Below are 72,089 nucleotides of genomic sequence, written 5' to 3' on the forward strand. Positions count from 1 at the left end.
TTGTGGTTATTAGAATTGTGTGTTCATGTACTTTCTCTTCTCTTGAGTATACAGGACTGAAAGAACTGTGTCCCATGGTAGGTTTATGTTGAACTTTTAAAGAAGATGTCAGATGAATTCTAAAATAGTTGTAGCATTTTAAATTCCCCCTGTGAGAGTTCCAGGCAATACAGATACTCTACGACACTCAATCTTCAAATTTTAGTTATTCTAATGGATGTGGAGTGGTATCTTAATATCATCTTAATTTGTATTTCTTGAATGACTAATGAGGTCCAACATCTTTTCAGGCCCTCCAGATATCTTCCTTGGTGATGTAAATATTTGAATCTTTTGTGAATTTTTTAATTCAGTCTCTTGTCTTCTTACTTTTTGAATTGTAACAATTCTTTATATATTCTGAATGCAAGTCCTGTCTTGGATATATGTTCTGCAAATGTTTTCCAATCTGGTTCTTTCTCCTCCTTCCTCTCCTCTTCCTGTTTTCCCTCCTCCTCCTGCTGTTCCTGCTCTTCCTTCCTTCCCGTTTTTCTTCCTCTGTGTAATGGTGTTTTTTTGAAGAGCAGATGTTTTTATGCTTTGTGTTGCATTTAAGAAATCTTTTCAAACCCAAGGTCACTTGTTGGTTTTGAAGGTATAGGAACGGGGCTATGATACAAAGACTCAAAACTCCCTAGAAGCTGGAAAAGACAGGAAAATAAATGGACTCACCCCCTAGTACCTCCAGGAAGGAAAACAATCCTACCAACAACTCGATTTTATCTCAGTGTGCCCCATGTTAACTTCCTAGCCTACAGAAATTTAAGACAATAATTTTTTTGTTGACATTAGCCACAAAGTTGTGGTAATTTATCACTACAGAAATAGAAAATAATATAGTTCTAGTTTTAGTTCCTTGTTTTCTTTACTGGTCTACAGAAAAAAAAAATAGATTTTTGTATCTTGACCTTATATCCTTTAACCATGCTAAATATGTTAGTTCTAGTATCTTATTTCTAGATTCCTTTCCCATCTGGATGCCCTATATTTCTTTTTCATGCCTTATTGTGCTGTCAATCACCTCCAGTGCAGTGTTAACTAAGAGCAATAAGAGTGAACATCCTTATGTTCCTTCTGATCTTTAGGAGTAAATATTCAATCACCCACCATTAAATATGATGTTAGCTGTAAGGCATGGATGACTTTTATCAATTTGAGAAATTCTCTTTTATTTTTACCTTTCTGAGATGTTATATGTCAGATTTTGTTTTGCATATAACGGGATCACCATATGGGTTTTTTTTTTTTTAGTTTGTTAATACAGTGAATTATATTAATTGATCCTGAATGGTGAATCAACCTTATATTTCTAGAATAAATCCACACTACTTGGCCATGCTATTATCTGTTTATATTGGATTTAACTTGCTAAAATTTTATGAGTATTTATTGTGTCTATGTTAATGAAAGATATTGGTCTATCATGTCATTTTCAGGTTTCAATAGTAGGGCAATACTGGTTTTACACAATAAGTTGAAAATTATTACCTCCACTTTAATTTTTTGAGTTTGTGTAGAATTGATATTACTTCCTATTAAAATGATCAGTAGAATTTGCTGGTGTAGTCTTTTATGCCTACAGTTTTCTTTGTTAGGTCTTAAACTGTACATTCAGTTTCTTTAATAGAATAAGACTACTCAGGCTGTTGCTTTTTTTTTTTTTTTTTCTTTTATGGCACCAGGGATTGAACCCACGGGCATTCAACAACTGAACCACATCCCCAGCACTATTGTATTTTATTTAGAGACAGGGTCTCACTGAGTTGCTTAGTGCCTTGCTTCTGCTGAGGCTGGCTTTGAACTGGAGATCCTCCTGCCTCAGCCTCCTGAGCTGCTGGGATTACAGGCGTGTGCCACTGTGCCCAGCTGTTGTTGCTTCTTGAGTGAGCTTTTTTACACTTGATGTTTTCCAAGGGATTTACTCATTTAATCTAAGTGACTGAATTTATTGACATATTGTAGCCTTCCCTTTCTATTTTTTATTATCTAGATTGTCTGCAGTTATGTCATATTTCACATTCTTATTATTGGTAATTTGTGTGTTCTTTTAGGTTCTGATCAGTCTGACTAGAATATTAACAATTTCTTTGATATTTTAAAAATAACCATCTTTTTGGTTCATTGATTTTTTTAACCCATATTTTTTAATGTTTTTAATTAATTTGCTTTTGTTATTTTCTTTATTATGCCACTTCCTCTGGCTGCTTTGGATTTGTTAAAAGTATTATTATTTTAATTGTACAAATTTATGGGGTACAGTGAATTATTGTGATAATTCAATACATGTATACATTGTGTATTGATTAAGTCAGGGTAACTAACGTTTCCATTTCCTTAAATATTTGCCAACTTTAGGTTTAATTTGCTCTTCTTTTGCTTGTTTGATGACAGACTCAGCTAAGTTGCTGAGGCTGACTTTGAACTTGTGATCCTTCTGCCTCAGTCTCTGGAGTTGCTGGGATTACAGGTATGTGCCACTGCCACCAACCTCAGCAACATTTAGAATTTTATGTCTTCTTAGTGTATAAACTCCTTTATATTAATGTGGTGAGTTCAAATCTCTCTTGATTAGTATTAGTATGATATATAGTTTTATTTTCAATCTATTTGTGTGTTTTTGTTTAAAGTGAGTTTACAGCAGATAGCACATAGTGGGATTTTTCTTTTTCATCTGATTTGATGGATAAAAACAGGAATTATTCTTAGTTCTGTGTGAGTTTTTGGACTTATTCCTTCAAATCATCTTGATTGATTTTTTTTTTCCTGGCTCCAAGTTTCCTCACAAGCATGAATTTTTCTGTACTTAGTTAAGGATTCGTTGGGGACCCTCTGAAGATCTGTCTGTGCAGCTTTCTCCTTTCTTGTTCTCTGTAAGCTCTAGCCACCTTGGTTTTCCAAACTGTCAGCTTCATTTCCTCTATCTCTTCATTTCAGGAAGATTGACAGATAACACTTGGAGTCTCCCTGCATTGTGACCTGGAGTCTTTCTCTAGAAAATAAGCTGGGACCATGGTTGGGCTCCCTTTCCTCTTTTCTGCTCTACCTGACTCTAATGTCTAAAAACTATTGCTTTACATATATTCTGGTGGTTTTTTTTCCCTTTTTTTCAGGCAGAGGCTAAATATGGTACCTGTTGTTCCACCTTTGTTAGAAATGGAAGTTTTAAGTGCCATGATTTTAATTTTAATTTTCCTTATTTCTAGTGATGTCAAGCATTTTTTAAGATGGATCATTCATTATATTCTCAATGTAAATTATCTTTTAATATTTGACATTTTTTATTTATTTTATGTCAATTCATAGGAGCTCAAAATAAGATATTCTGGATATAAAATCTTAATCTGTTTTATTTTATGACAATTTTTTTTCTGTCCATTATTGGTTTATGGTGATGTAGATGCATATGTACTCTGTGTTCTGATATGAAAAGAACTCCAAAATTATTTTCAAATAAGAAAGAAAAGGTAAGATATTTCATGTAGTATATTCCTATTTTGGTAGAAATCAATTTATGCATGATTTGGAGGTAAAGTATGTAAGTTAAGGATATAAGTATACTGTAGTATATAAGTAGATAGTACAGAATATAAACTTCTTGAGGTCAGAGACATTCTTGTTTATTGTTGTATCTCAGTTCCTATAATAGTACATAGCAGATAGTAGGGGGTCAATATAGCTTGTTGAATAAATAAATAAATTAATAATCTATGATATTATTGCCTTCCTATAAATAAATATAGATACAAATTATGTGGAGGAGGTTGAAGGTATAATTATATGTATTTATTAACAAATTTAAATGCTTAAAGCAATGTTAGATAGAAAACATTAAATTATCCATGTTTACTTCTGAGGAAAGAACAGGAGTGAATGAAGGGGAAGTGAAAATTGACATTCACTATTCTCTATATTTCTGAAATTGCATTTGTATAACTTTATACATTTATAAATACAAGTACTATCAGTGAAGAAAATAACTATTCTTTCAGCTCTGATCAAAGATCTTTATATTTGATTTGAATATTCCATGCTTTATATCACTAAGCACCATGTTTGCTCAGATTTTAAGGTGTGATAATCAATATTTGAATAGCTAAAACTGAAGGCCAGGCAATTCTTACCAAGAGGTGCAAAGCAGACTTGAAATATGGAATAGATAAAATATGGGGGCATGGTGAATTAGGAACTAAGTATTATTTCCAGCATTAAACTGTGGGCATGATCCAGGAGGTAGTATCAGAGTGGGGTCATAATAAATATCATGCGAGGAGACACTAGAAGCTATTTCATAAGGAAACCAATAATCAGATATCCAGGGATGAAAATAAGTCAAAAACTGGAGAAGAGAAAGACGCAAACTTATGGAAGCACAGAGTTAAGAGTCATGAGGCAGCTAAGGTGATTTTTGCTTGCTGGATTTTATGGCCCAGTAGTATGTATGATAGTTCTCATGTTTGAGATCATCGTAAGATTCCAGGTGACTTTACTTATACAAAACCATTCCTTATTTTTAGGCGGATGGGTATAGGAGATTGAACTCAAGGGCACTTAACCACTGAGCCACATCCCCAGCCCTATTTTATATTTTATTTAGAGACAGAGTCTCACTGGGTTGCTTAACCTTTGAACTCAAGATTCTCCTGCCTCAGCCTCCAGAGCTGCTGGGATTTCAGGTGTGTGCCACTGTGCCCAGCTAACACCATTTCTTTTCATCAATTTCATAAATGATATTGATTATCAAGGATGAAAATATTATGTGGGAGTCCAGATTTTATTCAGTGAGAGTTTATGGAAGGCTCAGGCACACCAGGATCTAGAGATCTTTTAGGGATATAGAGACAAATCAGGCATGGGCCTTCTCTAGCAAGAGCAAGGAGGTCATGGATCAGATGTAGCAACTCTAAGGCAACTGCCGAGAATGTGTTGGCTTTCCTGAACATCCCAGGTGACTCTCTAGAGGCAAAGGCTGCAGCAGGTCTGGTCTGCTAAAGATTTCCTGAACTGCAGAGAATTATTACAGTTAGTTATTGAAGAGTGTCTGCAGTGAGGGAACTTGAGCCTGACCTGGGCAGTACCACTGACTTTTACTTGTCCATGTCACCCAGCATCCTCCATGGTCCTACTGGGAAAGAATTCTTAGATATCTCTACATTCCTAGTGTCTTATACAGCACCTGGGGAATAGTACACACTCATTTGTTTCTAGGATTTATGTAAAAGCAGCAATTGGTCATTAGGAACATTAGCTAGAATGCACACAGTCAGTTAAAAAAAGTCTAACTTTGGTGTGTGTGTGTGTGTGTGTGTGTGTGTGTGTGTGTGTGTGTGTGGTATTGGAGATTGTACTCTACCACTGAGCTACATTCCCTTTTTATTTTTATTTTGAGACTGGGTCTTGCTAAGTTGCCCAGGATGTCCTTGACCTTGTGATTCCCTTGTCTCAGCTTCTGAAGTTGCTAGAATTTCAGGCATACACCTTTTCAGACATCCAATCTTTTTGACTTGTCAAATGGGACTTATTCCCTGACTACACGCTATTCCTTTTATAGATGGCAGATACAGGAATTCAATCACAATGCTAGAGTCCTGTAGATCCATCATGTCTGTTGTTTTGGTAAGCAGACTACTCTTTGACCCCAGTAAAAGAAATCTTTCAATGTCAGAACGTATGCTAATTTGGGCAGACTATAATTATGATAAGGAACCTCCCCGCAAGGAACTTAAAGACCAATGAGACTTTCAGTGATTTGCACTAGATGGATGCAGAAAGAAAATACAGCTCAAAAAGGAATATACTACTAGTATACTCGATTGTATTCTTCAGAATGGGTTAGGTTATGCAGTGTCAATAAATAAGCCCACCTCTCACTGGTTGCCAAGGATCGTTTGTTGCTCATGCTAGGTATCTATTGTGGCTTGGCTGCAGCTCTGCTCCATGTCCTCTTCACTCAGGAACCCAGGCTAAATGGATTATTATTGCTCCCTAGAACACTTCCGGCCATTGTGACTTGCACTATCTCTTAACTTCTGCCCCAAAGTGACACAGGTAACTTCACACATTTCATTAGTTAAGCAGGTCAGATGGCATGGCTGAATTCAGCAGGCCAAGTGAGTCTAATCAGCCCACAGAGAGGGAAAGCGAATGCTCATGATCAAGCGTACAGTCTACGACATCGGTCCTGTGCAGTCTGTTTTCTTCATGTTAAGATTCTGTATCTTAGAGAATCTTGGACTTGAAGATGTTTCTAGAGAACAAGGACTAGGGTATAGAAATAAAGAGGACATGGTAAGAGAAGCTTAGACTGTGGAGCATAATTCAAATAAAGAAAGTTTTAAGAGAAATGTAAGAAACTCTAGCCTGGACCCCGTTTATAAGAAGACTTTTAACTAAGCCATATACTCCATAGAGTAGGTGGTAGGAATAGTTGTGAAATCACTGAATTTTATTTTGCTAAGCAGATGATATTATCAAATGCTTGTCACGACTAGGCGATTACTGTGAATTTTTTAAAAGAAGAAAAATGAAAAGATTCTGATCTAATGTCATCTTTATTTCAGAAAAAAAGATAAGAACGCTAATTGTTAAGACTGACAAAGAATTAATTTCTAGTTGCACTGAGAGGAAAAAAATTAACAGACTAACAAAATTATAACCTTAACATGATTGAACTCATTACTCTTGAAATGTAGTGCAGATACTTTGTGTTGGTTTTTTAGTTTGTTTATAGAACTGGAAATGACTTTAGCATGTTAATATTTTATCAAATTAAAATTAATATTATTATGTTTTGAGAGTCAAAATGTAAATGTAATGTAAATGCCATCATGTATGTTAGAGTACACCTTTTAAGTAAAAATTACCCATACTTATCAAAAGTTCAAGCAATATGAAAAGTACAAAGAAAGAAAAAATAACCTAGTTTCTAAAGAAATTGGTGAATATTTCTTCAATCAACCCTGCATGGATACAGAGATTGACAGACGAATTGATAAGCAGAACCATAAATAAAAAATGTATATATATAAATAATTATATAAGAAGGGATCATACTCTAACAGCTACTAAAAATGCAATTAATTTTATTGTAGTTCACTAGAATTTGAAGTGTAGGATGTATTTTATTTTTGTGGGAATCAAATCCTGGGCCTCTCATGTACTAGGTGAGTGATCCACCACTGGTCCATATCCCCAACTCTGCAACACTACTTTTTAAAATAGAAATGTTTTTATTTTTAATAGCATTGACTGGTTTCTGCTCTGAAAGATAAAGCCTTCAGTATTCTTATCCTTCCTTCTACTTCTCTATGCTTCACCTTTATTTTTTATTCTGACTTTATTTAATATTAATGTAATTTCACTTATTCAAATAAGAATAATGAAAGGCATTCCTGTATACTGTTTCCCCAAATTTAGCCATTTAAAATATTTTGCCCCATTTTTGTTATTCTCCCTTTATATGTTTTACATAATATATACCACTTTTTCTGAATTATGCTGAACACATAGTATGTATTTCCAAAGAACAATGGTCTTATATAATTGCAGTGCAATTTTCAAAAGCAGGAAATTTAACCTTGATACAATACCTTTATGTGGTCTGCTGTTCATATTCAAATTTTTTCGGTTGTCCTTTGAATGCTCTTTATTTTGATCTTTTTCCTAGTGTAAGCTCCAATACAGGATCAAGTAGTGCATAATTACTTTGTCTCTTTAGTCTCCTATGTCCAAAACAATTCTTTGGCCTTTCATTTTCCCTGATCTTGATCTTTTTGAGGAATATAAATCAGTTATTTTTTAGAATGCATTTCTGTTTTGCTTTGTCCAGTGAGTTCTCATGATTATATTTGGGTTATACATTATTGGCAAGGATACCATGAGCCATTGTCTTGCTCAGTATAGGTATAAGATAGTGATTCTAGCTTTAGTCAGATAATTAAAGTAGTGTCCACTGGGTTTCTCTTCTGCTAAAGTAACAATTTCCCCTTTCTAATTAATAGGCATATTAAGCTGAGATATTCTGTGACTAGTTAATATTCTGTGAATCATCAAAATTCTGACCACCAGTTTTAGGAAACTTTGATGGTTTTCTATTTCCTTCACTTCTTCTGTATTTATTAGTTGGCTTTCTTCTACAGAGACATTACTTTATCCACCATTTCCTTTTTTGTTGTTGTTGTTGCTATTTTTTTAACCGTAATTCACATCTATAGGTTAAATACTGTCTTCCAGTCCTCACCCTGACAAAAAGATATGTTTAAATTCTAACCCCCTAGTACCTCAGAATGTGAACTTATTTGGGAAAAGGGACTTGGCAGATTTAACCAAGTTAAAATGAGTTTATTAGGTTGGGTCATTAACTCTTATAAAAAGGGAAACTTTGGGCACAGACACACATGGAGGAAAGATGACCAAAAGATCCATGTGGAGAATGCAAGGTGAAAACGTAGGATCAAAGTGATGTGTGTACAAGCCAAGACATGCCAAATATTGCTGGCAAACTACCTACAAAGGTGCTAGAAAGAGGCAAGAAAAGATTCCCCCATAGATTTCAGAGGAATCATCCCTGGTCAGTGCTTGATTTTGGACATCCAGTTTTCAGAAATACGAGGTGATCAATTTCTGTTGTTTTAGTCATTCCATTTGTGAGACTTTGTTACAGTAGCGCTAGGAAACTAATACAACATTTGTGGATTTTTAATGTCATTTGAATACTTTTAATAAGTTACCATCATTGTTTATTTTGATGTGCAAACTGTCTCAGATTTTTCTAGAGGGAGCCCCTGCAAGCTGGCTCATGTGTCCTCATGGTATGACCCCATTGTTTCTTGACCACTTTATTAATTTCCAGCATAAGAAGATGCTCTTGCTAATCTTGTAACCACCCCTCCAACCCGCCCTAGTCCCCAGCTCTGCAGCTACAAGATAACTCTCTTTCCTATTTTCCCCTTTCTGTTTCACTCCCTGGCTCTGTGTTGCTGTTTCTCTGTGTGTTTGATCAATTGCTTGATTAATCAATCTAAGCTCTATGAGGTCAGACTGATAAGCTCAGTTTCAACTCATCAATTTATTTGCTGTTTTTCATATGTAGTTAACTCCCTTTAACTATATGGAGAAATCTGGCCCTCCTTATGATTGATATATTTACTCGTTTGCTTAAACTCACAGAAATTAATTTTAGAATTGCTAATCCATACCACTGAGAAAAGCACATCTACCAATCAGAGTTACATATTTGTTTACAGTTCTTTTTTCAAGATTTAAATGCAGTGAAACACAAATCTGAAGTATACAATTTAATGACTATTAATAAATGTATACACTTATGTAGTCCACATCTCTGTCATTATATAAAACCTTCCATCATCCCAGAAAGTTTCCTCATGTCTACTGCCACTTAATTCCTTTTCTCATGACAATATAGTTTCCATTTTTCTCTGCTGTGTAGTCCTGCCTGTTCTAGAATCTTATATAAATAAGGTCATACATTATATAGATTTTTGTGCCTAGCTTCTTTCACCTAGTATGAATAATATCTGAGATGCATATTGTGACATATGTAAGACCTAATGAAAGTCACTTTAAAAATTTCAGTAGTTGTTTGTAGATTCTTTAGATTTTTCTACATACAAATTTCTGTCACCTGTGAACATGGTTTATTTTTCATTTTCAAGCATATACCTCACTTTTTTTAATTTCATTGCACTATCTGAAAATTCCAATGCAATTGTTGATAAAATGTATTTCATAAAACTCTTACCTCATTCCCCACCATAGGGGAAAAGCATTCAATATTTCACCAAATATGATGTTAGCAGTAAGTTTTTTCCCAGTTTACTGAGTACTTTTATTATGAATGAGTGTTGAATTTTACCATGTCTTCTGTATCCACTGAGATTATTATGTGGAATTCAATCCTTTCTTTTGTGATTATGGTCTATTTTCAAATGTTGAATCAACTTTTAATTCCCAGGATAAATTTCACTGGGTCATACTATACTATCATTTAAAAAATGTTGTTGGATTTTTCCATCATTTCACATGTATATCCATTTGATTGCATTTTTTATAATTTAAATATTTTGTAATATTTTTGTCAGATTTTGGTATCATGGTTATAGTGGTCTAATAATGGGAATTCTCCCTCAATATTTTTAAAAGAATTTGAAGATTCTTGACATTTCTTCCTTAAATATTTTATACAATTCATTGGACTAATAGTTTAGGCTTGGAGTTTCTTTGTAGGAAGTTTTTTTTTTTTTTAATTAATAAATTCAATTTTGATAAAAAAAGATTTTTCAGATTTTCAATATCATCTTATTTGTTGTGTATTTTGTAATAAATTTATTCATTTCATTTGTGTTATAAGTTTAATTGGCACAAATTTATTATTTTAATATATATTATTTGAACTTGTAATTTCTTTTAATATTTATATCAATACTTTTTAATTTTTTTTTTTATATCTAGAGTCTTATCAATATGGTTGATTTTTTTCAAAGACCCACATTTTGCCTTTGTTAAATCCCTCAAGGTAATACGTCACATCAACAGAGTCAAGGACAAAAACTGCTCCCCAGATAGGGCATTAATATCCAGAATATATAAAGAATAAAAACACTTGACACCAAAATAACCAAATAACCCAAACAATAAATGGGTGAAATAACTAAACAGATACTTCTCAAAAGAAAAGATACAATTGTCCAACAAATATATGAAAAAATGTTCCACATTTCTAGTGATCAGGGAAATGCAAATCAAAACTACATTGAGATTTCATCTCAATCCAGTTAGAATGATAATTATCAAGAGTCCAAATAATAAGTGTTGGTGAGGATGTAGGATTGGGGGGAAAAGTACATTACATTATTGGTGGTACTGCAAATTAGTGCAACTACTCTAGAAAGTAGTATGGAGATTTCTCAAGAAAAAAATAGGAATGGAATCACCATGTGATCCACTGATCCTACTCCTTGGAATATATCCACAGGAACTAAATTTAGCATACTGTAGGAACTCAGCCACATCAATGTTTATAGCAGTTCAATTCACGATACTTAAGCTGTGGAACCAACCAAGTGCCCTTCACAGATGAATGGATAAAGAAAATGTGGTATATATACACAATGGAACATTACTCAGCCAAAAAGAAGGATGAAATTATGGTATTTTGCTGGTAAATGGATGGAATAGGAGAATATCATGCTAAGTGAAATAAGCCAGACTTGGAAAACCAAAGGCCAAATATTTTCTTTGATTTGCAGAAGCTAGTCCAAAATAAGGGGGAAATAAAGAGATAAAAAGAGAAAGAGAGAAAGGAAAGAGGGGAGATTACATCAAAATAGAAGAAAGATAGGTGGATTAGATGAAGGGAACTGAGGTGAGGGAGAAGGAACAGGTTAAGGGAAGAACAGTAGAATGCATCTGCCAACTTTCCTATGTATGCATATGACTATGCTACAGTGAATCTCACCATAAGTATATTCACAAGACACTAACTATAAACAACAACAACAACAACTAAAAGTAAATAGCAGAAAGATCAGTACAGTAGAGGGAAGGGGGGAAGGGAACAGGAGGAGTGAGGGGGGAAGGGAACAGGAGGAGTGAGGAGGGAAGGGAAAGGGGAAGTACTGGGGACTGAATTAGAGCAAATGACTTTCCATGCTTTTAAAATTATGTCAAAATGAATCCTGAAGTTATGTATAACTAAAAAGAACCAATAAAAAATAAAAATCCCATGAAATAATGACAATATATGCAAAGAAAAAGCATTTGATAAAATCCAACATTCCTTCATGATAAAAACTCTTGACAAATTAGCTAACATTATACTGAATTGGGAAAGTAGGGAAGGGCCGAAAGCTTTCCTTTAGATTGGGAATCAGATGAGGATGCCCACTTTCACTATTTTTATTTAGCATAGTACTAAAATCTTAGCCAGAGGAATTGGGTAACAGAAAGAAATAAGAGGCATTCAAATTAGGAAAGAGAAGTCAAATTATCACTGTTCACAGATGACATGATTTTATATATAGAAAATCCTAAAGACTCTAGCAAAAAAGAATTAATAAACAAATTTCTTAAAATTGCAGGACATGAAATTGACATACAAAAATCAGTAGCATTTCTACCTAACGGTAAAGAGCTACCTGAAGAAGAAATTAAGAAAGCAATCCCATTTACAATAGCTAACAAAAATTACTTAGGAATGAATTTAACCAAAGAAGTGAAAGATCTCTATAATGAAAACTATAAAATATTGATGAAAGAAATTTGGGACATAAAAAAAATGGAAAGACACCCTGTATTCATGGTTTGGAAGAATCAGTATACTTAAAATGTTCAAACTACCCAAAATGATCTACAGATTCAAGGCAATCACTGGCAAAATACCATGTCATACTTCACCAGAATAGAAAAAAATATAATCTCAAGATTTGTGTGGAGAAGACCTTACTTGAATAGCTGAAGCAAAGGGAACAAAGCCAGAGGCATTATACTAACTAATTTCAAAATGTGTTACAAAGCTTGGTAACAAACCAGCATGGTGCTGGCATTAAAATAGATAATGGAATACAATAGAGAACCCAGAAACAAACCCATGTACATCCTGCCAAATGAATTCTGACAAAGGTATCAAGAACACACATAGCAAAAGACACTTTCTTCAATAAATGATGCCAGGAAAATTGGATGTCCACACCCAGAAAAATGAAACTATATCCCTAACTGTTACCATATAAAAAATCAACTCAAAAAATCACCTTAAATGTAAGACCTGAAATTGCAAAACTACTAGAAGAAAACAGGGGAAATGCTCTATGATATTGGTGAGAACAAAGACTTTTGTTGTTGTTGTTGTTTTACATAAGAATTACAAGCCCAGGCAACAAAAGTAGAAAAATGAGATTGTATTTAGCTAAAAAGCTTCTGCACAGCAAAAGAAATAATCAACAGAGTGAAAATACAACCTATGAAATGGGAGAAAATAACATGTAAAATAATCAGATCCAAAAATGGACAAATGATCTGAAAAGACATTTCTCAAAAGAAGATATAAAAATAGCCAAGAAGTATATGAAAAAATGTTCACCATCACTAACGACCAAAGAAATATAAATGAAAGTCACAATGAGATATCATGCGACCCCAGTGAGATGGGTTACAACCACAAAGACAAAAAATGACAAGTGTGAGGATTCTTGTGGGGAAAGGGGAGCGCTTATAGAATGTTGGTAGGAATATAAATTAGCACAGCTATTATGGAAAACAGCAAAGAGATTCCTCAAAAATTTAAAAGCAAGGGCCAAGGATGTAGCTTAATGGCAGAGCACTTCCAACCCCAGGACTTGGGTGGAGAGAGATAAATATAAATCCTTGTAAAACTTTCTCATCTTTAAGTTTCGAAATTATAAATTTCCATCTAGACACTGCTTTAGCTTCATCCCATAAAATTTGTATGTGGGTTATTTCATTTCCATTCTGTTAACAATATTTTGTTATTTCCGTGTCTTCTTTACCCATGGATTATTTAAAAGTGTATTGTTTAATTTCCAAATACTTATGAATTTTCTTTATATCTTATTAGCATTGATTTATAATTGATTTTCTTTATTGTTGGAAAATATGCCTCTAATATTCTAAACTTTTGAAATTTATTGAGAGATTTTATGCCTCAACATACAGAATCTTCAGTATCTTTTTTTTTTTTTTTTTTTTTTGGGCAGTACTGAGGATTGAACCCAGGACTTCTCTACCATTGGACTACATTCCCAGTCCTTTTTATTTATTTCAAGACAGGATCTTGCTATGTTGGCCAAGCTGATCTCATACTTGTGATCCTTCTGCCTTAGCTGGAATTACAGGCATGTGCCACCATACCTGGCCATGTATACAATCTATTAGATTCCATGTGCACGCAAAAAGAATGTATAGTGTGAAAATTTAAAATGTTCTAGAAATGTCATTTAGGTCAAAGTGGCTGATATTGTTATTTAGATCTTTTCTATTACTGATTTTCTCAGCAGTTTCTCTGTTAATAATTAAGAGATGGATGTTAAAATATCCAGCTAGTCAGTTTTTGCTTCATGCATTTTTCATGTTTGTTAATTAGGTGCATATGCATATATGATTGCTATATTTTCTTGATGAAATGACCCTTTTAGCATTATGAAATATATCTTTATCTTTGGTAATAATCCTTTAAGTTTTTAAAATAATTTTTCTCTCATACTAATTTTGTTGCTTATGGTTTGAAATATTTATGTACATAGTAATGTGTATAATATATATAAATAATATATAATACACATGATTAATATATGTTCAATAATATATATATTTATTATTTGTTTGATACTGGGGAGAGTCTTTTACAACTGAGCTACATCCTAGTCCTTTTTATTTTACTTATTTTTTAAAATTTTGACACAGGGTCTTGCTTAGTTGCTGAGGGTCTTGCTAAATTGCTGAGGTTGGTCTCAAACTTGTGAACCTCCTGCCTTAGCTTCCATAGTTGCTGGGGTTACAAGTATGTGCCACTGTGCCCAGCTTCATCCTTTTACATTTAGCCTACCTACGTCTTTATCTTTTTAAAATTGGTATATATTAATTATATTGTGGGGTATCCCTAGATTCATACAATGAAATTTGTATGAATACAATTTCACTATCCAATATCTCCCCTTACCTTCCCAACTCCCTCTGGCTATCTTCCTCTTCTACTTAAAGGTCTTCTTACTACTTTATTATGTCCATATTCCTTCCTTTTTTCCCTCTAGCTTCACATATGAGAGAAACTATGATACTTGTCTTTCCAAGTCAGGTTTATTTTGTTTAACATGATGCTTGCTAGTTCCCTGCAAATGATGTAATTTTGTTCTCCTTTAATACTGAGTGAAATTCCATTGTGTTCTACTACATTTTCGTTATCCATTCATCTATTGATGGATACCTAGGTTGATTCCATAGCTTCTCCATTGTGAACTGTGCTGCTATAAACACGGAGGCATATGTATCTCTAAATATGCTAACTTTAAATCTTTCAGATAAATTCCAAGGAGTAGTATAGCTGGATCAAATGGTAATTCCGTTTTTAGTTTTCTGAGGAATCTTCATCCTGATTTCCGAAGTGACAGTACCACTTTACATCTCCACCAACAGTGCATAATTATTCTTTTTTTTCACACATCATCACCAGCATTTATTGTTATTTGTATTCTCGATGACTGCCATTCTGACTAGGATGAGATGGAATCTCCTTGTAGTTTTGATTTGAATTTCCCTGATAGATAAAGAAGCTGAACATTTTTAAAAAATAACTGTTGGCCATTAATATTTCCTTTGAGAATTGTCTCTTCAGTTCACCTGCCTATATATTGAATGGGTATTTGTTTCTTTTGATTCCGAGTTTTTGAGTTCTGTGAATATTCCGGATATTAATCCTCCCTCAGGAGAATAGCTGGCAAAGATTTTCTCCCGCTCTGTAGGCTATCTCTTCATGCTGTTGTAGTTTCCTTTGTTGTGTGGAAGCTTTTTAATTTGATGCCATCCCATTTACTGATTCTTGCTATTACTTCCTGCGTTATAGACCTCCTATTTGGGAAGTCACTGCCTGTGTCTACTTGTTGCAGTGTTTTCCCTGTTTTCTTCAAGTAGTTGCTAAGTTTCTGGTCTCATCTCTAGGTCATTGACAACATTTTTAGTTGTCTTTTGCCAACAGGGTGAGAGAGCGGGATTCAGTTTCATTCTTCTACTCGTGGATATCCAGTTTTCTCAGCACCATTTGTTAAAGAGACTGTCTTTTCTCCAGTGTTTGTTTTTGACACCTTTCTCAAGAATCCAGCGGATTGTAGCCCTATGGATTTGTTTCTGTCTTCTATTCCATTGGCCTATGTGCCTGTTTTTATGCCAGTATCCTGATGATTTTCTTACTATGGCTCTGTAGTATAATTTGAAGTTGGGTATTGTGATGCCTCTGGTATTGCTTATTTTGCTCAGGATTGCTTTGGCTATTCTGGGTCTTTTGTTCTTCCATATAATGTTAGGATTGGTTTTCCTAGTTTTGTACAGAATGTCACTGGTATCTTGATGGGGATTGCATAGAATCTGTAGATTGTTTTTGTTAATATGGCTGTTTTAACAATCCTAATTCTGCCTATTTATAAACATGAGATAGCTATCCATCTTCTAGTATATTCATCTATTTTCTTTTTTCATCTGTAATTTTCTTTTGTCTCCTTAGTTAGGTTTATTCCTAGGAAAAGTTTTTTGAAGGTATTGTGAATGGAATTATTTTCCTAATTGTCTTTCTGAGAAGATTCATTATTGTTGTATAGAGACTCTATTGATTTTTGTATGTTGATTTTGAATTCTGCTAATTTGCTGAATTTTTGAAAAAAATCAGCTCTTGAGCCAGGCATGGTAGTGCATGCTTGTAATCCCAGCAGCTTGGGAGGCTAGGGCAGGAGGATGACAAGTTCAAAGCCAGCCTTAGCAATAGTGAGGCCCTAAGCAACTCAGTGAGACCCTATCTCTAAATAAAGTACAAAATAGGGCTGGGGATGTGGCTCAGTGGTTTAGTGCCCCTGTGTTCAACCTCCCGTACCCTGACCCAATGCCACACAAAAAAAATCAGCTCTGGAAGTTTTAAGGTGCAGATGTTAGGATATTCTAAGCATAGGGAATTATTTGACTTCCTCATTTCTTATTTGTCTTGTCTTTATTTCTTTATCTTGCATAAATGTTAAAATTTTAAGTGCCAAATTATTCTCTTGATTTTGATTTTAGAGGAAATCCGTTTAGCCTTTCCACATTCAGTATGATGTGGCCTTGTATTTGTCATACATAGGCTTTATTATATTGATGTAAGTTCCTTCTATTACCAATTTATTTATATATTTTTTTCCTTTAGTGGGTGTTGAATTTTGTCAAAGACTTTTTCTAAATCTATTGAGGTGATTGTACAATTTTTGTCCTTATGATTTTTATGTGGTGTATTATATTTATTGATTTGTCTGTGTTAAACCATCCTTGCATCCTTGAAAATAAACCAATCTGAATATGGTGGATAATCTTTTTAATATACTGTTGAATTCAGTTTGTATTTTATTATTATTCTGGCGTATATGATCATTCAGGATATTGGTTTGTTATTGTTTTTCTTGATGTGTTCTTATCCAGTTTTGGAATCAAGGTGGTAATGGATTTATAGAATGAATTTGGAAATATTTCTTCCTTTTGTGTGTCATAGAACAATTTGATGAGCATTGGTGTCAGTTATTCTTTAAAACTCTTGTAAAATTCAGCTGTGAATTATCTGGTCCTGGGTTTTTCTTCGTTGGGAGGCTTTTTATTACTACTTCAATCTCATTGATCTCATTGCTTGTTATTGGTCTGTTTAGGTTTTTTACATTCTCTTGGTTCAATTTTGGTAGGTTATATGTGTCTAAAAACTTATCTTTTTCTTCTAGATTTTCCAATTTATTGGAATATATGTTTTCCAAGTAGTCTTTAATGGTCCTTTGGATTTGGGTGGTGTCTGTTTTAATACTCCCCTTTTAATTTTATTAATTTAGATTGTCTCTCTCTTGATTAGTTTGGTTAAGTGTTTTTCAACTTTGTTAATTTTTTCAAAGAATCGACTTTATTTTTAAATCAATCCTTTGTATTGTTCTTTATTCTCTATTTTATTTATTTTATCTCTGATATTTATTATGTATTTCCTTCTATTGGTTTTGGGATTAATTTGTTCCTATTTTCCTAAGACCTTGAGATGTATCTTTAGGTGAGTTATTTGAGAACTTTGTGATTTTTTAAAATGTAGGCACTCACACCTATAAACTTCCCTCTTAGAACTGCTTTCACTAAATCCCAAAGATTCTGGTATGACATATTTCTATTTTATTTTTGATTCTAAGAATTTAAAAACATTTCCCCTTATTTCTTCAATGATCTACTCATCATTCAAAAGTGTATCGTTCAATCTCCATGATTTCTGTAGTTTTTCTTGCTATTGACTTCTGATTTCATCCCTTTGTGATTTGATACCATGCAAGGAATTATTTTAATGTTTTGTATTTGCTAAGGTTTACTTTGTGGCCTAATATATGATCAACTTTGGAGAAAGTTTAATGAGCAGCTTAAAAGAAAGTATATTCAGCTGTTGGATGAACTATTCTGTAAATATCTGTTAAGTTCATTTGAACCAAAGTATAATTTAATTCTTTAGTATCTTTATTGATCTTTTTCTCAGTTGACCTATGCCTATGTATCAGTGAGAGTAGTGTACTAAAACCAAGCACTTTATTATTATATTGGGACCTATCTGTTCCTTCATGTTGAATAGTGTTTGTTTAATGCAATTTGGTACATCAATGTTTAGGGCATAAATATTTGCTTACGATTGTTTTATCTTTGGATTGTTCCCTTTTCCAATATGTAGTGAGCTTCTTTGTATCTTCTGACTAATTTTAGCTTGAAGTCTACTTTGTTAGATAGGAAAATAGTTACTCCTTGTTTTCATATTCCATTTACATGAAATATCATTTTTTCATCCTTTTGCTTTCAGTCTGTGAATGTCTTTACTTGTGAAGTATGTTTCTTGCAGAACGCATAGTTTGGTTTTGTTTTGAAATCTAATCTGCTGGTCAATGTCTTTTAATTGGAGAATTAATACCATTTACATTTGGTGTTATTATGGAGACTTATGTATTACTTCTTGTCATTTGTTTTATTTCTAATGTTTGATTTATTCCTAATTTTCATTTGCTTATCTACTTGTTTAATGGTATTTATTCTTCTCCATGCTCTCTTTGTTGCTTTTATCTTCTATGTGCAGGATTCCTTTAAGTATCTTCTGTAGTGCTCCTTAGTCATCATGAATTCTTTTAATTTTTGTTTATTTTACAATTTTAAGATTTTTATTTCTTATTGGTTCTGAAGGATAACTGTGCTAGATATAGTAATCTAAATTGGTATTCATTTCACTCAGTGCTTGAAATATATCATTTCATGTCCTCTTGGCCTTTAGAGTTTCTACTTTGAAACCTGCTGTTATTCTGATGGGTTTACCTTTATAAGTGACTTGGACCTTCTCTTAAGCAACTCTAAAAATATATATTTTTTTTTTTCTGAATTTTGGGGATTTTAACTACAATATGTTGTGAAGAAGTTTTTTTTTTTTTTTCTGGCCATGCCTATTTGGAGTTCTAAATGCCTCCAGTACATGCATATCCATCTCATTTCCTAGATTAAGAAAATTTTCTGCTATTATTTCACTAAATAAGTTTTCTATGCCATTAGCCTATATATTCATTCCTTCCTTAAAAACTGTGTGTCTTAAATTTGGCCTTTGAATGTTGTCCCAGAGATCTTATACATCCTGTTCAAAGTTTCTTGATTTTTACTTTGTTACTGATAATTTGTTACTTTTTTTTTTTGTTACTTTCGAGTTTTAGTTCATATACCTTGAGTCCTGATATTCTCTCTTCTATTTGATCTAATCTATTGGTGAGACACTCCATTGAATTTAAAAATTTTAAAATTTGGCTTATTGAGTTTTTTTCTCCCCAAATTTCCATTTAATTCTTTTTCAGAGTCTATGTTTATTGAAATGTTGTTTTATACTCTGTATTTGTTCACTTCTTAGTTTTTTTTTTAAATTAATTGATCATCTAAACAATTAACCTTTTGAATTCTTTATATAGCTTTTCCTCCACTTTGATATTTATGGATTCAGTTGTTGGAGAAGGGTGTCTTTTAATATCTTGTTTTCAAAGTGGATGAACACAACCTTGATATGCAAGGTGTTTGTTCCCGTTGGTGCAAGCAAGCAAAATTTCACTTTAACCATAATTATAACTGTAAGAAAAGTCTTATATAAACAGCTCTTTCTTCTACACCATAGCAATCTCAAAAGATCTTAAAGGACAATGTACCACCAGATAGATACTTCTTGATCACATTTAATTAGATTTAATTAATCATATTATTTTTTCTTACAAATTAAATGTCACTGAAAACAGGTATTTTAACAAGTTTTCTTTTTAAAATTCAATACTTAATTGACAAATAAGATTGCTATGTGTTTGAATATGTCCCTCGAATTTCTTGTGTCAGAAACCAAATCCCCAAATTCAAAAGTTAGTGGTATTTGAAGGTATAATCTTTGGGAGGTGATTAGATCTTTAGGGATATTCTCTCATGAATAGATTTAATGTAACCACATATTAATGGACTGATGTATTAATAGGTTATCATGGGAGTGACTTTGTTATAAAATCTCTCCCTCTAGCACCTTGCTCTGTCTGTCCTTGTGATGCCATTTATCGTGTTATAATATATTAAGAAGGGCCTCACCAGATGCTGAACATATGCCAGTACTTATTCTTAGACTTCCCAGCTAGACTTCATGAGCCAAATCAACTCTAATTTTTAGACTTCATGAGCCAAATCAATCTATATTTTTATTTTTTATTTTTTTTTATTGTAAACAAATGGGGTACAACTCGTTTCTCTGTATATGAAGTAGAGGCGTACCATTTGTGTGATCATACTTTTACATAGGGTAATGGTGTTTGATTCATTCTGTTATTTTTCCCTTCACCCCCTCCCCTCCCACCCCTCTTTTCCCTCTATACAGTCCCTCCTTCCTCCATTCTTGCCTCCCTCCCACCCCAATCTCTATTTTTAATAAATTTCTCATTTGGGGGTATTTCATTACAGCAGTAGGAAATGAACTTCCCAAATGTAGTTATGAGTTGTTTTGATATATGTGTGCACTATAGAATGATTACACTAAGTTAATTAACATATCTATCACCTCACATATTTATTTTTTGTGATGTAAACATTAAAATCTATTATCTAAGCCATTTTGAATATGCAGTATATCATTATTAGCTATGGTGACCAAGTTGTGCTATGGATATACAAAACTTATTCCTTCTGTCTAACTGAAGCTTTGTATCTTTGATCAACATCAGTCCATTCCCCTTATCCCATCCACAGCCACTGTTCTACTTTTGACTTGTATAAATCTGACTTTTTTAGATTCTATATGTAGGCAAGATCATGCACTAATTGTATTTCTTTGGCTTATTATACTTGACATGTCTTGCAGGTGCATTCATGTTATTGCAAATGACAGGATTTTCTTCCTTTTTCAAAGGCTGAACAATACACTATCGTGCATATGTATCACATTTTCTTTATCCATTCATCTGTGCGTAGACACTTAGGTTAATTCCATATCTTGGCTGTTGCGAGTATTGCAATGAACATTGAAATATAAATATCTCTTTGACATTCTGACTTCATTTCCTTTGGGTACATGCCAGTGGAAGGATTTCTGGATCACATGGTAGTTCTACTTTCATTTTGTTTAAGGAACCACATAATTTACATAATGACTATACTAATTTACATTACACTGTAAACCAACAGTTTATAAGGAATCCTTTTATCTACCTCCTCACCAACACTTGCTTTCTTTTGTTTTTGTTTTTGTTTTATATAATCATTCTACCAAGGGTAAGGTGATATCTCCTTGTGGTTTAAATTTGCATTTCCCTGATAATTAGTGCTGTTAAGCATTTTACATGTGCCTGTTGGTCATTTATACATTTTATGCTGAGAAATGTTTATTCAGGTACTTTGCCCATTTTAAAATTGGGTCATTGGTTTATTTGTTATTGAACTGAGTTTCTTAGATATTTGGGATAATAATCCCTTAACAGATGTACGGTTTGCAAATATTTTCTCCCAATCTGTGTTTTCTCTTCATTGTTGTTTATATTATGCAGAAGCCTTTTAGTTTATGTAATCCCATTTGTCTGTTTTGTTTTTGTTTTCTATGGGGTCATATCCAAAAAATCATTCCTCTCTTTCTTTCTTTTTTCTTTTGGGATAGTATCCAAATAATCATTGCTGAGGCCAATGTCATGAAGCTTTTACCATTTTCTTCCAAGGGTTTTATGGTTTCAGGTTTTATATTTCAGTCTCTAGTCAATTTTGAGTTCATTTTTTTGTATAGGGGGAAACATAGAAGTCTAGTTTTATTCTTCTGCATGTGGATATTTGATTTTCCTGGCACCACTTGTAGAAAAGACTGTTTTTTCCCCAATGCACATTCTTAGTACTTTTGCCAAAGGTCAATTGGCTGTAGATGCATGAGTTTACTTCTAAGACCCATGGGTTTATTCTAGGCTGTTGATTCTGTTCCATTGGTCTAGTGTCTTAATAGATTTTCTTGGTGGTGGTTTAGATAAATGAAGCTTCTGGTGGGCAGAGACTATATTGTTTTCTTTAAGAGTGCTAGTGTGATGTGGTGGGAAGTTCCCTGGTTTTGGAGTAAAATTAACCAAAGTGCAAATCAGTGATTAGTCACAGAAATGCCATTCGAGGTTGTGTTATGTTTGGAGGTGAACCTGGCTGCTCAGATTGGTGCAGGTTGTATTTATCTTACCTAGAGATACAGGTTCTGCACAGTTACATAGCTGCCATAGTTTAATGGTAGGAATGTTTTCTGTTAACTGGCTCTGAGTTGCTCTGTAGAGGTGCAATGAATTTTTTAGTCTATTTTTGATCAAAGTCAAAATCAATTAATAAGAATAAAAAGGCTACCATATGGTGATGGAAAACATTTTTTATCCTTCACTTCATTTAATTAATTTTCAAAGTGCTGAAGAATTTGCATTCTCTGGTGCTGAGCCCCAAGGCTAAATGGACACACATTTAAAAAGCCACATAAATAAATCAAATATAGCCAGTGGTAGCCCACTAACCTCCAACAGTTACTATAATTTAGAAAATCCTGAAATAAAATTTACTTTTGTATTCTACATAAAGGATTCACCAAGTAAATGATGATGAGTTGTTTAAAGCAATCAAGGAAAGAAACTCCTTTAAGATAATTTAGAAGCATTTAGTTAGTATGAACAATAAAGATATTAATGAAATCTACTCATCATTTTAGATTAATTAACTAATGGATTAATTTGTTCTTCATGTGAAGATGAATAAACTGCAGACTACTTGAGGCTCCTTCAGTTTGGAAAGAACATCAGACAGACTAAGCTCCCAAATGAAGTGTGGATAATATGTCAGGAGAATTCAGAGGAGAGCAATCTTAGTTTGTTTGAAGACTGATCTTAATAACAAAAACTAACATTTATAGAATTCCTACTAAGTGACCAACTTCGGAAAGCCTGACTCCAGAAGGATTACCCCCAAAATTGATGGGACTTTGCCCTACCTTCTAGAAAGGGCTTGTTCAACTCTGTGGTCTGGAATAAGCACTAGTTCTAAGTTAATGGAACAAGGAATTCTTCTAAGTATTTATCCAGGAAGAAGGTCTCTGCCTTCCTATTTTTGAAATGCAACAGAAAGACAAAAGAAAAGCTTAGACTATGTGAACTCTACTTCTTTGATACATATTCACAAAGTGCCAATGCAGAAACATACTTTTCTTGGAAATGGATAGGAATAAACTTCCAAGTGCAGGAATTATATTGGTAAAAGATTCTTAAAACTTGAGGTGTGTGAAGAGTTTGTAAGTAGCCATCTTAGTTGCAACTAGTGAGTACTGGCTTCCTGTTTTGAGTTACCTAAACCAGGGCACTAAGAAAAACTGACAATAAACTTAGTTTTTAGGGAACACTAGAGAATGGAAGAAGCCCTAGAAGAGGGGCTGGTAAACTGATATTCTGGGTTATCAGTCCTCGATGAATAGATGATTTATGAAAATATAGGAAAGAAAGTACTGGGTTCACTAAATCATGCCAACTACATTATGCTTTCTTTTCCTCCCTCCCTCCCTCTCCCTCTCTTTCTTTCTTTTCTTTGTTCCTTTCTTTCTTTTCTCTCTCTCTCTCTCTCTCTCTCTCTCTCTCTCTCTCTCTTTCTTTCTTTCATGACAGGGATACTTGGTTACTGAAGAGACCATACTAAGCATAGTACATCCATCCTTCAAACTGCATTTGGATGTCTTTTTTGAACTTTTTTTTTTAATTGAAAAAGGAAAATAAGATGTCAGAACCAGGAGATGTATTCACAACTAGTTAAGGAACCAACTGATCTGCGAAGAAGCCTGATTAGTGAGTAGTTGACAATGTTGATGTATAGTTTGAGTCCTACCAAATAGATTGTGCCCTGTCCTGGTCAAAACCAATGTGAGTTCATCTAGTGTTTTTTCTGGGTCAGATACTGTGCTGAGTGTTAGAATAACACTGGCTTATAGGTGCTAAGCACCATATTAAACACTTTCTAATCTTATCTAATCGTTGCAATAGATTACGTTGGTATCTTATAAGATTAGAATTAGCATCTCTATTTTATATAGAGGAAAAGGAAACCAGAGAACTGAATTAGCTTGACTAAAGTTGATCACACGGCTAGTAAGTGGCAGTGCCCAGATACAAATCTTGCTTTTTTGACTCTTCTTCACTGCCTATTTTTTCATTAATGATTAAAACAAGAAAATGAGTCAATAAGCACATAAAATGAATGCGGAAGAGCTATTGACATGGAAACGTACTTAATGACAGAATTAGTATCCAAAATAATTTTAATAGCCTGGAGCAAATTTAATCAGAGAACATTTAACAGGGATGCATGTGAAATTCTGAGCTTGGTTCCAAATGCCCAGCTGCACAGGGCAATGTGGCTTAGCAGCTGCATAAGCTCAATGTGATTCAATAGTGTGACATCGCTGCCCTCAAAGTGAATGAAAATGGATGCCACGGTTGTACAAATCTAATGTCCCAAACAAGGGGATAAATTATTCTGGCCAGGCCACAGTTGGAATCTGTGAGGGGTTCTGTGCAGCACACCTTTGGAGGGGCATATATAGGCTTAACTAGTTGAGTGAAAAGACCCACTACCCTTGCAACAAGTATATTTTGAGAGCCTATTATGTGCAGGCATTGTGTTAGGCACTGGGGAAATGTTTGTTTACAAAAAAGACCCTTTGTAGCCTGCATTCTAACTACACAGACACAACATAAGTATGTGAACACATAAGTTATATATTATGTCTAATAGTGATAACTGCTTAAAGAAATCAAGCTTTGTAAGGGACAATTCAGATAAGTTGGTTGGGAAAGACATCTCTGAAGAGTTGTCATTTGACAAGAAACCTGAAATAACCAAGGAACTGCACTGGAAATGAAAGAAGAAAATTATATGCAGGTGGAAAATAAAGTACAAAACCCTGCAGTGGGAGTTGGCTTCATAAGAAGGAAGGAGGAAGGAAGAAGTAGCTGAGGAAGTTACTGTGATATTAGCAGACAAAGATACAAGAGGAAAAGCAAGACTGTGTTGTTCAAGAGGTCAAGTGAGTCAGGGTTTTCATTAAGGGCAGATGGACCAGTAAGAGGAGAACAGAAAACTGACCATTGGATATGACAATGTGGAACTCACTGATCTTGTCATTCTTCATGAGAATCACTGAAAAAGCCTGAGGATATCAGGCCTCGGGAGGAGAGTCTTAGAGAAGTTTTACTCAAAGGATCATTGTGGACTACTTAAAGCCCTCCTAAAATCAAATCTCCAGTGACATGGGGCCCTGGAATCTGTATTCTTGGCTATAGGAGTTTCTTATTCACCCTAAGGTTTGAAATCCACTGCTTCAGGGGTTGCTAACTGCCAAGAAATGTTTACAGGACTGTTCTGCATCTCTGCTGAGGAACCGATGAGCAAAGGTTAAAAGTAGACAGATTTCTAATATGTGCATGATTGAGCAGTTAAAAATACTGAAGTAGAGAAAGAGAGCTATTTCTAAATGAAATGAATTCTCTTCCATTGAAGCAGAGACTGGATAACTACTCTTTTTGAAAATTATTTGGAGGGAATTTAAACATGTGACATGGGAAAAGCATTGTACCTATTTCTTTTTTTCCTTTTTTTTTACAGTGCTGGCATTGAACCCAGGGGTGCTTTACTACTGAGCTGTACCCCCCAGCACTTTTTAGTTTGAGACAGGATCTCAAAATAAGTTGCTGAATTGCTGAGGCTAGTTTTGAACTTGTGACCCTTCTGTCTCCAACTCCCGGGTTGCTGGGTTGCTGGGATTACAGGTATGTGGCACTGCACCTGGCCCAAATAATCTATTCACCTCCTTGTTGCATCACTGTGAAGAGAAAATAGCAAAACTTTTTTTTTTTTTTTTTTAGTAGACAGAGGAACACTAGCTCAAGTAAGACTTTGCTGTGTTTGATTTGACTATGAAAATGGAGGAAAAAGTTACTTCTATTTTGCTGAGCTCCAGAGTTGGTTAGCATTGTCAAGTGACTATGAAACATCATCTCTTAAGAAAAGATAAGGTAAAATTAAAATTTCCCTGAATACTGGAAAAAGAAAAGAAATCTTTAATAATGGAGAGAAAGTGTTATATCAATGTTAAAATGCTTCTACTACAACATATCAGGAATACCCTGGAAGTCAATTTCCTTGCTGTTATTAGATAATATTATTATTATTAAATTAGGGCACCAGCACAAAGCCAGAGCAGATATCTTGGATATGTTGGCAAATGAGATGTTCCAAATTGTGTGTCACACAATTAGCCTGGTGGGTTTTTAAGTTGGCCCATAACATTTCCTGCATGCAACAGAGGCTGGGCTGTGGACCTCCTCATTTGTTGAAACATATGCATTATTGTTGAGCTCACCACACAGCTGTGGGGGGAAAGCGTTGCTCACCCTAGGGTTATAACCCCCTTCTCTAAATTACTGTTTACTGATGTGGGAGAAAAGGACTCCTGGCATAGCCCAATAATTACTCTTGGCACAGCTCAATAATTAATGAAGTGTTAAAAAGACTCTGTTGAAGTTTGTGCATCTGCTATGGAGGGTGCGAAAGTACAAGAAACTCGCCTGTGTCGCCAAGTCAAAAACACACATGGCCTTCCCTGTCCTCCCAGGAGAGGACCCAGTGGGGGGTGAGGAAGAGTGAGTGAGTCAGTGAAGGAGAGAAAGGGGACTCATACTACCAAGCTGTTTCCAAGTTTCTGAGAATAGAGAAACCCAAGGTGGTAGAGTTGTAATTTTCCAGTTTTTTCCCCTCCCCTGTGATTTATAGGTAGGCCTTTGAATTTGTGAAAAGAAATTTGTATGCAGAAACAACTGCTCTTCTCTCTCTATTGGTTGTAATACAGTACTTGTTAAATCAGCAGTTTAAAATAATTTGATGATGATAATGCAAGGACAAATAATTACTGCCACTAGTGTGGTATTTATCTCCTGAAGTTTTATGAGGTTGCAGGCTGGCATCTCGCCTAGTGAATAAGATATCAAGAGTGCTTTTTTAGTTGCAAAATTAACAAAGGAAGGAATAAATATTATTTTTCCCCCTCAAAGGACCCGGTTTGGAAGAAGCCCAAGGATTAACTCTTTGTGCCTCAGCCTGATTTCACAGTGTGTCACCTCTGGCACTTGTCCTCATCAATCATTGACATAGGACCAGGCCTCAGACAGGCCTCGGGGCTTTCCCAGGAATCCCTGCTGCTTGGCTGGAAAGTCGGGTCCAGGCCACGGGGTTCTGAAGCACAGCTCAGGTACAAGCTGACTCTAGCTCTAGGCCAATTTCTTAAGCAAAGTGTTTTTGCTTAACATGTAGAATGGAAAAGAATATTGGGAGAAAGGGTTCATGTTGCCTCAGTCCCACCCTTTCTATGCTCTCCCCTCCTCCACCCCATTCTTTAAGTTCTAGTTCAAAGTAAAAGGAAAACATGTGATAAGTTCTGTTGTTTTGAACTCTACTTTGGTTTGCTTGGCCATAACTTGAACACTATGTCCCATCTTCTCCCCAGAGTTACATTTCTTAATCGTCACAGTTTCTGTGTGTGGCAGCTAAGCGGGAAGGGGTATAGGGCAAGGAGTAAACCTTGAGGAATTAAGGTGCAGCCTGCCCTATTTTTTCCCTCCTCTTTAATATGAAAGTGGTTACAGGCACACATTTTTTTTTTCAAACCTCTCAGCAGGAATTACAAAGTTTCCCCAGTCGTCACCTAGCAACAGAACCCAGCGAAACATTCGCAAAGCAGTTTTTGCAATGCAGCCATCACTGACTGGCAGAACTGACTCTTGGACGGCTGAATTTGCTATGGAGGGGAATTGAATGCTTTCTTCTGTGTTTAAGAAGAATGCTGAGATGTGCAGTCTGGACCTTGCTTGAACCAAATTAATGTACATTAAAGAACAAACCATAATGTCCATTGTGAATCGGAGGTCAGAGGGATTCAACAGAATTTGATGATGGGCTCATTCTCATTGAAAGTATTTAAATTGAACTTTTAAAGTAGTTGTTTTAAATAAAGCAATCTGAGATTGATATAACTATCCCTTTATCTTTCCACATTAGATTAAATATTCTGGACCTTTGGATTGTATAAGAAACCTTAAGTCTATTGGGTAATAAGTTCAGAATTCAACAGAAGATTACTTCCCTGAAAATAATATTGATAAAAATCCCCCTTTGGAAGGAGAGGAAATCTGCTTTGTCTGGCTCTGACTCTCAGTTAGCAGTCACGAAGAATATGGTACTTTGAAAGTTGGTTGTAATATCCATCTACAGGCTCGGCTATGGGTCTTTTTCCTTAGAAGTCTGAATCTTTTGCTTTGTTATGTACTTGAGAACAAAAGGATCATATTCAAACACATCTTCTTTCAAATTTGGAAATAGCCAGGTATGGAGATCAGTACATCAAGGCAAGGGACCCAGCCCCTGGGAGATTGATTTGTAATCCTCCTAAGTTCAGACTTTTCCATTAATAACAGAGGGGTTTCTTTAGCTCAGTGCTTCATGAAGACAGCAGCAGAATTTGTTGCGTGTAATGACACTGCAGTCATTGACAAGAATTCTATGAAGTCTGCTCCACATGCATACAATGTGTGCACAAAGGACAGAGTGCGTTCTCATGTCATGCTTCAACTTTTGTTTACTGAGGAACTGGGGAAGACTCAGGCACTCGCGGTGAGAAACACCATGATTCAGTTTAGATTCTCTTCCGTGGGTCCCATGTGCTTGCTGTTGCCTAGGAGGCTGACTTTTGGACTCACATCCCATGTTGCTAATGAAGGAATGGCTCTGAACATTTTCCCATGTCTTTGCTCAAAAGGTGACTTTGAAGACTGAGTCTGTGCCCTGTGAAATGTTAGTGGCTGACTTTATTTGTTAATGAGAGTGACACTCCTTTTCTGCCATCTTGCATCTCCCTTTAGTCTGAACTCTCTGAAAATCTTTTTCTACCATGATCGTATCTTTTGCAGCTGTGGGAACAATGTTCTAAATCTTTGCTACTCAAAGCGTGGGCTGTAGACCAGCAGCATCAGCATTATCTGGGAGCTCTCAGGCTCCATCCAAGGCCACCTGAATTAGAAGCATGGATCGTCCAACTGACATTTCCTCTGCAACATTATTAGCCACTCCTCACTCTCAACAGGACTGAGGTGAATTTGGAGACTGAGTCATGAGCAACAAACAGACGTGAACAAAGAGCTAACTGGTTTCACAGGACAACTTTGTGGCTCCACATGATACAGTACACTATCACATTCTCTATGCTGTAAATCTTGCTACCCATCTAAGGGAAAATTTCACACTTTGTCTTATATTGTAATTATTTTTGTGTATGACAACTCTTCTGTTAGATGACAAACTTCTAGAGGCAGGCAAAGTGCATTTATATTGACCCTTCCACATCCCCAGCCCTGGGCTTTTATCATAATAGGAACTCAATGAATGATGCTTGGATTGAATTGGTAACATTTACCAAGAAATGTAGTATGCTTACAAGGGTTGCAGCATTGGTCTTCCTGGGGGAAGCGAGGAGCTTGATAATGATATAACATGAAGCATTGAAGGAAAGTGTCTTGGTGACTTTAGGTATTTGGTTACATTGTGAAAAGTATAGCCTGGTTGAAATGCATCCTTCGATGGAGTCATCAAACCAACTAAGCTTTCATAATTTGGGGGATTCTTTTGACTTTATGTTTCCAAGCATTAGATATACACAAATGATCCTACAGAAGGAAGCACAAGTCCCTGGGTTCAATCACCAGCACCGCACACACACACACACACACACACACACACACACAAATTCAATTCAGATTTTGTAGTTTCCAGTTAACCCAATAGCCAATTCAGATTTTGTAATTTCTTGTTGACCCAATAGATTATATAGATGAAATATGGACATTTTTGGGCATGAAGTAGACTATGTATATTTACACAAAGTTCCACAAAGTTTGTGGAGGAACATGAGTCACACCACCCTCACATTCACATATATGTAATAAGATGGCAATTTGAATTAGTGGAGGAAAAAAGGAAATAAAAATTCTTCCTCAGGCAACTTAGAAACCCATGTCAGGGAAAGGAAACTAAGCATCAATAAGCAACTTGGTTCTACTTCACTGTGAAAATCAAAAGGTAAGATGACATTTAAAGGTTCATAAAATGCTGTAGACATCATTCTAAAAATGACAGATGGTGAGATGGGGATTTTTAGGGGAAAAAGTATAGGTAATAAAGAGTGAGAGTTGCACTAATTCCAGAAGCATGACTTTCATTCATAGCTAAAGGCAAATTTGTCACTTAATTAGTAATTCTGACACAGGTAAGGGAAAGACAGCTGCTTTTTTATGCATTTCATGCTTCACTGGTCCCCGGTAACCAGATGGCTTTGTCGTTGCTGATGGATGAACCAGGAAGTGGGAGAATCTCCAGTCCCTCCCAAGGCCTTGAAACTACAAACCAGGATCAGGAATCTTCTGAGGAGTGAGCTACCTCCTGTGTCACCAGCCCAGTCAGGTGGGGAGCAGGACTGGAACTAAATAGGTAATGTTGCTTCCTCCTCTCGTCATGAACTTGTCTGAGAAGACACAGGATGGTCAGGAAATGAGCAGCTGCACACAGCAGCCATCTTTGTTTAGGAAAGTTCTCAATTATAGATTTGTGCAAAGATATTGTATGATCTTAAAAATTGAAAGAAATCCTATTTGTTTGTTTGCCTAGAGTTTTAGAGTTTTACATTTGTTTTTACCCCCTTTTTTTTTCTCCCTGAACACTCAGAATAACTCTGTGAAGTACTGCAGAATTGGGATGGTATTTCCATGCCTGAGATGGGGAAATTGAGGTCTAGGAAATTGAACTTAGTAGGACAAAGTCTGCAGAGTTAGTTAAACACTGTCACCAAAACCTAGTCTCCAGATTCCCATAGACAGTGCTTTGTCTATCTAATGTAGACATAAAAGACCAACAAATGATGATCAATTTCACTAGTGATTAGAGATGCAAATTAAAATGTGAAGATTTTCATTATCAACTTCATCAACATTGAAAAAAATTAATAATGATCATCACTGGCAAATATGTAGAGAAATACATTGTTGTTCATATTAATGGATTCGGTTACATTTTTTTCACACGCTTAAACAAAGCAATTCCATATCTAATAATCTATCCTACAGAAAAACCTTTGTACAATGATGTTCATTGTTTAAAGTAGTACAAAGTTGGAAACAACTTTAAAGCATGTATATAATGAAATATGAGATTCTTTGAGAAAAAAAAGACAGATGCACGTGTACTGATACAGAAATTTTCTCAGACATAATTATAAGTAAATAGAGCAAATTGCACAGCTATGCTTACGATTTCATTTACACATTTCAAAAATTATATATATATCCACATGTGTAAAATGTATATGTTTCGAAAAGATGGTCTATAAGAGCAGAAATCAAACTGGAAACGATGGTTACCTATGGTGAAAAGAGTGGTATTGTGGCGTGGGTAGATAAGCAGGAAAATTGATACTTTATATATTTCTGTGTCATTTGAATCTTTTTAAAGAAATTATGCATTATTATAAAATTAAAAATGTTTAAAAAGAAAAATTAGATTTACTAGATTTCTTGCCTCCTAGCTTTTACCAGCCCCCTGTATCTGAGCTGGAGTTCAGCAAGACAATTCTATTTCTGCATCTGCAGTATCTTTATGTAAGAGAAGGTCCTGATACATCTCAGGATCATGTGGAATTTCTATCATTGCACTGTCAGATCTTCCTCAATCCAAATATATAATGCCAGGCTGACTTTTTTTTTTTAACATTTGTTAATTCAGTGCTTTGAAAATATTTTTGGCAATGAAAATTATAGTTGGAAGTTCAATGCATGAGAAAACGGAAGTGAAGCTCCTTCAGGTGAAGCTGAGGGTGGAAACTCATCGTCTTTCCCTGCTGAACTCCAAAATTCTATGACCAAAAATCTCCTAGGCCACCATGGAGAAGTTTGAAAACACAGATGTCATATCATTGTATAAAGAAAAAAAGGGTTCAGTGAAGTGAAGTGATTCAACCAAGAGGTTAACCTTTGAATCCAGACATTCCAAGCTCAGCTCTATGGGCCTTCCCAAAATGGTGATTCATCTTGTGGGTGACTCTTAATAAGCTTGGCTGTCCTGACCTTTAAAAAGAGCAAATAGCATCTCCTTTTTTTTGCTTCTCAATATCATATGCCATCTTTGATTTTTCCCTGATCATTTTTTTATTGTGATATTATATAGGCAATGCAGGTGATGAGACATGAATATTTTAGAAGTCTCTCATAGTGTTGAAGAGGTAAGGGTTGTGAGTTCTTAAGGAATTCCTGTTAGTTATGTGCTAGTGAATCATGTCAACCACAGTTGAGACACTGCTTAGGATCTGTTCATTAACAGCAGACACACACAGGCACACGCGCACACGCGCACACACACACACACACCCACACACACGCTGCCAGTATTAGTGACTCTGTTTCCATCGGGATTTAATTCTTCAGGCTAAAAAAATCATAAACTTATGTTCTAGTTTTCACAATCTTTTCTTTTATAAATGTTAGAATAGGAATTTTTTTCTGCACACTTGTCAGACACCTATGATTAACTTCTTAATTACTTTATCTCAAAGATCACTGAGTAAAAACTGTAAAGCAAAGTTTAGTTTCCTTTGGAAGATGAGACAGGAAAACCTAAAATCATTGTAACTTGTGCCATTTTGTAATATCTGGATGGTACTCCAGTGTTTAACATTCAGAACTGGTGTATGAGGTATGAATGACACCTGTCAGTTAGTATTCCTCCTGCTGTCTTAGTCTTGGTGAGTGGGACCAGCAAACCTTTAACTTTTCTCAGACCATTCTCATCTGTGGTTACCAATTTTCACCAACATTAGAGCAGTGAATGATTCACAGGTTTACAGCATTGCCATCAACTCATATCATAGTTTGTAAGGAAATTACTTAGCAAAGAAAATCACCCTTAAACCATAAAAGTCAATTTGTTGCCAATTAGAATATTGAAATTTGATCTGTTGGAATAAAGTGCTCCATTAATTGTGGCTGCTGTGACTAAAACAAGTTAATCCCTTTAAAACAAGAATACTTCAAAACATCAGCCTTCTTACATAAATTTTAATCATCATTATGGTTTACTGGTGCCCTTTTCTCTCAATTCAAGAAGATAAAAATGGAAAGAAGGAAGGAAGGAAGAAAAGAAGGAAGGAAGAAAGGAAAAATTATGGAGAAATGATTAAAAACTTTAACATATGTACTATAGGAGTCCCAGAAGAAGAGAATGGTAGGAGACAGAAGAGCAATATTTGAAAAGTAACATGAGATTTTCTACAAATTGAATACAGTTTTTAGGTTAAAATTTCCCTCAGAGTATTAAGAAATATAAATACACATCCGATCAAATCATAATGAAACTTCAATCTACAAAAGATTAAAGAGAAATAAAAGCATCACAAAGAAAGTTATCTACAAGCATCATGAAGAAAGGTTATCTATGGACCAACAGTACTTATGAGAAACATTTTATGATAAAAACAATGAAGTAATATCTTCAAAGTGGCAATAGAAAATAGTCATCCAATTATAATATTATTCTTGATTAAAATGCAGGAGTGAGAGCAAAATTAAAACATTTTCATACCCAGAAAGTTCAAAAGAATTTACCAACCCCAAAGCCTTCTAAAAAAATCTGGTTGAACATGTACCATAAAAAGCAAAGGGAATTCAGAAAGAAGACTTGGGATAAAAGAGAGTGTAGACATCCACATTCGTTAAAATATGATTGTGAATTTAATAGCTATAACAAGTGAAAACAGTACAAAACAAATAAAAACAACCAAAATGTATATGACTGAACAACTAGAGAATATGAGGTTAAGAGAATTGCTGTTCTATAATCAAGGCACTGAGGAACAGTGGCTGGAAAAAGTGAAAACATGTTGGATATATTTAGCAATTGTTAGAAAACTTTATGGGCAAGTTGAAAAAGCATTAAATTAATAGAAACACCATGTCTAACTTTTAAATTAGCAGAAGGATCAAAAAGAAATATCAATTTAAAAGAAAGTAGGGAAAGCATAAAAAAGTAGGACCCAAAGAAAAGAATAGAAAACATAAAACAAAATGGTGGAAATAAAGCCAATTATATAATCATAGTTGATACAGTAAAAGTACATTACAATCACATATTAGAAGATAGGGATTATTAGAGGACATGAAAAATTCAGCTACATACTTTTTAAAAGATATAATTGAAACAAAGTTTCAGAAACTTGTTGAAAGTCAAACAATACCATAAAAACCCAACCAAAAGAAAGCTAGTGTAGCAATATGAACAGTAGTCCCCTGAGACTGGGGAGAGGAGAGGAAGAGATGAAGAGTTTGGTTGGTGACTACAAAGTTAACAAAGTTAACAAATGGATGGGAAGAATAAGTTCTGATGTTTTTCTACCCCATATGATGACTATGGCTCACAATAATGTATTATGTATTTCAAAATAGCTAGAGGAAAGGAGTTTGTTCTCACCACAAAGAAATGATAAATGTCTGAGAGACTAAGAATATGCTGATTACCCTGATTTGATTATTACAAAAAGTACCTATTTATCAAAATATTACATTGTATGCCATAAATATGTACAACTATATGCATTTTTTAATTAAAAATCATAAGTTCACATAGAGCAATGTTGCTTGATTCATTGTTATTTTTTCCCTTCCCCCCACCCCTTCCACCCCTCTTTTCTCTCTATACAGTCCTTCCTTCTTCCATTCTTACCACCCTCTTTATCCCTAACCCTAAACCTAACCCTAACCCTAACACTAACCCCTCCTACCCCCCATTATACATCCTCATCCGCTTATCAGCGAGATCATTCGTCCTTTAGTTTTTTGAGATTGGCTTATCTCACTTAGCATGATATTCTCCAATTTCATCCATTTGCCTGCAAATGCCATAATTTTATCATTCTTCATGGCAGAGTAATATTCCATTTATATATATGCCACAGTTTCTTTATCCATTCATCAACTGAAGGGCATCTAGGTTGGTTCCACAATCTGGTTATGGTGAATTGAGCAGCTATGAACATTGATGTGGCTATATCTCTGTAGTATGCTGATTTTAAGTCCTTTGGGTATAGGCCAAGGAGTGGGATAGCTGGGTCAAATGGTGGTTCCATTCCAAGGTTTCTGAGGAATCTCCATACTACTTTCCAGAGTGGCTGCACTAATTTGCAGCCCCACCAGCAATATATGAGTGTACCTTTTTCTCCACATCCTCGCCAACACTTTTTGTTGCTTGTATTCTTGATAATCGCCATTCTAATTGGGGTGAGATGAAATCTTAGGGTAGTTTTGATTTGCATTTCTCTTATTACTAGAGATGTTGAACATTTTTTCATATAGCTGTTGATTGCTTGTATATCTTCTGTGAAGTGTCTGTTCATTTCCTTAGCTCATTTGTTGATTGGATTATTTGTATTCTTGGTGTAGAGTTTTTTGAGTTCTTTATAGATTCTGGAAATTAGCGCTCTATCTGAAGTATGATTGGCAAAGATATTCTCCCACTGTGTAGGCTCTCTCTTCACATTACTGATAGTTTCCTTTGCTGAGAGAAAGCTTTTTAGTTTGAATCTATCCAGTTGTGGATTCTTGGTTTTATTTCTTGTGCTATGGGAGTACTGTTAAGGAAGTCTGATCCTAAGCCAACAAGTTGAAGGTTTGGACCTACTTTTTCTTCTATAAGATGCAGGGTCTCTGGTCTGACTCCGAGGTCCTTGATCCATTTTGAGTTGAGTTTTGTGCAGGGTGAGAGATAGGGGTTTAATTTCATTCTGTTGCATATGGTTTTCCAGTTTTCCCAGCACCATTTGTTGAAGAGGCTATATTTTCTCCATTGCATATTTTTGGCACGTTTGTCTAATATGAGAAAATTGTAATTATTTGGGTTTGTGTCCATGTCCTCTATTCTATACCATTGATCTACCTTTCTATTTTGGTACCAATACCATGCCGTTTTTGTTACTATTGCTTTGTAGTAGAGTTGAAGATCTGGTATTGCGATACCCCCTGCTTCGCTCTTTCTACTGAGGATTGCTTTAGCTATTCCGGGTTTCTTATTCTTCCAGATGAATTTCATAATTGCTTGCTCTATTTCTGTAAGGTACATCATTGGGATTTTAATTGGAATTGCATTGAATCTGTATAGCACTTTAGGTAGTATGGCCATTTCGACAATATTAATTCTGCCTATCCAAGAACATGGGAGATCTTCCCATCTTCTAAGGTGTTCTTTAATTTCTTTCTTTAGTGTTCTGTAGTTCTCATTATAGAGGTCTTTCACCTCTTTTGTGAGATTGATTCCCAAGTATTTTATTTTTTTCGATGCTATTGTGAATGGGGTAGTTTTCCTAATTTCTCTTTCTGAAGATTCATCACTTATGTATAAAAATGCATTGGATTTATGAGCATTGATCTTGTAACCTGCTACTTTACTAAATTCACTTATGAGTTCTAAGAGTTTTCTGGTGGAATTTCCAGGTTCCTCTAAATATTTAATCATGTCATCAGCGAACAGGAATAGTTTGAGTTCTTCTTTTCCAATTCGTATCCCTTTAATTTCTTTGGTTTGTCTAATTGCTCTGGCTAGAGTCTCAAGAACGATGTTGAATAGAAGTGGTGAAAGAGGGCATCCCCGCCTTGTTCCAGTTTTTAAGGGGGAATGCTTTCAGTTTTTCACCATTTAGAATGATATTGGCCATGGGCTTAGCGTAGATGGCCTTCACAATGTTAAGGAATGTTCCCACTACCCCAATTTTTTCTAGGGTTTTGAGCATGAAGGGATGCTGTATTTTATCGAATGCTTTTTCTGCATCTATTGAAATAATCATGTGATTTTTAACTTTTAGTCTGTTGTTATGGTGAATGACATTTATTGATTTACTGATGTTGAACCAACCTTCCATCCCTGGGATGAAACCTACTTGATCATGGTGCATTATCTTTTTAATATGTTTTTGTATGCGATTCGCTAAAATTTTGTTGAGAATTTTTGCGTCGATGTTCATTAAGGATATTGGTCTGAAATTTTCTTTCCTCGATGTGTCTCTGTCTGGTTTAGGTATCAGGGTGATATTGGCTTCATAGAATGAGTTTGGGAGAGTTCCCTCCTCTTCTATTTTATGGAATACTTTGAGAAGTATTGGAATGAGCTCTTCTTTAAAGGTTTTGTAGAACTCGGCTGAGAACCCATCTGGTCCCGGGCTTTTCTTTGTTGGTAGGCTTTTGATGACCTCTTCTATTTCATTGCTTGAAATTGATTTATTTACGTTGTGTATGTCCTCCTCGTTCAGTTAAGGTAATTCATATGTCTCTAGAAACTTGTTGATGTCTTCGAGGTTTTCTGTTTTGTTGGAGTATAGATTTTCAAAATAGCTTCTATTTATGTTTTGTATTTCACTCGTGTCTGTTGTGATATTTCCTGTTCATTCCGAATTTTAGTAATTTGAGTTTTCTCCCTCTTTCTCTTTGTTAGTGTGGCTAAGGGTTTATCAATTTTGTTTATTTTTTAAAAGAACCAACTATTTATTTTGTTAATTTTTTGTATTGTTTCTTTTGTTTCAATTTCATTGATTTCGGCTCTGATTTTAACTATTTCCTGTCTTCTACTACTTTTGGTGTTGGTCTGTTCTTCTTTTTCTAGGGCTTTGAGCTGTAGTGTTAGGTCGTTTATTTGTTGATTTCTACTTCTTTTGTTGAATGTGCCCCATGAAATAAATCTTCCTCTAAGTACTGCTTTCATAGTGTCCCAGAGATTTTGATATGATGTGTCTTTGTTCTTGTTTACTTCTAAGAATTTTTTTTATTTCCCTCCTGATGTTTTCTGTTATCCATTCATCATATAATAGTGTATTATTTAATCTCCAAGTATTGGAGAAGTTTCTGTTTTTTATTGTGTCATTTATTTCTAATTTCAATCCATTATGATCTGGTAGAGTACAAGGTAGTATCTCTATCTTGTATTTGCTAACAGTAGCTTTGTGGCATAAAACATGGTCTATTTTAGAGAAGGATCCATGTGCTGCTGAGAAGAAAGTGTATTCGTTCTTTGTTGGATGGTATATTCTATATAAGTCGGTTAAGTCTAAATTGTTGATTGTGTTATTGAGATCTATGGTTTCTTTATTCAATTTTTGTTTGGATGATCTATCCAGTGGTGAGAGAGGTGTGTTAAAATTGCCTAGTATTATTGTGTTGTGGTCTATTTGGTTTCTGGAATTGAGAAGGATTTGTTTGACATACATGGATGAGCCAATGTTCGGGGAATAGATATTTATGATTGTTATGTCTTGCTGATTTATGCTTCCCTTAAGCAGTATGTAATGTCCTTCTTTATCCCTTCTGACTAGTTTTGGCTTGAAGTCCACATTATCTGAAATGAGGATAGATACTCCAGCTTTCTTGCTGTGTCCGTGTGCATGGTATGTTTTTTCTGATCCTTTTCACCTTTAGTCTATGGGTTTCTCTTTCTATGCGATGAGTCTCTTGCAGGCAGCATATTGTTGGATTTTTCTTTTAATCTAATCTGCCAGTCTATGTCTTTTGATTGATGAGTTCAGGCCATTAACATTCAGGGTTATTATTGTGATATGATTTGTATTCCCAGTCATTTGACTCATTTTTTTTTTTTTGACATGATTTGGTTTCTCCTTTATTTGGCTATTCCTTTAGGCTAGTTCCTCCTGTTGCTGATTTGCATCGTTGTTTTTCATCTCTTCCTCATGGAATATTTTGCTGAGAATGTTCTGCAATGCTGGCTTTCTTTTTGTAAATTCCTTTAACTTTTGTTTATCATGGAAGGATCTTATTTCATCGTCAAATCTGAAAGTAAGTTTTGCTGGGTATAAGATTCTTGGTTGGCATCTGTTTTCTTTCAGGGCTTGAAAAATGTTGTTCCAGACCCTTCTAGCTTTTAGGGTCTGGATTGAAAAATCTGCTGATATTCTTATTGGTTTCCCCATGAATGTAATTTGATTCTTTTCTCTTGCGGCCTTTAAAATTCTGTCTTTATTTTGTATGTTAGGTATTTTCAATATAATGTGCCTTGGTGTGAGTCTGTTTTAATTTTGTATATTTGGAGTCCTATAAGCCTCTTGTACTTGGTTTTCCATTTCATTCTTCAGATTTGGGAAATTTTCTGATATTATTTCGTTGAATAGATTGTTCATTCCTTTGGTTTGTTTCTCTAAGCCTTCCTCAATCCCAATAATTCTTAAATTTGGCCTTTTCATGATATCCCATAGTTCTTGTAGATTCTGTTCATGATTTCTTACCATCTTTTCTGTTTGGTCAACTTTGTTTTCAAGATTAAATATTTTGTCTTCAATATCTGAGGTTCTGTCTTCCAGGTGTTGTATCCTATTGGTTATTCTTTCTATGGAGTTTTTACCTTGGTTTATTGTTTCCTTCATTTCAAGGATTTCTGGTTTTTTTTTTTTTTTCAATATCTCTAACTCTTTATTGAAATTATCTTTTGCTTCCTGTATTTGCTCTTTTAACAGTTGATTGGTGCGATCATTTAATGCCTGCATTTGCTCTTTCATCTCCTCCTTCAATGCCTGCATTTGCTCTTTCATCTCATCGTTTGCTTTCCTGATTATTTTAATTATGTACATTCTGAACTCCCTTTCTGACATTTCTTCTGCTGTGCTGTCATTGGGTTTTATTGATATAGTATCTAGGTTTGTTTGGGACATTTTTTTCCCTTGTTTTCTCTTATGGTCAGATGTCAGTGGGACTCTGTGATATTGCAGATTTCCTCTATTGGCTTATAGTGTCCCATAGATTTCCAGTGTATCACCTCCCAGCCTTCAGTAGCCTGAAGTCTTGGGGTAACTTGATAATGCAGTGCTTCTGAAGAAAGCTGCCCCTAGCCTGCTACTGGTTCCAGGGAGAGAGACCTGGAGAGGTCTCTGGCTGCCCGGCCCTGGTCCCAGAGGCTGCTTGCAGGTTGGAGGTCTCCACTGGCTTGGGGACTTGTGGCTGGCTCTGTGTAGAAAGGCTCTCACCGGGCGGTCTGCTCCTAGAAGCTAGCCTAGAAAGGCGCTTCCCATTGGAGGGAGCCAGGCTGCTTGGGGAAGACCCTGGCTGCCCTGTCCTGGTCTCTGAAGCAACCTGCGGGTGCGGCGGGCCAGAGCTCGCTGCGCGCTGGCTCAGGTACTTGGAGCTGGATCTGTGCAGAAAGGCTCTCACTGGTATATGCATTTTTTTAAAAAAAGAAAACTAAAAGGTAAAGGTACAAATTAAAATAACACTAAGGGCAAAAGAAGATATCTATCATCTGTCTATAGGTGCTAGAGATTTTAAAAAAAAAATTCTTGGGATTAATAGAAACAACTAACAATGACTCAGAAGTTTTAAATAAAGTAAATAAGTTAAAAAATCTAAATTTTAACTGAGTTGATTCAGAATAAGTGGGAATTTAACCAACTCTTGAGGTTGGAGGTGCAGCTCTGCAGTAGAGTGATTGTCTAGCATGCACAAGGCTTGGGTTCATGTCCCAGCACATTGAAAAGCACAACTGTGAAACAGATCAGATTAGCAGTTCATTGCACTGCAGATTCCTGCTATGTGATCATACACAGAATGCCATATATCACTGGTGGGGGCAAGTTAGGAGCTCCTGCAGGACCACGCCAATGTCTTAGGTCACCTGCATTTCTCAGTGCATTCATATTTCCTTCCCTGTTTCTTTGTCAAATCTCTAAAATCCTTGAAAACACATCCAACCTTATATATATAACTATCAGTAGTATAAACCATAGCCACTGAGAAGCCAGGGAGATGATCCTTTAACAACTAAATGTTAAACATTAAGTAAGAGGGGGATATTTTTGACAAGGACCTCCTAGGGATCCCAGTATGCAGTGCAATTTCCTCTTCAAATGTGAGATAAAGTTGGTTCACCAAGAATAAAGCAAAATCAGAGATTTAAAAAATGAAACTTATGTGTATTCACTAGATATTTTTCTCTAATCACTAGTAAAAAATGTTCTCTAGACTAATTTTCAGAATTAAGTCTTACCCTCTGAAGTACTTGGGAATATGCAGCCAAGCTCATTTGAGAATCAATGTGTCACTTCTACTTTTCCCCCCAATTTATCTTTTGGAGAGTAAAAATTTCTTTGCTAGCATGGCAAGAGTGTGGCTCCCGGTGGCTTCACCCAATAGGTTGGGTACTTTATTATAATGAAGTGGGATCTTGATGGTTTGATAAAGTAGTAAAATGGCATAAAGAAAATCACCATGAATGAAATGGAGTTCTTAGGTGTTATTTAAGAGCAAGGAAACCCCTCCTTCCCACATTTTCTTTGGGGTAATATTGATAACCTCCTGATTTCCAGTTCAATGTAAATGGGAAATGTGGAATTGGAAAGCATCACCTCTATAATTTCTAGAGGTACACTTCTGATTGTGTTTAGTCTGAATAAAAAGCAAAGGGTGTGTGTTGAACCATTGAAAAGGAGCTGAAAATTGCATACTTCAAGCACACCTCTGAGTGGTCTGCTTGTCATCACGGTATTAACAAAAGGCTTTAGGGATGCCAGTAGTTGAATCTACCTACTTTCTGGGAAGAAAATCTCAAATGAAAAGACCCAACAAAAGACTATAAGATGGAAAGAGAGTGTTGTGAAGGAAATGTCCTGGATTTCTTTTTTATCTATTACCCAGGAGCCCAGAACCTATTTTACACGAAATCTTTCTTGGATATAGTACTGCTAATAACCCTAATTGCAAGGCAGGTAAAATATGCAAATACATTTTTTTTGACATCATGTACAATCAGGGAGAATATTAACTCCAGTTGAAAATGAAATGCTGTGACTTGATAAATAAAACACATATTTTTGGTGACAGATATGCATGATGAAGGTAGAAATAAAATGAATAGGTCACCTAAGGTGCAATAGATGAAAGAATACTTTAGAGTTCATAAGAAGTTTTCCTTGCAAAAAGATCAAACAATAGTTGAAAGTATATTTAAAAGCTGCATTGTGGTAGGACTTCTATTCTAAAATTCTTCTTTAGCTATTCCATTTGAAAACACACATTAGCTATTAGGTTAGCATCAAATATGGAAATGTCAAAATGACCGTGTCTCAGTAGGGATAAAAGGAAAACTTGTAAAAACACATCATTAACTATAGTTGCACCTCAGGTCCATCGACCTTGAAAATATGGATTTTTCTTTACCATCACAGACAGTTTCACCCCGTGGGACAATGAACCCCTAATGTTTGGTTAGGTGTGCCTTGCAGTTCTTCTTTGAAGATATTATATTGCATTGTGATGAAGTCTTAATTGAATCGATCAACTCATTCTTAGATCATCCTGGATATCTTTTAAATAATAGATTTCCCTTTAAACAGCTGTGGTATAAAAATACACACACAAAAAAAACAAACATAAAGCAGGAGTCATTTGAAGTTTTTAGTAAGTCTAGTTTAATTTTTCCAAAATCATTGACTTGTCTTTTCTTTACTTCAAAGACTCAAGGTAGGACCATCAACCAATCCATGCTGATTTGAATGGAACACGTGTTTGTTCCTCTCAGCAGCTGAATGTAGATGTGGAAGGACACAAAGTGAATCCATACCTTGGGCAAATTACACTAGAGTATAGGACAGGCTCAGATGTCTTCTAGGTTAGGACAGACAATATATCCAGGTGTGAGGTCTTCTCCGACTGAGATGGAGAACTTCACCATCTGAGATGGGGAATGAACCTTGGCTTCTCCACTGAACACATCTTTATACTTGTGTTGACCAAAAATATTAATTTATTCATTATAAACCCCTTGGTTAGAAGGAATGTATTTAATTAAAAAAAATAAGATGCACATACTGATACCTGGATCTGCTGCCTTGTCAAACTCAGCCCTTATTTTCTTCCCTTTTGTACTTCTTTACCCTTTCTCTGTTGACTTGATTCTTCAACAACAGATGAAACAGGGTCATATATTAATGCCATCGATTTCATTTCTTCCCTGTCACCTCTCTTACTTGTCTAGCGTTTTTATTCAAAGGAAGTGATAAGAAAGTTCAGACTTCGATTTTTTTTAAAAAGCAGCGATTTATTCATAATTTAGATTCTGGCCTTGTATTGTGAAATATAGAACTAACCTTCTGAAACACACACTTTGTGACTGATGTGTCACCTCCGTAAGTTGTACTCTAATAAAGCCCATGCTTTAATTGGCCCTCCCTTCTCTGACTGATTTGAGGGTTGCTACATGTACCAATGGTGAAGTGACAGAACAAGAACTTTCTAGGAAAGCTGTCACTGAATGTGTATGGAACAGATTATTCTAGGGCAATTTTAAAGGGTGTTGAGTAAAAATAAAAGAAATGACATAACTTAGGAATAAAAACAACCACTTATTGGGTACTTGCTCTGTGCTAGACCCTTTTTATACATGTTTTCATGTAACCCTAACAATCACCTTATAAAGTGTATTAAGACCTCATTTCACAGCTCAAGAATCAGAGGCGCAGAGAGGTTGAGTAATATACTGAACGGAAGAGCTGGGATTCAACCCGGGAGCCTTGACTCTAGAGCGCATGCTCTTTCCATTGAGGCCGTGCTTACGAACAGGAAGGTGGTGGCACCTTTTATTCTAGTCTGTGAGGACTCACGTGAGTCAGACTATTTGCCAAATAAGCCAGTGAGGAGAGGAGCAATCATTTGGGTGGGTCAGTCGAATTATGTAAAGGGGATCACTGTATCAGCACCCTAAATACTCACTTTTTTCTACAGCATAAATAAGCAGCATTTACCATTTTTGTACCTGATTTAAATTATCTTTAAGAAAAAGTCCACTTATCACCTAAGGAGTTTTCATATCACTTGGTGATTATCGCTGGCCTGAAATGAATGAAATAATTTGTTACATTTTTGTTTGGTGGGAGAATAGGACCTGTGGACTCACTTATTCATGCTTGGAAGATATTTTTTCAAGAAAGAAATTGGGAAGAAGCAAGAGAAGAGGGATGAGTCTCATGGCAACGTTCTTGAGGACTCACAGGTTCTCAACATTCATATTGCAGAAGTTCAGAAGGCGTTGGAACACCAAAGAGCTAGGTTCAGAAAGGAGTCGAGAAAGGATTGAAGAAGTCAATAGGAGAGGCAAGGACATGTGGTGGGATAAGGATGAGGACTTCGTTGTTGCTCTGTGATTACATCTTGTGTTTGTATCTCTACTTTCATTGTGATTGAGTGAGAACTCGCCATATGATACAGGGAACATTTAGAAAGTGAATCTTAATATATTGCATCTTTATTTCTTTTATTAAACTTTAATGATCTGCTATGTTGGAGACATCCTTTGGGGTACCTGAAGTGAAGCACACTTCACTTATTGGATGTGAATTAAAGAAGGGAACATATTCTGGTGCCATTTGTCAAGGACAGCTTTGTGGAGGGCATGGGAAAAGGCCAACTATGTAGTAATCATTTATATTTTTGGTGGTATAAACAGTATGTGATACCATGTATGCATAGTTTTCTTCTATTTAGGGAGCAGACTTTTTCCTTTTTCTTTCCAAAGATTTAAACAGTTAAAAAAAAAATGGTGGTCCATACCAGGAGAACTTGTACTTCAGCATGGCTTTTAATAGATATGTATGTTAGCTCCTCACATGCAAGTCAAATGAAAAAGTTTATAGAAAGCGGGCAATAAACCTAATAAGGTGTTATATAATATGCAGAATAAATATTAGTACAGCGCATGAACCTAAATGACAGCAACAAATTATAAAGCTTAGCATGCAATTAAAATCACTAATGGAACACGGTACGGAGAGAATGTGTTCATTCTCAGATCAGTCAAAGAGCAGCTATTCGGTGTCAGAGCCACCACCTGAACTAATGACACCCTCTTAAACTTATTTTTAAACACTCTGTCTGTCAGGCAATAGCTATACTTTATGGGTGTCTTCAGTTCAGTTTTAACATGTGTCGTACAGGCTAATAAAATTTATCCTCAAGGGAGGATAGTCCTTACAGCCAAGAGACAATCTTCAGCTCAGTGCTCATGAGAGTTTTTCTGTTAAACTTATGGACACACAACAATAATGGTATGTCTACCACTGATTAGCAGGCCAGCAATATCTTAGACTTAAAACTTAGGAGCCATAGAGCTGCCCAAAGTTTGTCAGTTAATCAGTTTTGTCGCCATAAAAACTGTTATGCCCTGAGTTGGTCTGTGTTTCTTTGTTTTGTATTGTTTTTCAGTAACATTCTGCTTTCTTGGCTCCAAACTTTTGAGCATGTGATTCCATCTGTCAAGATCATTCACCTCATTGCCATGGGTACAAATCTTATTCATTTTTCAAGACTCAAATGAAATGCCATTTTCTCAACAAAACTCTCCCCCAGTCCTCCCAGTTGGAAGTAATCTCTCCTTTCTCTGAAGTTACACAACATTTATTTGCACATCATTAGTCTTTTCACTACCTACATTATAGTTTCATGTGATTGTTGTATATTTTGCATATTTTTATTTTTATAAAGTATATAGTTATTTTTATGTGTACTTTATTCCTTTCTTTGGACTAAGAGAGGGGGAAAGTGTCTCAGAATTAGGTATGGAAGCAAAGAAATACCAGCTTGGGTTTACAAGTTAGATATGGATATTTACTGAAAGCTTAGACCTTAAGTGGAGGATCTTTGAAAGATGATGGAGTAGCTTTGTAGTCTTTGATGGCATTGGCACATAGAGATGCTCTTTCTATGTGTAATTTAAAGAGTTGACATCTGTCAACTTTCTTGATGAAAGAAACATTCATATATGTGAAAGGCTTCAAATCCATGTCCACATTTGAATGGGAAGAAAGGAATGTCTTCCTGCATTCAGGGAGATAAAGCTCACAGAATTCATGATAGAAAAGAGGAGAAAAATTTAGTATTGGAATTGAAGCTGATTTACCTATTATTAAAAACAGGAAGGCTTTTGATTTCTGTGACCACAGAGCATGCAACTTAGTCTTCCCATCAACACAAAGCCTTCTCCAGAATGCCACAAACAGACAGCTTTCCAATGTTGCAATTTTGGGATCCACTTGTGGCCTTCAACTTCACATCCATATTCTTCTATGGTAGCTCTGAGCTAGTAACTGGACACAGCAGGATTCTATGAGCCAGGTGCTATGGAGCTAGGCTACTGCGGTTCCAAATGGGAGTCCTCTAATGGCAACCTTTGCTCTGGGGCTTCCCTGTCCTGGCTGGGACTTTGTCCAGTCACACTGCAGTCTGAGGCTCTTTGCCCGACCCTCCCTCCTTCCTGCTCTCCTTTCATGGCAGCATTGAGCTATGAAGCCTTTTCCTTCTTATTATTGTTCTCTTGATTCTTCACAGAGAAGAACAGACATCTGCAATTCTAATTTCATTGTGTTTGTTTCCAGGAGTACTAGGACCATCGTAGGTGCTTCTTTAGACTAGCCACCATGTTGGCCAACCATCAGGGCAAACTTGAACATAAGTACTTGCACCTATGAATTTACTCATTTGATTTATTTTACACATATTTTTGAGCACTTACTATGTTCTAAGCACTTCTGTTCTAGATTATTAATGATATAGGAATAAACGAAGCACATATGATTCATATTTTGGATTCATTTATAACTACAAGGATACTAATTACATGATCATTCTTTTTCATGTTATCTAGAATGCCCAAAGTTTGCATAATTCATGAATATTTTCCAATTCTTGGGAAACTGGTATCTCCAAAAGTCTCCTCATGTCCTTGGCCCTTTTCTTTCCTTTTTCTACCCTTCCTTCTTTTGGTCTGTCAGAACAATTAGTAATATGTTTATAATGAAAGAAAACTTACAGATGGAAATATATTTAGAGAATGTACCTTATGAAGTAATGAAGGTCAAAGACATCTTGGGCAGAATCAAGGAATGCTGATGCATTATCATAAAACAAACAAAAACCAGGAGAAACCAGGGCTCTGAAAACCTATGATTGGCTATAGGTTCAACTTGAATTTACAGGGTTTGGTTTCTTTCATACCAGGGAATTGTGCAGATAGAAAAAATACTCAATACTATTTGTATCTTGTTTAATGCCCAATTTGTTCACTATTTGAATTCATTTAAAAATGGCCTGTTAAATATAAAACTATTATAATTTAGGAGTTGGAAAACTATGGTCCAAAAATAAAATCCAGGCTGCTGCCTGTTTTTGTAAATAAAGTTTTATTGGAATACATCAGGCCCATTCATTTCAGTTTTATCTATTACAATTACTATTATACAATTACTTGACAGTAGAGTCAAGTAATTGTGATAAAGAGGGTCTGGCCTGTAAGTCTAAGATATTCTCTTTATTCTTTTACAGAAAAAGTTTGCTGACAATGGTCTAAATATTTTCACTCTACTAACCTAGGTAATATGATAATTGCATTAAAATAAGTATCCTGAAATATGAACATTGATTACTTATTTAATCATTCTCTTTTGACTTTTAATTAAACTTACAGACTTAATATACCTGTTCTCTTAAATATTTTAATCATACCCCCAAATAAAACACATACAAAATATCACAGTGATTACAAAATTTCATGGTGATCACAAAATTCATGCAGAAACTGTCACATTAAAACTGTTTGTGAAGGTTGTAATACCAAGGATTTGTGTTTGTTCCCTCATTATCTCTATTTATATCCTTTTTCTTAATTTTAATTTTATACCTTTCTCAAGATTGCCTTCCTGGTTGCTATAATTAAGAAGATACTATTTCTAGGATTGCAATAATCTTCCTAGTTGCAGAACTATTACCAAACACACACACACACACACACACACACACACACACACACACACAGAGACTGTAGGATCCAAATTGGTTCTTGAGGAGGAGGAGGCAACTGTTGGTTGCATAGTCCACATTGAATAAAACCCAAGCCTATGATTACTAGGATGAGGCCTCTTTTGTGGTTGTCTCCTACTTGGTTGTTAGTAGTGGGAATTTAAAAATCCTTGACTTCTTACTTTTTTGGAATCTGGAAAGTTTCCCTGTCTACGGCTGAGTATTGTCCTGCCATTGTGATATATTGATCTAGTTTTAGCATTACTGAAACCCAATTATGTATCAAATAAGTATTTAATTTTAATTAGCAGTCACCCAGAGGTTTTCTGCACAGACAAGGAAACAAGTTTCCTCGGTTGCTTCCTTTTTGGGATTTTGTTCTAATTATTCATTGTGTAACATACTGTCAGCTCCTCTTTTCAGTTTGTCTTTGTGTAGTGACCTCTGGTATGATTGACAGATTTTTTTTTTTTCTGTCGTTGCTATTATCTATGACTTCTGATGTTCAAAAGTACTTGTTGGTACTATTACTACCTTTTCTGCACCTATTACTTATTTATGGCTTCCTATGTTCACCCTTTTCTGTACACACTTATAGAAACAAGAACATAGTCGTACTTTGAAAAACACATGTATTGCTTATAGAAATAAGAAAAAATGCCCACTGGTAGCAGTATTTCACTATTTCCTAAAATTAATTGAAATGCCATTTTTATAATACAAATAATGCTTTCGCACACCTTTTAAATCAACTCTTCTCTTTTCAGTGCCATAATAATTTTGCCCTTCACAGAGCAACTATTCTAATTACCTCTTCTCATTATTCTTGTTTGCTTTGGATATTTGAATGATCACAGCATGGTAAGTAGTGGTTCTTTCAGCCAGACCTGTTTTGTTTGGAGCACATCCCCTGTCATCCTAAAAAGAGTTCTGATCTTCTGTAACCAGAGATGTTCCATTGCCACCCTAGTTCTTCCTGCCCTGAGACTTGAAGTCAGGTGCCTTCCGAGGGTTCCTGGTGCCTTCGAGAGTGATTGGAAACCATCGTAGGTGCTTCATGAGAGCTTGTGATGGCAAACCGTGCAGACAAGTGCTGTCGATGCTGCAGGTGGAATGCTTTTAGTGGCAAGGCTGGGAAAGATTTTACTTTTTTTTTTTTAAAGAGTATGTGTTTTTATCAAAAGTTTTTCAAAATAATAAAACGTAAAAATGTTTTCATGCTGCAGTAACAATATGAATCAAATTGCACAGATGGGTTTTGTAAACTAGAACTTGTTTCTGGCCAATACCAATATTCTCTGAGATGGGCTATTGCAGAATCTGTGGTTTTAGTGCAGCCAGTAGCCCTTGCCCCTTTCTTTGTTAATAGCATGCCTGTGTTTCCTCTGGAGTTTTTCTTCCCTCTTTCCATGTTGTTCTGCTGGAAGGATCACATATACCATCCCCAATTTCCTTAGACACATTTTTTTTATTGTAAACAAATGGGATACATGTTGTTTCTCTATTTGTACATGGAGTCAAGGCATACCATTTGTGTAATCATAAACTTACATAGGGCAATGTTGTTTGATTCATTCTGTTACTTTTTCCCTTCTCCCCACCCCTCCTACCCCTCTTTTCCCTCTATACAGTCCTTCCTTCCTCCATTCTTGCCCCACTCCCTAACCCTAACTCTAACCCCTCCCACCCCCCATTTTGTGCCATCATCCACTTATTAGCAATATCATTCGTCCTTTGGTTTTTTGAGATTGGCTTATCTCACTTAGCATGGTATTCTCCAATTTCATCCATTTGCCTGTAAATGCCATAATATTATCATTCTTTATGGCTGAGTAATATTCCATTGTATATATATATATATGTATATATATATATATATATATATATATATATACCATAGCTTCTTTATCCATTCATCAACTGAAGGACATCTAGGTTGGTTCCACAATCTGGCTATTGTGAATTGAGCAGCTATGAACATTGATGAGGCTGTATCTCTGTGTTATGCTGATTTTAAGTCCTTTGGGTATAGGCCAAGGAGTGGGATAGCTGGGTCAAATGGTGGTTCCATTCCGAGTTTTCTAAAGAATCTCCACACTGCTTTCCAGAGTGGCTGCACTAATTTGCAGCCCCACCAGCAATGTATGAGTGTACCTTTCTCCCCACATCCTCGCCAACACCTACTGTTGCTTGTATTCTTGATATTCGCCATTCTAATTGGGGTGAGATGGAATCTTAGGGTAGTTTTGATTTGCATTTCTCTTATTACTACAGATGTTGAACATTTTTCCATATGTTTGTTGATTGCTTGTACATCTTCTTCTGTGAAGTATCTATTCATTTCCTTAGCCCATTTGTCGATTGGATTATTTGTATTCTTGGTGTAGAGTTTTTTGAGTTCTTCATAGATTCTGGATGTAAGCGCTCTATCTGAAGTATGAGTGGCAAAGATTTTCTCCCACTCTATAGGCTCTTTCTTTGCATTGCTGATAGTTTCCTTTGCTGAGAGAAAGCTTTTTAGTTTGAATCTATCCCAGTTATTGATTCTTGCTTTTATTTCTTGTGCTATGGGAGTCCTGTTGAGAAAGTCTGGTCCTAAGCTCACATGTAGAAGCTCTGGACCTACTTTTTCTTCTATAATCTGCAGGGTCTCTGGTCTGATTCTGAGGTCCTTAATCCATTTTGAGTTTAGTTTCGTGCATGGTGAGAGATATGGGTTTAGTTTCATTCTGTTGCATATGGATTTCCAGTTTTCCCAGCACCATTTGTTGAAGAGGCTATCTTTTCTCCATTGCATATTTTTGGCCCCTTTGTCTAATATGAGAAAATTGTATTTATTTGGGTTTGTGTCCATGTCTTCTATTCTATACCATTGATCTACCTTTCTATTTTGGTACCAATACCATGCTGTTTTTGTTACTATCACTTTGTAGTAGAGTTGAAGATCTGGTATTGCGATACCCCCTGCTTCACTCTTTCTGCTAAGGATTGCTTAGCTATTCTGGGTTTCTTATTCTTCCAGATGAATTTCATAATTGCTTGCTCTATTTCTGTAAGGTATGTCATTGGGATTTTAATTGGAATTGCATTGAATCTGTATAGCACTTTTGGTAGTATGGCCATTTTGACAATATTAATTCTGCCTATCCAAGAACATGGGAGATCTTTCCGTCTTCTAAGGTTTTCTTTAATTTCTTTCTTTAGTGTTCTGTAGTTCTCATTGTAGAGGACTTTCACCTCTTTTGTGAGATTGATTCCCAAGTATTTTATTTTTTTTGAGGCTATTGTGAATGGGGTAGTTTTCCTAATTATTCTTTCCAAAGAATCATCACTTATGTATAAAAGTGCATTAGATTTATGTGCATTGATCTTATATCACGCTACTTTACTGAATTCACTTATGAGTTCTAAGAGTTTTCTGGTGGAATTTCCTGGTTTCTCTAAGTATATAATCATATCATCAGCAAATAGGGATAGTTTGAGTTCTTCTTTTCCTATTCATATCCCTTTAATTTCTTTGGTTTGTCTAATTGCTCTGGCTAGAGTTTCAAGGACAATGTTGAATAGAAGTGGTGAAAGAGGGCATCCCTGCCTTGTTCCAGTTTTTAAGGGGGAATGCTTTCAGTTTTTCACCATTTAGAATGATATTGGCCATGGGCTTAGCATAGATGGCCTTTACGATGTTAAGGAATGTTCCCACTATCCATTTTTTCTAGTGTTTTGAGCATGAAGGGATGCTGTATTTTATCAAATGCTTTTTCCACATCTATTGAAATAATCATGTGATTCTTGACTTTAAGTCTATTGATATGGTGAATTACATTTATTGATTTCCTGATGTTGAACCAACCTTGCATCCCTGGGATGAAACCCACTTGATCATGGTGCACTATCTTTTTAATATGTTTTTGTATGCGATTCAGTAAAATTTTGTTAAAAATTTTTGCGTTGATGTTCATTAAGGACAATGGTCTGAAATTTTCTGTCCTCAATGTGTCTCTGGTTTAGGTATCAGGGTAATATTGGCTGCATAGAATGATTTTGGGAGGGTTCCCTCCTCTTCTATTTTATGGAATACTTTGAGAAGTATTGGAATGAGCTCTTCTTTAAAGGTTTTGTAGAACTCGGCTGAGAACCCATTTGGTCCCGGGCTTTTCTTTGTTGGTAGGCTTTTGATGACCTCTTCTATTTCATTGCTTGAAATTGATTTATTTACGTTGTGTATGTCCTCCTCGTTCAGTTAAGGTAATTCATATGTCTCTAGAAACTTGTTGATGTCTTCGAGGTTTTCTGTTTTGTTGGAGTATAGATTTTCAAAATAGCTTCTAATTATGTTTTGTATTTCACTCGTGTCTGTTGTGATATTTCCTTGTTCATTCCAAATTTTAGTGATTTGCGTTTTCTCTCATCTTCTCTTTGTTAGTGTGGCTAAAGGTTTATCAATTTTGTTTATTTTTTCAAAGAACCAACTATTTATTTTGTCAATTTTTTGTATTGTTTCTTTTGTTTCAATTTCGTTGATTTCAGCTCTGAGTTTAACTATTTCCTGTCTTCTACTACTTTTGGTGTTGGTCTGTTCTTCTTTTTCTAGGGCTTTGAGCTGTAGTGTTAGGTCGTTTATTTGTTGTTTTACTTCTTTTATTGAATGTGCCCCATGAAATAAATTTTCCTCTAAGTACTGCTTTCATAGTGTCCCAGAGATTTTGATATGATGTTTCTTTGTTCTCATTTACCTCTAAGAATTTTTAAATTTCCTTCCTAATATCTTCTGTTATCCATTCATCATATAATAGCATATTATTTAATCTCCAGGTGTTGGAGTAGTTTCTGTTTTTTATTCTGTCATTTATTTCTAACTTTAATCCATTATGATCTGATAGAATACAAGGTAGTGTCTCTATCTTCTTGTATTTGCTAACATTAGCTTTGTGGCATAATATATGGTCTATTTTAGAGAAGGATCCATGTGCTGCTGAGAAGAAAGCGTATTCGCTCTTTGTTGGATGGTATATTCTACAAATGTCCGTTAAGTCTAAATTATTGATTGTGTTATTGAGATCTATGGTTTCTTTGTTCAATTTTTGTTTGGAAGATCTGTTCAGTGGTGAGAGAGGCATGTTAAAATCACCTAGTATTATTGTGTTATGGTCTATTTGGTTTCTGAAATTGAGAAGGATTTGTTTGACATACATGGATGAGCCAATGTTTGGGGCATAGATGTTTATGATTGTTATGTCCTGCTGATTTATGCTTCCCTTAAGCAGTATGAAATGACCTTCTTTGTCCCTTCTGACTAACTTTGGCTTGAAGTCCACATTATCTGAAATGAGGATGGATACTCCAGCTTTTTTGCTGAGTTCGTGTGCATGGTATGTTTTTCCCCATCCTTTCACCTTTAGTCTATGGGTATCTTTTTCTATGAGGTGAGTCTCTTGTAGGCAACATATTGTTGGATCTTTCTTTTTAATCCAATCTGCCAGTCTATGTCTTTTGATTGATGAATTCAGGCCATTAACATTCAGGGTTATTATTGAGATATGATTTGTATTCCTGGTCATTTGGTTCATTTTATTAATTTTATTTATTTATTTATTTTTTGACGCGACTTGGTTCCTCTTTTATTTGACAATTCCTTTAGGATAATTCCTCCCTTTGCTGATTTGCTTCTTTGTTTTTCATCTCTTCCTCATGGAACATTTTGCTGAGAATGTTCTGTAATGCTGGCTTTCTTTTTGTAAATTCTTTTAGCTTTTGTTTATCATGGAAGGATTTTATTTCATCGTCAAATTTGAAGGTAAGTTTTACTGGGTATAAGATTCTTGGTTGGCATCCATTTTCTTTCAGGGCTCGAAAAATGTTGTTCCAGACCCTTCTAGCTTTTAGGGTCTGGATTGAAAAATCTGCTGATATCCGTATTGGTTTTCCCCTGAATGTAATTTGGTTCTTTTCTCTCACAGCCTTTAAAATTCTGTCTTTATTTTGTATGTTAGGTATTTTCATTATAATGTGCCTTGGTGTGGGTCTGTTGTAATTGTGTGTATTTGGAGTCCTATAAGCCTCTTGAACTTGATTTTCCATTTCATTCTTCAGATTTGGAAAATTTTCTGATATTATTTCATTGAATAGATTGTTCATTCCTTTGGTTTGTTTCTCTAAGCCTTCGTCAATCCCAATAATTCTTAAATTTGGCCTTTTCATGATATCCCATAGTTCTTGGAGATTCTGTTCATGATTTCTTACCATCTTTTCTGTTTGGTCAACTTTGTTTTCAAGGTTAAATATTTTGTCTTCAATATCTGAGGTTCTGTCTTCCAGGTGTTCTATCCTATTGGTTATGCTTTCTATGGAGTTCTTAATTTGGTTTATGTTTCCTTCATTTCAAGGATTTCTGTTTTTTTTTTTTTTCAATATCTCTAACTCTTTATTGAAATGATCTTTTGCTTCCTTTATTTGCTCTTTTAACTGTTGACTGATGCGATCATTCAATGCCTACATTTGCTCTTTCATCTCATGATTCAATGCCTGCATTTGCTCTTTCATCTCATCGTTTGCTTCCCTGATCATTTTAATTATATACATTCTAAACTCCCTTTCTGTCATTTCTTCTGCCATGTTGTCATTGGTTTTATTGATGTAACATCTAGATTTGTTTGGGGAATTTTCTTGCCTTGTTTTCTCATACTGTTCAGGTATCAGTGGACTGCTAAGATATTGCAGATTTCCTCTATTGACTTATAATGTCCCTGAAGATTTCTAGTATATCCCCTTTTAGCCTTCAGTAGCCTGAAGTCTTGGAGGAAGTTGATAATACAGTGCTCCACAAGGAAGCTGCCTCTCTAGGGGTGGTGGCCTTCAGGTGGGGTATATTCCCTGCTAGTGGACAGAGGTGCCTCCACTTGTTGACCAATGGTCATCCACAGGGGAACTAGGCTGCAGGCTGAGGCAAGGTCTTTTTGGGCCTGTGTCTCTAGTTTTACCATCCTTGTGGGAAAACCTCACCCGGCAGGGAAGACTCACCCGGTGGGGAGGTCTCACTGGTCAATTCCCCTCCTAGAGGTTCCCCTCAATTCACAACTACCACCTCGGCTGGGCAGCCTTCCTCTGCAACGTTCCCAGGGGCCTGGACCTACCTCCTGAGCCTGGGAGCCTCATCCTTCACAGACGAGTCTCCTTACGCTGCCTTTCCTCAGAGAAGGTGCCCACAGTTCTGGAACCTTTGCTCTGCCCGTAAGCGTGTCTCTGTGTGGCTCTTCCACCAAGAAGCCTTGTAGTTCCTGGGACACTGCTCTGTACCTAATTGCCTGGCTATGCGGCCCCTCCTCTGAGCAGCCACCTGGAGCCCTGTACAGTTGCTCTGAGTCCCAGCGACCCGCTGCACCCCTCTTCCTCCGGGCAGCTGCCCGGTGTTCTGGTATGGTCACTAGGAGTCCAAGCAACTCACTGTGCACCTCCTCCTCCTGCCACCGCCTGTAGCCCGGGGCAGTCACTTCGAGTCCAAGTGACCCGCTGCACTCCTCCTCCTCCTCCGGGCAGCCCCCCGGTGTTCAGCAGCGGTCGCTCTGAGTCCAAACAGCTTGCCGCGCAGCTCCTTCTCTGGGCAGCTGCCCGGAGCCCCAGTGGTTGCTCCAAGTCCAAGTGCTGTGCTGGGCGGCCTCCTCTACGATGCTCTCCGTTGTCCGAGTTCACTGCTTCAGCGGGGGGAGGGGTGTCTCCTTGAGCAACTCTACTTCACAAAGTTCCCTGCGTCCCGGGACTACCGCCCCATCCGGGATGCCTCCCCAACGGGAGAGACTCATCTGGCATCTTTGAGTTGGTCCCGAGTCTCTCAATATCTCCTCTTTTGAATTCTGAGTCCTGGAGCAACATGAAATGCAGCCACCCTCTAGTCCGCCATCTTGAAACCTCCAGACACATGTTTGAGATAAGAGCATGATACCTGCCCAGAATTTTAAATCTCCAGTAAGTGGATGCTGACACGGGCTTTCTCCTGCAGAGATCTTTTAATGCCTATTTCCTAATTTTTCAGATCTAATCCTTCCTAAGGGCTGATTTTTCACTTTTTCTTCAGATTCTAGAATTTAGTTCACTATTTTTCACAATTAGTAGTATTATTATTACTTGACTTAAGGTAACTAGAGTTCATTTCTGTCATCTACCAGCAAATAATCCCAGCTGATACACTCATCTTTGTGGGCATATGGATTCTCAGGGACTTTATACTATAACATGGCAGGTGATTCTGAAAATCATTTGCATGATGACATGATCAGTTCATTTAAAGAAGATTTCAGTTAGTGGCAAGGGAAAAATGTGGGTCCTTTTATTCATAAAATAGTTGTCATGTTTTGAGGCACAATTTATATTTCTATTTGTCTTTTGTATTTACACATGCAATCATTCTTCGAGTTATTTATTTTTATGTGAAAATAAAACAGTGCTTTTAATTTCTCCTTTTCAGGTAGAGAAAGCATAGGGCCATCTTTGAGGGAAAGGCTCATGCCGTTCCTCCTTCCTCCTGCCACTACCACACTTCAGTTCACCACTACGAAGTGGTGGGATTAAGGCAACAATATTCCAGTTGTATCTAAAAGCAGGTATCTCATGTAATCTATGCATATCTAGACCTCTTGGAATCATGGGTTTTGGAATTTTTTGTGGTTTTAGAGGGGATCAGAGCAGAGTGAGGTTGAGTGACAACGTGTGGCTACAGACTTGGGTAAGAGACCATCTACTGTGGAAGGGGTACAGAGTGAAGTGGTCGTTTGGGTGCCAGGCTAACGTTGTTATGGAACTTTGTGAACCATTTAGTAGGAAATGGAATTGGCTTTGGACTCTGGGCATAACAGATCAGTGCATCACATTGATGAAGGTATTGAAAGAACTATGGCAGGTCAGTGATGGATGAGGAGAAAAAAGGAAGATAAAGTTGAAGAAGTAAGATGGTTGCTTCCTCAAAAGTACATGTTGCAAGCAGTAAAAGCTACATTCTTACTTGTTTTTTATCGTCTTCTTAGGTTGAGAATTGACTCAAAATAGTTGGGCCAGTGCAGTCACTTAGGAGCTGAGGGTCTGAAGCCTGAGCGTTTGCTCTGTGAGTTTAGCTGTGCTCTTTGGTCATTCCCTTTACTTAGCTAGAGAGTTGAAAGCAGCCAATGTGCTGTGAAACAGGTTGGGTTTTCCCAATTTGGGCTGCCCAAGACAGAATAAAAGATTAGTAACAAAGTTAGATTAGGCGTTTAAAAAAATAAAAAGATAAAGATAAAATGGAAGAAGGTCAGTTTCTATGAAGAAGGCCTTATCAGCAGAGAGACTGACCACCATGAGTGAAACTGAGTGTGAGATGGACTCCACAAGGTGGAGTTGATGGTTTTTGCTAAATCACTGTGGGATTCTATTTATCCAGAGTACCAGTTCATTGTGGAGTAGACAGGGTCTTGGGGGACAAGCATAAACAGTGGATTCCCTATCAAATAGCACACTTAGCCTGGGAGAGAAATGTTATGGGTCTCTCAAAGCCAGGATGAAACAGTGTTTCATTGAAAAGGTTCTCACTCTAAACTCACAAGGATCCTGATTTCTAAATTGGTTTCAATTAAATATATTTTTCTCTTCTAAGAAAACAACATACACCTGTAATCTCTTCTAACTATTGGCAGATCTGTGATGCTATAGCACTGTGCACCTTCCCAGTGGCTGCAATTACACACATCAAGTTTCAGAATGGACGATGAGGTAAGATTCTGGAGGTAAAAGGCTACCACTTATGGTCCCCATTTTGCTCTCATGTGTCACAGCCTTTTATTGTCGGGAGTTATTTAGAGACACAGTCACTGGCTAACAAAACCATCTGTTAGTTAACAACGGCAAAATATGAGGCTATTTCAAAATAGCATGGGGGCATTTCAAGTTAAGGGGAAAGGGTGCCAACTATTTTTTTCCCCCTTTAGTCTTTCCTTGTTAAAGAAGAATGCATTTGTTATCAAAGCCAGTTTGGCTAATGTGCTTTCACCTCGTACATATCTAGAAATCAAAGCTGCCTAGAAAGTTATTTGAGGGTATGTTCTCTCTTTGCAGCCATCTTGCTCTAGTCATGCTAATAGGAATTTCATGTGTGCATCAAGAAAACAATATATCCTTTATGCTGTTCAACCAGCACTCCCTACTCAGAACATGGTAGATGTTGGGAAAGCAGAAACGGTCTCACTGGACAGATTTGGTAAAATTCTTCACCTTTGTGCTTTACTGCACGACCCCATTACTTTTCCCAGCTGGCAGAGGAGGGGTGGTAGATGAAGAATCTCTGTACTCCTCCTTTTCCCTCAGCCAGATAGTTTCCCAACTCGGCTAAATATAACTCCATTTATTGTCATGCTAAAACGTTCTATTTAGCTGTGTTTAACTGGATATCATGATTCCATGGGCTGACCTTTCGCTCCTGGGAAGTCGTTTTAAATTCAATCCCGGGCAAAGGAAAATCCTTCCAATTCGTTGGCTGTGAAAGGTCACAAGTGAGATGTGTTTTGATGGTATCTGCTTATGGTTTAATTCTCAGTAAACCTGAGCACTAACTGGGCCTCAATTGTCCTTTGTCTTGGGAATCTGAGTTCTAAGAAGCCTGGGAGAGCTGAGTGGGAGACGCGGGGCTGAGAGGCTGGCATCAGCGGAGGGTACACAAAGGTACCAGCTGAAAGGTGAGGTATATGGTGCTAAGTTAGGTCAGCGCTGCCTCCTTTCTGAGCTGATGGGGAATTCCGTCTAAAATATATAGTTTCTCTCCCTGTTTCATTTGATCCCTTTAAGAGGGACATTTTCCACTTTCTGGGAGGCAAAGAGGGCTTAGGTGAAGTTCGGGAAGGAACTAGAAGTGTGTGAACCAGTCATGAGGAAATTGGAGTATCCTGAACATTTAGCCATTTCAAGGGTCCAGAGGAGCCAAACTGTGCTTCAAGGTTGAATATCTGCTTTCCAGGACCTCTTTCTCTTCACAGTTCAGTGACACTTCAGTTTTTGAGGTTCATCACTATCTTCATGATGAATTTTTAACTGAAATAAAATACTTCCATTAAATCTTATCAAAGATTTCCCTTCTTAAAAAAAAGAAAAAAAGAAAAGAAAAAGAAAAACCATGTTTTAGTAAGCCATGTTCAGAGTTCCAGCAAAGATTTTCTAAGGGTTCAGTGAATAGGATATTGAGTTGAAGGCTCTGGAGTCTGGAGTTTTGTGGGTTTCTTTTCTTTTTCCTTTTTAAAAATATTTTTGGCTTTTATTCTGTTTAACTTTTTAGTGGCTCTATGGCCTATCCTTTCAATCAACAACCATCGTCTCTGGCTCTTTTCTAACAGCAAGGACAGCATGTGGTCCGTCTCACTACTCCACTTCTCTATCACACACATGCTATATTCTAATCCGGCAGTATTCAAAGTTTCCTGAAAACAGCTTACAATTTTACACTCCCATGTCTTGCTTGGGTGGCTTCCTCTTCCTGGGACCTCTTCAGTTTCTTATGAAAGTTCTGTCTGTGCATAACAGTGAAAACATCACTTCTTTCTGTGAAGCCTTTGGAAGCATCCTCTCCCTACCTATGGAGAGGGCAAGCCCAGCTTCCATACTTTGCTTAGGCGTCCGTGGTAGTGTGTCACCTGGGGTATAATTCACACATCTCTCACTCAGTCTTGCTCCCTGAAGGCAAAGGCTGGACTTTCTTCATCTTTGTCCCTCAGTGCTTAGCTCAAGGACTCCTCCAAGAAGGGGAAGCCTTTTGTCTTCCTATCATAGAAGCATACGCAAATTAGAATTTGAACATTAAGCTTTTTATTGTTGTCAGAGAAATGGAAACGAAATGTTTCTCATATTAAATGTATTTTGAGAATTCCTGGAAGCCACAGGAATAAACAGAAAATAAAGCATTCATTCCCTCCAAGTAGTAAGGGCAGATCTCTGGGAATAAGTGGGGGATTCTACTTCCTCTCTCACTTCCTCTTTGTGTCATCAGTTTTTCTTGGAAATACCTGATGACAGGAGTCTTAGAATGTTAGCAGAGAATTCAGGTGGGGAGGAACCGAGTGGCTCCGGAGGGCAGGGTGGAGGTCTACTTGACCTCATTTCCCCAGCTTCCCGTTTTCTTCTCTTTGCCTGCATCTTCCACCCAGTTGATGGCAGACTAGTCCTGATCTTGAGCTTTCCGGAGAGGAGGAAATATTATACAACATACAAATCCCCAAGTTATACTACGTTCTTCAGAGATGTGCTGTGTCTCCTTTGCCTTCAGAGAGCGCTTGCTTTCAGTAACTCAGTAGTGGTATGGGGTTCGCGTCAGTTCCAAATCATACTACTCTCTGACCCCCTCAGAAAGGAGCCTTTTCAGGTGTTCATGTAACCCAGCGTACGTGTGAGGACTGTTGGTTACAAGAATCCAGTGAGACTGGTTTAAACCTAAATGCCCCCTTAACATTTGGTGGGTCAGAGACTCTGGCTTAAGCTTTATACAACCGGTAACAATGATCAGCCATGCCACAAGTGACTTCCCTGGCAAAGACACCACTCCCGTCATTCAGGCTGAAACTCCATAGCTCAGTACACACCAGGCAGCTCTCTCTGCTAATGTAAAGAGGGCTTTGCCCCTGTTACCCTCTAAGACTTGGACATGGTGTGACATGTCCTCTGGGAGGTGAATTTCATAAACCTTCATTTTCACACTGTTTACTTTAGAATGCAAGTCTCACATGGCTGCATTTGTTTGGTGGATCCTACCTCTTATGTCTACATCATAGTAGCTAGGGAGTTCAGAGACTTGTTTTCTGGCTTCTACCTCACAAGTCAAGACTTATAATGCAAAAAGTTTTCCAAAGATTATGAAGGTTCTCCAAAGGTACTGAGCAAAAAAAAAAAAAAAAAAAAGTGACAGAAATCTACTACATCCCATGAGGCATTAATATCTTAATTAGCCAATATAAAACAACATACAGGGCTGGGGAGATAGCTCAGTTGGTAGAGTGCTTGCCTTGTAAGCACAAGGCCCTGGGTTCGATCCCCAGCACCCAAAAAAATAAAATAAAACAATATACCTTGGTTACATCGAATTTCTCTGCCTGGTAACAGTAAGATGTAAAGTCTTTTTCTGTGACTGGAGGATTGGACCACTTTTTTCATCCTGACATGTCTCTTTCTCCTCAGGAAGAACTCTGCTTCTTATTATCTCTCTCACACTGTCTTTTTGCCCACATTCATTCTTCCACGTCCCAATGGTACCATGGTTCCCTTGGTGGACACCTGGATGCACGGAATGTACATTCTGTTTCCAGTTGGGATCCTACATTCCTGGTGACCATGGTCTAGACTCTAGATGGGTTCTTCTAGAACCAATAACTTCCTGAGCCATGACTATGATTCTTTGAATGCCATATCCTTGATTCTGTCTGTCCTTTAAGATCAAACACTACAGCCAGATGAAGTCACCCTAACACTGGGCTTAAGTTCTTGTGAGAGGGTCTCTTTGGCATAACCTGATTTTTTTTTTTTTTTTTTCTGTGCTGATTCTGTTTTGACAAGGGTCAATGTATCTCGCTTTTGAGAGATAGGCATAAAAATAGAGTGGTTAATGTAGACTTTTCAAATTAATATATATTCATGCTGCCTAGTGATTTCAGATATGCTGTGAGGTCCTCAGAGACTAGAATTATATATTAATCATTAATCACCTCTGTAGTCCTGACATGTAATATAGCTTCCGACACAAAGCAGGCATGAAGTTCATTTTTGTCAAATAATGAATGAATGAATGAAGGTTACTTAAAAGTCACTGGGGTATTTCAGCATTGTAGATCCATCATTCATTATTTTAGCAAGCATTTTCTTGGGAAGTTGCTTTTATGTGAAAAGCTCTAGACTGGATACCATGAAAATCCAAAACAGGCCTAATGCTACTAATAATTACAAACGTGCAACAATAACCAACATGTCACATACAGTAGATAGCAAGCACTGTGCATTCGTTTAATTTTCACAGTGACTCCGTGAACATATTATTAGTGTTATTTATAAGGGAAAGAATTGATTCTCAGAAATACTAAGCAAATGAAAACAAGTTGGGGATATGTTTACTCAATAAGGTTGGGGAGATACAAGAGCCATTTTGAAAGTCTTAAATGTCATAGGGCAACAAATTGTAATACTCACATTTCATTCAAAGAGTCCTTGAGTGCTAAATGAACATAGTGGGAGAATTAGAATTTACCTGGTAACCTTTATGTTGTCTGCATTTCAGCACTAGGGGACTCTGCTTTACTCATTCATCTATTCATTGGCCAACATGAATGGCTTGCCCACTTGGTACCAGGAACTATACTAACCTGGGGGTACGAGAGAAGCATATCATAGATTATTCCAATCATGAGAGCTGTAATAGATCATGGAGACATTTTAAAGGAATATTTTCAACATTTCACCATTAAATCCTAAATAGGTGTTTGTGGTTATCTTCTTAGGTTAAGAAAGATGCTTTCAATTTCTAGTTTCATAAGAGTTTTACATAAAAAAAATTTTTATAATCCTGAATGAATGTTGCATTTATTTTAAAGTTTTTTTTTATATCTCTTTGAAAAGATGTTTTTTTCATCTACCTAGGGTTTTTTCTTTTCTTTAACAGTGTGAAGACTTACATTGTCTATAATATAATATTTCCTAATTTAAATCTATCTTGCATTTTGGGGATAAACCATATTTTGGTAGATTCATTTGGATTTTCTGTCTTTTAAAAAATTCTTCATTCACTCTTAAGTTGTGTATTTATAGAAATGTATCTCTTACCTAAATTTTTAAGTGTATTTACATAGAATGATCACTATTATTACTTCAGTAATTTTATTAGTATTTTCTTCTTAATTTTATTAGTATTTTCAATGACCCCATTCAGGGTTTATTTAATTATTTAAAAAATTTTTAATGCATATGTTTAACTCATAAGTTTTGAGCCTTTTTTCCAATTTTAAACACTTAAAGCTCTAAATTTCCTTCCAAGAAATGCTTCAACCTCATCTTTCATTTTGACATGTAGATTTTTCATATGTAATTTATTTAAAATATTATATAATCTAATTTCCATAATATTTCTTTTTTGCCATGAATTATTTTAAACATATTTCAAATTTTCTAATTTTTATTTTGTCCTTTTTGAAATGCTATCTTTAATACATCATGGGCTGAGAATGTGGCCTATAGAGTCTTTGAGATTTATTAGACTTGCTCTAGGGCCTAATGCATGGTTAATTTTTGTAAATAGCCCTTGTGGGTTTAACAAATAGTTGAAGGCAGCATTCTATAATATGTCCTTTGGATTGGGCATGTTATTTGTATTGTTCAAATCTAAGTCCTTGCTGTTCCTTGTTTGCTTATCTATCAATTACGAGAGAAGTATGTTAAAGTGCGTGAACACATACATTTCTCTTAACTGATATCTCAATTTTGCATTCATTCAGTTTGAAGCTATAACACATACCTAAGAGTTTAAAATTGTTATATGCCCCTTGTGAATTGAAGCTTTTATTGTTATTCTTATTTCTAATAATGCTTTTTACCTTCAAGTCTATTTTATACGATATTGATATATTTCCCCTTGTTTTCTTTTGGCTCATATTTGTTCAGAAGCAAATAGTTCCAAACGGTTAACAGTCTTTAATGCTGGATGACCAGATGGAAGGTGAATATTATTTTACTTTTACTTTTCAGTATTTTCCAAATTTTCTTTAATAACGTGCTTCTACTTTCATAATTAGGAAAAAATTACATTTTAAAAATTTGATTTAAAAACTGATTAAGAGTCAAAAGAAATTCTCCTTTCTGATCTGGCTTAATATTTTGGCACAGGATTTTCAAACAGTTAAATATGCACATAAAAGTGTTACTATGTCACGTAGCAACTTTTAGCACTGAAATTTTTATGAGGTCTTTCTTTTTTTTTGCGGGGGGTGGGGGTGGTACCAGGGATTAACTCAGTGGCACTCAACTGCTGAGTCACATCCCCAGCCCTCTTTTGTGTTTTACTTAGAGACAGGGTCTCACTGAGTTGCTTAGCACCTTGCTTTTGCTGAGGCTGGCTTTGAGCTCAATCCTCCTGCCTCAGCCTCCTGAGCTGCTGGGATTATCGGTGTGTGCCACCACACCTGGTTTATGAGTCTTTCTTGATAGATCAAGAGAGAAAACTGAATAAAGTGGTATTGTCTTTAGCCTACTGGACTATGTATTATCAGGAGTGAGGAAATATGAAGACTTACCTAACGCTTCTGGGCGGAATTGGCTACTCCCCTCTGGGTTTCCACAGTATTCTAGAGCCATGTGTCAAGTACTAATCACTATATTGTTGGCTTTTTGGTGACTGGGCAGCAGGAACCTCTCTCTTTTGGGGTGAGGTCCAGCCTTAGCCCAGTGCGTTCCTTCATATGGGAGGAGTGACATGCTGGAAGCAAGGTTTCAGCCGGGGGTTTTAGGATTCAGTTTCCAGACTAGACATAGTATCTTTGGGCTCCAGTGTTAGGGCACAAGAATACTGGCCAGTGGCCTCAGGTTGAGTCACTGTCTGCTAAGTGGAAGCATCTTGATGAGCTCCAATCCTTTTCACATTCCCATTCCCTCTTAATCTTTAGAAGCTCTACAACAGAAAATGACATTTCCCACATACTTTTGCACCTATAATTTTGGATGCAGTTTCACTTTTATCATTTGTACTCTCATGAGACTTGGAATAGTGGTTGAGTTAAATTTTGAGAGAGAGGTCAGGCATGAGGCATTCATCTTGCTAGGAAGGAAGATGTCAGAGGAAGTGGTCTAGCCACTAGAAGACATACCTAGAAACAGCCTGAGGCCTAGTCATCTAGTCCTTCCAATGACTTGGAAACTCCTTGTACTCAGTAGTAAAGTCCTTTTAATTTTAACTAGTTAGAATGAAACTCTAGTTGTGCTCTTAAAATGTGCCCATTGTACAGAAGAGGAAACTGAGACTTGGAGATGGAAAGTGGCTTGTCAAAGACCTTGCAGCTAACAAATATCAAAGCTGGAGGGGCGCCTAGGTCCTCCAATTTCGGGTCACAAGTCCTTCAGCAGCAGAATAAGTGGCAGACTCAGCTTCTTGAAACCCCCAGGGCAGTTGATCTGCTATTAAAACACCACACATGCAGACCCAGAGGCTACCGACACTCCCTGCAGGTTGGGCTAGGCATAGGTGGCCACCCACTGAACCTACCCCCATTACTTTCCTCTGTGGGCTTCGTGGCCCTGTGACTGGATGAATTTCTTTCATTCCTGTACGCCCAGGTTAATACTGAGACCCAAGCAGAGTGTTTGCTCATTTAGCACCGTTCACCTTGCATTGTGTGCTTCTTTACTGATCTGGGAATATTTCATTGCTTCCTAGAAATGCAGGAAGGAATAACTAACCTATAGATTGGCAGTTTCATAAGCAGATATTTAATTATAGCAATCAGATTCCTAATCTGTCTCAAACTAAACTGTCTAGCACAGATGTTCTGTTCATCTGGGTACATTGTTGCCCTGTTTCTAGATCTCCTCATGACTTGCAATTCATTATTCACTCCTTCCTCCTTTCCTCCCTTTTTCTCTTCCTTCTCCCCTCCTTCCTCCCTCCCTTTCCTCCTTTTCTCCTCCCTTTCCTTCCTTACCTTTCTTCCTATTCCTTTCTATTTCCATATCAGAAAATAAGCTTCATGAAATCAAGGTTCAAGCCTATCTTGGTCAGGGTTGTGTCTACAACCCCCTAGATGAATCCTGGCACAAAGTTGGCATCTGAAGTGTTTATTGAAAGCATCAATAGCAGAGACCATGTTTTGACTGTTTATCCTGTATCTTAGCAGTTCAGAACCTGACATATAGAGAATGCTGAATCATTTTAATTGAAAAATATGCTGTAATATGTATGCATGGCCAACCTTCAGGAATAAAAATTTTGTTTTTTTTCATTTCAATGTTTTCAAAACTAGAAACTTTGGTTTATTCATTGTTCATTTGTTATTTATCCATCAATTATTGGTAGAGTGAGTTGATAAAAAGATAACTAAGAAAACTTTTTTAGCATCAACTTCAGCAGAGAATCCAGTATATTACACATCTTCAATATATTTTATAAGTGAATAAGTAAATGAATAAAATAATGTTAAATTTCTGGGAATTGATATTACCCATCTAGGAAAAAATTAGCATTTGGGGGCAATAGGGTAATTTTGGCTACAAGGCATTGATTGAGGACACAGGACATCTTTGGACACTGGATAGCTTCTCTTTGGTTTTCTCTCTTTGGCTGTTTATGAAGAACAAGGATCCACAACACTTCTTGTAGAGTGTTGTTGGTACATGTGAGCAATGTCTGTGGACAACACTCACAGCTTTGCAGCCCTGGCATGCAAAGGAGGAGAGTTAATAAGAGTGGAGAACGCAAGAAGAAAAGTTATAAAGGGAAACAGGAGAGGTCAGGTGATGGGAGGCAGGGAAAGTGGGGTGAAGGGCGATGGAAGGATGCCAATGTTCAGGGATGCCCGCCAGGTAGGGAGGGCCTGTCCCTGGGGTCCTCTCTCATGTTCCACACAGTTACTGTCTCTTAATCTTATTATTTTCACTGTGTAGAGAAAACTGAAGTTCAGAGAGGTTAACAAGTCCCTTGCCCAGGAAGGAAAGCCAGGATCTACCTTCAGAAGCGGCTGGCTCAAAGTCATAAAGGTGAGTCACCTGGTGAGGAGTGACAAAGAGCCACCACCAGAGCCCTGCATGCCTCCCAGGGGCCATTTGGATTGTAGATTGTCAACCACCCACTCCAGGGGAAACACTTAGATATCAACACTTTAAATTATATGTATCTGTTAGTGCATTCTCTCTCATGCACATGCGCACACACACATTCATACCACAATCAACCAGAAAAAAAGGAAAGAAAAATTGGTTAATTTCTGTGTACCAAAGTCTTTTGGAATAAATGCTTAACAGAAAAGAGGCGTAACAGATGTCAAAGGGGCGGCATTCTCAAGTGCCATAATTCCAAAAGTAAAGCAAAACCCCTAACTCTAGCCTCACCTCCCACATATAGTAAGTAGAGTAAACAAAGCCACAAAGACCAAAAAAAGCAACAGTAAAATGACAAACAAAAGTTGAGAGGCCATGAAAATACTTTCTGAATGTCCATTCCCTAAAGGGTTGAGGTCAGGCATATGGTTCTATTCACCAAACCCTAGACAAAGGACTTGGGCTATTTTATGCCCTGATCATTATTGTTGGTTAAATTAAAGTACCATGAAAAAAGTGTAATGGAATATTAATTTCAGTTACTGTAGCTAATTGAAAACATAGCAAAAGCTGTGACTATGGAAAATGGAGTGAGAACACTCAGATGCACGTCCAAGTCTAGCCTAGTCTTTTCAAGTTGGGCAGTAGCATATTTTCAAGAAATGGCCAGTATCCCTAGAGTCTACACTTAAGTGCATCAGGAGAAATACTTGGCCTGGGAAAAAGGAAAAACAACTAACTCTCAGCTATCAGTGGGCTTGAAAAATGCAAATTCAATTTTCAAACTATCAATTGTTAATTTATTCACATGAAAGACATTATAGAAACATATAATCCCTGTCAAGTTGAGAACTGAGTGTCTTTCATTTTGCTCTTCTCAGTCTGAAACCTAGATCCTGGCATCTAGATGATGCTCGTCAATAATTGTTGGGCCAGTGGAGGAAATGATCTTTGAAGACCTTCATTTATTCTAATAGACAAGAATGCTTTCTTTCTTAGACAACTGACCCCCCTTTGTCAGTGAAAGTCACATCAACAGGATTTTGGGAAAAAAGACAGCTCTACTTTAGTTTGGTATGTAAGTCTGAGGGATGAAGAACAGAATCAGGAAATTTTGTGTCTTGTTCATTCCTATATGTTCAGTGCTCAGAATAGTACCTGGCACATGTTAGGTGCTCAATAAATATTTCTTAAATTAATGAATATATGCTTAGTGTGAAGTTGGAAGGGGAGAATGCATTAAGCAAAGGAGACAAAGTTGAAAACTCAGAACTTCAGAATGTGGTTTTATTTCGCCTGAGAACTGATCTGAGTTATCAATTCTCAAACATCAGGCAGACTCTTATTTGATGTAAGTACAAGAGTCTCTTCCTCAAATTGGTATAATCTGTCTTGTGGTATTAACCAGGTCTCTCTGAATTAGTGTGAGGAACTAGGGTAACATTTTTAAAGACATCAGTTACAGCCAACTAAGTGAAAGTTGCTCTAGAATAATTAAGATGCATGGAAACATACTATGTGGTACCAGTCATTCTCACGTTACAGGAGGATGGTATGATTTTAAGGAAAAATTTTATTATGTTTCTGGACTTTATACTCTCAATCTCTACTGCCTATTCGACATGTGAATTTTTCACAGAAAAAAGACTTGCTTACTTTTCCTTAAAAAGAAATGATGCTTTACTGTTGATCAAAGGCCAGTGATGCACAGGATATACTTGTGAGGCCATGTTTAAGTAGCAATGAGAGAAATGTTCTTCTAGAATGCTCTTAGAATGTGTCCTGAATCTACACTTGACAACATAATGAAGGGAAAAACAGAAAAACAAGCTGGATGCACTTTAGCAGGAGTAATTTGTATGGAGTTGAAAAAAATGTCATCAATATTCAATAGTTACCCTATATGGCATCTGACTTTTCTTCATAAAATGACTGTGTGTGGTATTCTGTGCATGTGGGTGGTATTTTTTTCGAGCCTTTTCAGACAAGTATGTATATGCTGTTTGTTGTCTTCTCCTTTTGTTATACACTTAGCCATCAATTTAAGGGGGGAAAAAGACTGTTGAGACAACATTTATTTTCATTTAGGCAAGGACCACATTTTCTGAATCCATTTTGAATTCAGTTCAAGTGATGGAAAGTTGGTGAAATTTTGCATAGAACCACAAATGTGAAAAATTGTCACAAAGTTTACTATGCCTTTCTTGTGTCGTGATCATACATGGGAGGCAAAGTTGCTACTTTGGAATACATCTTTTTTGAATTGAATTCCCAGAACTGTAGTGCAAAGATGCAGGCAAGGATTTTCACATAGTAAGGAAATGTTCAATGGGCTTTTGCATTTTGTTCTACCCCAACCACTGTATGAATATGACTCTTTTACATCAGTGGGCAAAGTTCTTGGGTGTTAGTGCACACAATGCGGCTCTCTTTAGCAACCACGAGGAGCAGGAAAGTCACAAGGGCAAGCAATAAAGCCAAGGGGGAACATGCTTTATGAATGCAAAACTTACAGTAGAACTTTAGACAGGAAAAAAGTTGACGATGCAAGTTAAAGCTGGCCCTAGGCAGCAATAACTTACTGAAGTGGCATTTATTTGGCTGATAACCCAAGGTCTTGCTGAACTTGCTAGTACAACAGAGGTAATCTTTATGGAAGAATGAATTACAATAGCAGTGTGCAGTAACATTATTTGATCTTTCCAGTATTTAGAATGCCCTTGTAAGCTGCCCCAAAGCTCTGAGTTTCAACTTTCTGCTGTGACTTTGAAACTGAAATAGGAATTCTTCTACATATCCTAAAAGATTGTTGCCAGTAGGTATGCAGTTTGTCTTACCTGCAGTAGAGCAGGTGATAAAGATGTAACATGAGAGTTTATCTCATGAGGTAAATGAGCTACATGTTGATTGGGTACAAAATATATGCTCTAAGACATAAAATTACTTGCTCAAAGGCACATAGATAGTTGACCTGTTTCAGGTGCCATGTTGCTAGCTATTATTTGACAGCCAGTTAATGGCTAAGAAAAGACAGCTCAAGGTGGAAAAGGATTAGAAGAAATACATCAATGCTTTTATGAGAAACCTGTGTAGTATGAGAACAAGAAGAACATTGAATTTTTGTAAAGACAAGTTTTTCTTTCTTTTCTCTTTCCTTCCTTAATTGGGAATGATATTAATGGGCATTAAATAATTTTGCAGCTGCAAGTCTGAACTTTATTTATAGTATACAATTCCAATGTATAAATAAATCTTTAGTGAGCACAGAGAGGTCTTCCGGGAGGGTTGGTATGAAGATTTATCATTTTAGGTTTAAGACGTATGGAGAGTTCTCTCTTCCAAAACACATGTAGTTTTCCTTACACACCCTCTGAATTCCAAACAGCATTCAGTGTGGGTGGGTAAGCTTGTGACACACACCACCACACCTGGAGGATGAGCTGAATCATCCATTCATTGCAGTTCAGATATTCAGAGTTACCCAGAGGCATAATGATGAGGCCAGGATCCTCAGTCTCTCGTCTGCCACCGCCTTTTCCTTTGCCTTCCTCCAACATCACAGTTTCAGTTTGTGAGCTTTCAGGGTGGGTGGAGGTAGAGAGAAGTGAGAGACAAGACTAGAAATATGAGGACCGTCAGCGAGAACTTGGAAATCTCTTGCTCTCTCCATCCGCCATTTTTCTCCCTTCAACACACTGATACAACTGAGTCTCTCTAATCACCATAAAGAAAGAACCCACCTCATCCAGTATTCCTCTGAACTATTTACTTCTTCTCATTCCCCCTTCATTCCACACTTTCTTGAGATTCCTATGAAGTCTCTCCCTTCATTGGCTTCTGAACTTTTCGACTTAATATGGCCTGACCCTGGCCTCCAACTTGCCTCTGAAGATGCTCTCACTGAGTTCAGCCATGACACAATTGCAAATTCAGAGGACATGTTAAAGTTATTGTTTGGCAACATATCTTAGGTTCAGTGCTGTTGATTTCCTGATTATTCTTTCAGCTCCTTGGTTTCCACAGTCTGTCTTAACTTTCTGTCATGCTCTTCATAAGTTTTTCTTGTCTTTCATGTTGGTGTTCTCCCACGGTCTCTGGGGTCCCTCTTCTGCTTTTACTCTTTGCCTCCAACTCTTGTTTTTATACAACCGCTTCCCCTGAACTCTGGACCGGCATTTCCAGTCATCTCACAGAAATTTTTCATGCCTGCACTGTGCAAACCACCTGTTCAGCATATCATTTGGTATACTGAATTCGTTGTCTCTCCTCCAAAATCATTTCTTCCTTTTACATTTCTGATTCTGTTTAATAGATCCACCATCCACTGAATACCATATCAAAAAGTTGGAAATCATTCACAAGGCTTGCACTCTTGTTGCTCACATGATTGTTCCCAAGTTCTCTTGATTTTATTATTATTTTTTTAATTTAACCACTGAGCCCATCTTCAGCTCTTTTAATTTTTAACCACTGGGATTCTTAACCACTGAGCCACATCCCTTGCCCTTTTAATTTTTTTATTTTGAGACAGGGGCTTGCTAAATTCCTTAGGGCCTCCCTAAATTGCTGAGACTGACCTGGAACTTGGAATCCTTCTCACTCAGCCTCCCAAGTCACTAGGATTATAGGTGTGCACTACTGAGCATGGTTATTTTGCTTCTTAAATGATTCTCAAGTCTGTCTTTTCCTTTCCTGCCCATTTTCACTCCTATAGTTTAGCTATTCATTTTTTTTTTTTTTTTTTTTTTTTGGCTTCCAGTCTCTTTCTTCCTATGATTCGTTTTACCTAGCACTTCTATAAGAATGATATTTAAGGGATAATAAGCTTAGGTTTCTTTCCTGTTTATAACTCATCAAAGGTCCCTACTACCTATAGGATAACAATTGCAAATATGCTTAGTATGTGCCACATGCTATTCTAATTGCTTTGCATATATTAACTCATTTAATTCTCATGGAAATCCTGTCAGATGGGCAGCTATTATTATATTTTCATGTCCACTTTACAGATGGGGAAGTAGGGAAATAGAAAGGTTAAGTAACTTGCCA

The sequence above is a fragment of the Sciurus vulgaris genome (assembly GCF_902686455.1).
Source record: "Sciurus vulgaris genome assembly, chromosome: 10".
Lineage (NCBI taxonomy): Eukaryota > Metazoa > Chordata > Mammalia > Rodentia > Sciuridae > Sciurus > Sciurus vulgaris.